The sequence below is a fragment of the Netta rufina genome (genome assembly GCF_964035555.1).
Source record: "Netta rufina genome assembly, chromosome: 1".
In the NCBI taxonomy this organism is placed as follows: Eukaryota; Metazoa; Chordata; class Aves; order Anseriformes; family Anatidae; genus Netta; species Netta rufina.
In genome coordinates, this window is record NC_140123.1 from 126,395,691 (window position 1) to 126,451,598 (window position 55,908).

Genomic DNA, 55,908 nt, shown 5'->3' on the forward strand with positions numbered 1-55,908 from the left:
AAGGGCAACGAAGCTGGTGAGGGGTCTGGAGAACAAGTCCTACGAGGAGTGGCTAATGTAAACTAGGGTTATTTAGCCTAGAGAAAAGAAGGCTCTGGGGAGAGACTTTATTGCTCACATCTACCTTAAAGGAAGTTGTACTGAGGTGAGGGTCAGTCTCTTCTTATAAGCAACAGAAATAGCCTCAAGTTGTGCAGGGGAGGTTTAGGTTGGTTACTAGGGAAAAAAAAAAAAAAAAAAAAGTCTTCACTGAAAGGATTGTGAAGCATTGGAACAGGCCATCCAGGGAAGTACTTGAGTCACCACCCCTGGAGGTATTTAAAAGATGTATAGTGGTGTTTAGTGACATAGTTTAGGGGAAGACTTGGCAGTGGTAGGCTAATGGCTGGACTTGATCTTTAGAGATCTTTTCCAACCCAAATGATTCTGATTCTATTCTACAGACTCTATGACAACCAAGAGATTTAGAGGTGTTAATACCAGAAAGTAGACTGTGACACTATACTAAGTACAGTGTAATGCATTATTATGCTGACACTAACAAAACACAAAACAAAGATCCTCTGCATCTGCTGCTACCAAATTCAGCAGCAAAGCTTCAGTGAAAGTAGGACTGAGCCACAAGAGGGCAAGACATTATTCACTCTTTAATGTCTGTGAGCCAAGGAGCTGTTAGTCTACCAGGCCTGCCTTTAGGATTCATATTTAACAATATAACATGCTTCCATCCTTGTTTAAGATATTGGGATTTCATGAACATTATATTTACATGCAAAGGTAAGTGAGCAACAACTAATTGTGTACAAGAGCAACTGCTTAGTAGAACTTCTTGCTCAGTTTTATCTCTCAACTAGATCTAATTTCACTCAGAAGGAAATAGTAGAAAAAAAAAAAAAAAAGTGGTATGCAGCCAGCATGAAGAACACGCCCCACACGTTGAGAGCTGTGTCAGCTTTTTGATTACCAGATCCATTGTATCTCCCTTTACTGAGGTTCATACATCTGCCAGTGGAAATAAAAATAACCACTTCAACTTGATTTTCCCTTGAGCCCTGTATTATTTCAGCTGTCGATTCAGAAGTACACTATATTGTTCTTCAACAGTAGAAAAGGTTCCTATGGAAGGTAGGAAAATGCCTAAGGAACCATCTCAAAAGCCGTAACTTGAGGCTGGGATAATGATTATAAACATGGGGCAGAGAAGTGCAAGCAGCTTGAAAAGAGAACCAAACAGGAACCATGAACTGTAACGGAAGTCTTACTGGAAGTTTCTGATGGAAAAAAAAGGCATTAGAGAGACTAAGCTTACATTCATTCCCAGCCTTCTTAGTGTGTAAGGAAAACAACAGAAAGGAATAGAACTGAGAATTACAAAGGAAAAGAGGACAGGGAGAGGAGGGATGAGATATGAAAAGACAGGAAGAAATTGAGGTAGCATCTAGTACAGGAGGAACAAAGAACACCCGTAAATGACAATAAAATCCTAGAAAAAAAAAGTTTAGAATTAAGGAGTTTTTCAATATATAAATTAGTTTATTTTCATTTAGATATAAAAGTTATAAATACAATTAATGTAAAACAGTATTTGATAAAAGAGCTCTGAAGCGGTTCATATATCTACATAAATGTGACCAAGACACGGAGGCTCTGACCCAGTGAAGATGATTTGTCATCAACAGATAGCTTGAAGAGCCACTGCTGTCCAGCTTAGCTGAAACGGTGAGTAAAGCAATGCTACTGTGGCCTTCTGAGAACAGAGAAAAATCAACTTAAATTGGAAATTATCATCGTAGCTTCAGGACACCCCAAGTTAACATAGTTTCTTTACACAGTCCTAGACAGAAAAATAATAATAATCAGATTATGAACTAACTTTTTTTTTTTTTAGTATTTCTGGATGGGTGGAGGGAATGCAGAGCCTTCAGCCAAGAACTCAGTGGAGAACAACTGGAAAACTCTGTCTTAACTCCAGCATAATGAGCAGGAAGTACATGAAGGCACAAAATAGATCCATGATTCAAGTTCTCTTCACTGACTGCTGTGCTGATGAGATCACTCTCAAGACAATGGCTCTCAAGCTAATACAGAATGGGCATCTGGGACTTGGCTTCCAGCATTTTCTAGAGCTGGTGCCCTCAGCAACAGTTCAAAATTTACAATTAAAAACAAAGTTTACACATGATTACCATCATTTTTTTTCCTGGCCATGAAACTCTGTGAAGATATTTTCTGATATTATTTTGAAAAAGCAAGTGATATTTACCACTGCAAAGACTCTGGAGAACAAAAGCAGTAAGTCTGTTTTTCAGGAACATGAAACAGAACTTGTCTGCTGACAGTATGCAAAACTGCTAAACGCTGATTCTTGTCTTATTGGAAGGATACAGTTTTCCAGTTTCATCATGGATATGCACAATGGCCGTGAAACTGGCAAGATAATAGCTGTTCTCTACTTCAGCACACACCAGATGTGTGCACTATGAGGCTTACGTGTCAGTGTGCAGCAATTGACTCTGATGAATCAAGGCCATATGAATCAAGAAGTGTCCCATGCTGTGACCTACTGTCTCCATACTGTAGAACCCAGCATTGAAAATTAGAATAATGAAAAGGAGCTGGACTATCCGACTTAGCAGAGAATCATTCCACAGAGAAGGAGGTGTTTTTACTACAGACAATGTCTCATTCCAGCTTGTACTTGTTGAACACTATCTACAGTTGCACAGAGGCTTAACCTCAACCCTTCTCTCTTTCAGTGTTTTTACAGACAGCAAAATGCTACACAGGGCAAGGAGAGAACACCTACTATAACCACCCTTCTATTTTTTTTTTCTGAATTAATCTGATCAGGAACTCAAATGAATATCGGTAGCATCATCTTCAGGGGCACTGCTTAAGATCCAAGGTATATGGACACTAAACTATTATTTTTCTAGTCCAAGCTGCAATGTGTTTCAATTAGTGGGTTAACTTCCTTAGCCTGTTTAGGCAGCAGCATGTGTTACAAGGATTCTGAAAGCAGAATCAATTCTGACAATAAAAACCATCACCAATATTCCTTGTTCTTCCACAATGAGTACAGAGACTGCTCAGTCTTGGGACAGTCTCCTAAGAAGATCTACTGTAAACCACCATAATGCTCTCCGGCCTGCTATTCGCTTTCAAATAAGCCTGCAGAAGTTTGTCCTCCAGTTCCTTTCCATCCCTGATGTGCTTTTCATTGCTCCACCTAAACTCTTGTAACAAGATGCAGGGATGGGAGTCAGTTCCACGTCTCAAGTCTGTAGTCTCTCATTCACAGGCCAATTTGCTATCAAAGCTGGAGAGTCCAATAGCAAAGGCCTGAAGAGCACAGAGAGGATAATTATAGTCCAGAGTGAACACATCTTCTGCTACACGACCGAACTGCATCACAATGTAGTCAGCTGGGGAGGAAAAAAAAGATTCAGAGACCAGCAATTTCACAAGGAAGCAAAGAAAACAAACAAATGAACAAAAGTTCAGAAGTATCTGGCAGTCCCAAATATAAGTGGTCACCGTATCCATCCTTTGTCACCAAATTGGACTTAAAATCTTTTCTCTGGGGTGACTGTGGTATTCCAGAGATTACCAAGAACCAAGGCCCACACCACTCTTTTGCTGGGTTGAAGGTGTCACATTAACTTTTCTTCCCCTGCAGGAGGCTTGCATTTGTTCCCTCTTTTGCTGGACAACAGCCTCTGCACCCATCCCAGAAAAAGTTAGGTCTTTTATAATTTTCTTGACAGCTGAGACGTCCTCAGTCATCTTGAGCTGTCTTCTTTCATCCAGTCTCCCTTCTCCAGGAAGAGTGTCCTACTCCTCCAAAACCTCTTGAAATATATTGTGCTTTCCCTGTTTGAATGACACCCCACCCCCAATTCTCCACCAGACTCTTACGGTCATTGTCATGGACAATCTGGAAGTTCTTCACTGAAGCCTGAGTGACCCTTCCATGGAAGTTCAAAACGTAGGACTGAGTATCATCATTCCAGACTGGAGCCTTGTTGTGCAACTCAATGAGGTTCTCTAAATTTTTGTTTTGCCATTTTGACAGAAGACTCTCATTTTCCTGTTTAGAATAAAAAAATATATTTATCAGATTCAGAATGGCTCTGTTTTTGAGTACTGCCTCTCTCCCATGTGCACACTGTGATTCAGTGTCATTCCCCGTTAAATAACACACAATGACAGCATTTAAACTCAGTCCTACTGAAAATATCCTGCAGGTACCAGGAAAATACTTTAATGGTTTCCTAATCCAACCATTCCTTTCCACTCAAGAAGCTATTGCCATATCTCCACCCAAACACGAAAAAAAAGAGTGAGAGAAAAAGTGTGTGCATGCACAGAAAATACAGCAATTTACAGATGACTATCAAAGTGCTGTTAGAAATCTCCTTTGTGAGACTTACAAGCTTTCTCTGATCCTGTTGGATCCAACTTCCATTTCCAAAATTCTGAACTTTGAAATGAACAAAAAACATCTACAATTAACTACATAGTGTAAACTGCATATGCCCTGGGGTATTTCAGTATAAAGTCAAAAGGCTGCAGCAGGTGGCAAGTATGCCATAAGTAGATTAAATGTCATCCTAACGGATCAAATAAGAGGTGCACAATATGACAAATACACAGACAAATAAAAGAAATATACAAAAAGGAGAAGCAAAACAGCACATTAAATTTGAGAAAGAATTAATTACAAGGAACTGGAAATAGTGCGTGGAACACATGGCATACAATTTAATTTTAAAAGTTATGTGATAAATAAAACCCCAAATTACATAATATAAGCTAAAGCTTACAAGAAAGAGAGTCCCATATTTAATGGGAGTTCAGTTAGAATGGAAGCAAACAGAAAACCACTTTTTGTGGAGGTTTGGCTAATACGACTAAGTATTTTAGTATTGTATATGGATAGAAAAATAGGTTATTCTCAAAAATTCTCTGTTTTCCTTACACTAAAATTTGTTGTTTGGTTTAAGTTGTATCTTGACTTGTACCTTTATAAAAGTAAATAAAGATAAAAATAAACTTTAAAAAATGGCACTAACAAGCTGCATTTTGATGCAATTTTTGTTCCTGTAAAGTGGGGGCAGTATTGCTTAATCAGAGGCATCACACTACAGAGAGGAAGATAAAAACAGAGTCAATAGCCCGAGGGATTTGACAACTTTTTTTGAATTGCTTTGTCTTTCAGACTTGGCTGTCATTATGCTTGCCTGCTAGCAAAGGGGTATGGAAAATGTTAGAAAAATGCAAGAAGAACCATTAAACAGTTACTGAAGAATATGGGAACACTGAAACATGAAGAATCAATGACCACCTCCAGATATAATTTTCCTGCCCGCATAATTAAATGTTTTTCAGGTTCTCATGAGTCTAAATTTCCACTCTTGAAGGTCACTCTTCTCTGTCATCAAAAATATTCTCTTGTTCTACTTATATCCACACACAACATAGCTGCAGATGCCATTTTCTAGCTTATAACACTGATTGGGTGAATTAGTTGGCATCTGTCCTTTCTGCCACTGGTTTCCTATCACACCAAGCATAACACCCACATTTAGGGATGCCAGAAGGCATCTTCATCATACTCCTCACTATATCTTCATATACACATCTGCAAGTTGCTTGCCAGGAACAAATGCATCTGAGAAATCCTCATATGAGAAATCCTCATTAAATACTCACAACTACATCCTTCTCATCCCACTTTCTCCCTAAAGAATCCTCACTTTCCTGGGATTCCTATAAAGATGCTGTCACCATTCTGATAAAAATGTGCTTTCTCTCTTGCTACTACACCAAAACACTGCCTTATCCATTTATTATCCATCTGTTGTAATTCCCCTACTCACTTAAAATGATGGCTTATGGGAGAGGAGAGTTTGTTCTGTGTTCATGTAACTCTCAGTGTAACAGAGTCCCATCAATGAGGAGTTATAGGTGTAACAAGATACAGTAGTCACTGCAACAGTAAATAGCATTTAGGCTAACTACAAGACAAGTAAGAATACAAACAGTATTCAAAAGGCTACAAATGAGGTGAAAGTCAAGAATAAATTAATTAACACCATTAGACTACACTGTTACTATCTAAGAGACTCATTAACAGCCATGGACAACCCTGCTCTAATGACCACTACTGTCACCAACATCCACACCTCTAAGAGAAAGTTTTAACCTCTTCCTCCAATCTGAACCATGACCCTACTTCGTAACTCACATTTTGTGGCTGGATTGGAATTCGCTTATGATTCATGTTCATTCCTGGAATGATCACAGACATTTTTCTGGGACCCTTGAATCCTAATACATTGGTTTCCTGAAATACAAGTAAAAGACATTATTTTCAGGAATGGATATACTCTGTCTCACAGAAAGACAGACAGAAAAGCTGAACTTGAATCCACATTTGTGTTGGTTTTTGGAGATTTGCTAGCTGTAACTGTGCTAGCAGTCATCTAACTCCAAATGTGTTTAATCACTGAAATAGCTCTCTTCTTCCATTTAGAGAACTGTCTCAAGACATACAGAGCACTACCTAATTTGTAGTATATCTGCATTGTCTTAATGAAACATCAACATTGAAATTAGACAAGTGCAATTTCCAGGCATAAATTTCTACATCCAAGCCAAAAGCACACTAAAATCTTGCTAGTGAGCAAGAGTTAAATATAATAAAGTATACAGATCTTTGATCTGAGACAATGATATATAGATATCACCATTTAGGCTAGATTGTTCCTAAAGAATGAATGGCATTTTTCTTGTGTTTAAGAGCATACCTACTATTTGCTGTCAAATTGTACTCTTTTATAAATGATTAAGAACAGACCCAGAAGGCAAAGTAGTCAGCATCACAGAATATTAAGGAATGGAAGGGACCTTGAAAGGTCATCTAGTCCAATCCCCCTGCCAGAGCAGGAACACCTAAATCACATCACACAGGAATGCATCCTGGCGGGTTTTGAAAGTCTCCAGAGAAGGAGACTCCACAACTTCCCTGGTCAGCCTGTTTCAGTGTTCTGTCACTCTCACCATAAAAAAGTTTTGTCTCATATTTAAGCAGAACCTCCAATGTTCCAGCTTGCACCCATTGCCCCTTGTCCTAAAGGGGCAGTTCATCCAAGCTTCAGTCTTTAGACAAGCAGACTTTTCCAGAGTACTGCAAGAGACTGCTCCAAGTAGATTGAGTATAAAAAGCAAAGGAAAAAGGTCTTTCCTGGTATTCTCAAACCATTCATTTAGTAGTGTCAACCAAAATCCAATGCTCAATTTAAAGTGTTTTATTTAAAGTGTTTTGTAACAATGTCAATGATACCTTTAAAGCTTCCAAATGCCAATTAAAAAGCCAGAATCTTTTAGAATCACTGAGCTAACAGAAGTGATACAACTTCTAATGTGCTAGAGCATTTTCACAGACACAGAATGAAGGTCTTCAGAGCTGCAATCTCTATTATTTCATTTCAGAAAACCTGTGAGCACATATGAGAACAACAGTACTGATTTTATTCATGTATAAATCTCACTAATTTCACCTATATGAAACAGTACAAAATCTGAGAAATTGACTTTATATCTTCTGCTGTACTCATTTCAACACCCTGCTCTGTTGAGTTAAATAGGGTAACAGTTTGGAGAGAAACTTTTTACAAGGGCAAGTGACAATGACAAGGGGGAACAGTTTTAAACTAAAAGAGGAGAGATTTAGGTTAGATGTTAGAAGAGAATTCTTTACTCAGAAGCTGGTAAGGCACTGGAACATGTTGTCCAGAGAAGGTGTTTGCCCCATCTCTGGAGGTGTTCAAGGTCAGGTTGGATGGGCAATCTGATCTAGTGGGTGGCATCCCTGCCTATGGTCCCTTTAAGGTCCAGCCCAACCCAAGATGTTCTATGAAATGAATAATACTGTATACAAAGATCCACTGATGATTCTGTAAGCAGGCTAGTACTGGAATTATCAAGTCATTTTTTTTCCCCTATGTGGCATTAAGATTAACAGGGAGAAGAAAATCAAGTTCCAGTAGGCTTATGCACTGTTAAATTTCTACTACTCTACCTGTGATAAAAGAAGAATTTCTCCACTTGACTGGCTTTTATTTTGTAAAGTATCTTCAATTTTCCTCAAACCTCAAGACTGGAATATGAAACAACGTGTTTTGAAAAATTTCACAGAATTCTACAGTGATGTAGCTACAAGTACATTGTTTCTATGCCTTAGACTGAGATGACCCACAAGACCAAGATCCTCTGTCTCTAGGAGGAGAGACAGTGACAGTGAATAGCTTCCCCTGGAAATGTGCCCTTACTAACAACATGCTACTACTGAAATAATACCAGCTCACTTCTATTTACCAAAATGCTTTTAGTTCTGCTAAAAATAGCTCTACTTCACGAGACATTTCCAGTTCCTTTGTAGTGTCTACTGGCTGGGCAGTTCATAATATGGCTGGCTCTGAATCAAGGATATGCTGACTGGGAACATGCCTAATGTTGGGTCAGGTGACAAGTTCATCAGAACATTAGCTTGGATCTCTCTCCTCTGACTTCTTTCCCATTAAACTTGTAAAAACCTATATTTGAGGCCCCTACCCTTTATCATATCTGGCTGAAATTGGTTAGTTAGTTCAAAAGTTAAATGAGGGAAGATGTAGGCAGCATGATTTTGTGAGTCCCATTTCCTTAGTAATCAAGCTACAAAAAAGAAGAAGGGCATAAAAGGGAAGAGGCACTACTTACATAATAGATAGCTGCAAGCTCCTGTCGAGTACGGGCCTTTTCCAATACGCCTTGTGCCTTGATGGGGCTAATTCCATGGTCATAGACCGTAAATTTAGTTCCCATGAGGTTTGACCTAATATTAGGTTATGGACAGACAGAAAAAGAAAGAGGCATCAGTGGATTATTTTTTTTTTAATCATCTGAACGCATGTGTGCAGCACAGAGAAAATACATGCCTCTGGTCATCGGCTTTGTCCACAGTCAACTCAGTAAGGAATTTCAGTTCCATTGTAAACCAAGCATGTAACCTGTACTGGAAAAGCCCTGAGCCAGAATTTCTCCAAATTCTAAATTATCATTGTGAATGGTAACTCTAAAGGAGCCTTGCCAACCCAGGTGGGTACACATCACATTAAGCAGGAACAGGTGAATACATTCTCTGAATTGATATCAAATTGATGTTTTTAACTCCAAATAAACATGTAAATTCTACCTCTCCTATTGCAGAAGATGTACATTTGTCCATAGTTTTTTCTGTGGTTCTCACCTGAGTTTTCCAATGAAACTTTCCCCTTCCCGGGATAAATCAGTTGGGTCAACTGATATGAGGTAATTGGACGTTTTGCTCTTTTTTCGTTTTCTCCCTGCAAGAAGGAATGTCTAGAAATACAAAATTTTGATCAAGACTGGTGTTTTGAAAGAATGCAGAAGCACTGCTATCCAAACTGTTACGCCTCTGTTTTTTGTTCTATACTGTTATTACTGTCTCCATAATTACCTGTTTCACAAGTACACAGCCTGAAATCCTGTTCTTCCAATCATCTCACTCAACAGTCTGGATATAATGCAACTGCCTTTTCTAGTTTTTCCTCTGTTTCTTCTCAACAGCCCAATCTCTTTGCTTTTCTTTATCCCTGACATTTTTATACTTTATTTCATCTTTCATTGTATTATGGCTTCTAAACTTGCCAACATCCTCCTTAGTGTCTTGGCCAAATATAAACTGTCCTCATCTACATGCTGTCTCTCCTTGGTTTCTGGTGTCTTACTGATTTATGCACTGCTCTCTGTTACACCAAAAATATTATGTGGTAGGAGTACAATAGCCAAGCCAAGATACTGTGTGCTGCTTCCAATACCTTTCTGTTGTCATCCCTTTCCAGATGCATGTAATAAGTAGGGAAGAGGCCTCGGTCCATTCCCTTCTTATCTCTAGTGATTCGACATTTGATTGTAATACCACGGGGTGCAGGGCGTAATGCAAAATCCTCCAAGTTCTCTACTTCTCCCAGATGTGCAACTGCCTGAGGGGATGGACTACAGGAAGCACCTGTTTCCTGTGGAAAGAACCATCATATTAGCAAACCAGTATCAGATCAGAGGCTCTGGTATTCCCCAGGAAAAGAAAGGCCTGTTGAAACAGAAGATCTCATGCCTCTAGAATATATTTGGGAAAGGAAAGCTGAATGAAAAAACACTTGTGTTTCTCTGAAGAAAGTGACTAAAGACTATTTACGCTGAGTAGTCTAACCCTCCAAGGGGAGGAGAGAAAAAGTAGTCATGAACTAGAGAAAAAGTGAATTACTAGGAATAGGGAAATAGGTTGATATACCATAAACATTCTAATCAAACAGCCTCTCTGCTTTTAGACCTTCAAACACTCTGTGGGAAATAAAGCAGCATGATGAACTGGACTGATGGATGCTGCAATAAGACAAAGTACTTTCTGCAACTGAATTGAGCACTAAGCTTATGTTGGTTTGGAAAACCAGCAAAAACAGAGCAAGATGACAGTGGAACCTTCCCAACTAAATGCTGGAGGAGCCTTGGAGCAATGCATATAGTCAGGATACAAGCTATGGTCACCAAAGGAACCAGAATTCTAGTGGAAATCTGGTATGACTTATTAAAGTCATTTTTCTTAGAGGTAGCTGAATCCTGTAGCTTATAGAACCCAGGGCATTCTTTGTCTGACTGGGCCTAGGAGATGAGGTTGATGGTTTACTCCTTTCACCAGGTCCAGACAGCAGAAAGTCTGTGTGAGTACACACATACAGGCACACACGTGAAATTCGCTAGTGGTTCTCACCCACCCCTTGTGGCACCCCCACAAGTCATCTCCAGCAATTGGCACCCATACCCCAGTCACTCAAGTTACCAGAAACCAGACCTCTTGTATTACTCACTGGCAGTGCAGCACATTATACACCCAGTCACCTCACAAGCATACTCACGTTGGTCTCTTGAGTAGTAGCGCAGACTTAAGTACAGACCTGTGCGGTGCCAGGAGTTGGACTTGATGATCCTTATGGGTCCCTTCCAACTCAGGATATTCTATGATTCTATGACTCTACATCCAGGATTGCTGCAGACTTTTATCCCCTCCCTTTACTTCCTGTTTTCCCATGCATGTTGCTCCTTGATCCACCTTGCTCCCCCCCCCCTTGTGTCCCTTCCTCTAATCACCCTATAAATTTTGTATAATCCCAGAATTTTTTGTGTTCCATCGCAAAATTCTATTCACCGTTGCATCCCACATTAAAATTTATAATCCTTCAAGCAGACTAGTGGATTTTGAGCTGGAGACAATCTTTCTCCTTTGAGCATCATAGGGGTAGCTGATTCAGTGTGTTCTGTTCTTTACTGATTAGGTTACTTGGGTTGGGTTCCTCCGCCCATCATTGTTCCTTTGATCATTACTAGGTCTTTGTGTTTAACTCAGGGAGCCTTCTGTTAGATAATCTGATAATCTTGTCCTTCCCCTGACTTCAGGGATTAATGACAGCTCCAAATACTGTATTTTCACCCAGTACTAAAATGGTTAGTAAGTCAAAATCAAGCACGTACCCAGCCCTTATCAGAAACTGATTTCAAAACACCTACTGCAAAGGATTTCTCACTGGTTGCAGAACTAGGCCTCTCAGATTCAGGATGTGGTGAATGAGATGCTGGTCTCTTACTAGCTTCTTCCTCTTCTTCCGTGTCCTCCTCATCAAAATTCAAACTGCCTGAAATTCCTGTCAGAACATAGGATCAAGCAAGTAACCTTTGAAAGAAGGTGTCATAAGATCAGGATATCACTAATTCACATAAGACCCTTACATAACTATCCTGTTCTGTCTCTTCAATTAATTTCTGTTTTTCCAATGCTGATTTTCTTCATGCTATAATGTTTCCTGAGCTTTGAAATTCAAACCAGTGGTGACATTTTACAGCTGACAGTGCGCAGCTGATTAAGCTTTTATTAATGCATATTTTACATGATATAGCACGTTTAGCATATGCTACCATTGAATTAAATTTTGCCTATTTTTATGCAGAAAAGCTCTCCGTGCTTTAAGAACAAAAAAGACAATCCAGCTCAATAGGGTGAAACCTACCCTGCAGCTTGGACTCTACAGAGTTTACATCCTTTACTATTTCCCCTTAGTATTACAGACACTGAAATGGAGTATGGTACTTCTTCAACTAGATGCTTTCCTGTTCTTACATCAGTAGCAGAAACTCAGGTTTGTTAAATACTACTAATGGTTTGATTTTCAGAATGGAAATAGAATTGTCCCAGTATTTATTTATTTAATCTTAAACCAAGCACAGTTATGTAGGGATGACTGGGTATATAACAAAAGTAACTCTGAATAAAGACTACATCAGAACACATCGCTATTTGGTGTTTCCTTTTACTTGGTGTTATATCATTGTTATATATCATTGTTAGTCTCCTCAACAGTTAAATTACAACATTACTGTTTTTAGAAGGTTCTGCTGTTGTAAAAATACTCAAGCACTTTGTATATCGTATCCAGATATATCTGGACTAAAAACACCCCGAACTTTAGCAAGATGTGAAGTATAATGTTTTGTCACCAAAAGAAATCTTAGATTTTTTTTTTAGAAAGGCCAGAAAATTATAAAGCATATTGTCATATTCAAATTAACAACAGAAAAAGAAACTGCAGATCTGCATTTCTACATGCTGTAGAATCTACTAGCTCTGCTTGTAAGAGGAAGATCCTACAGACATTTGTTTAATGATTTCTTAAATGCTACTGAAAAAAAAATTACAAGTAGAAGAGTCCTGAAAAAGACCTCTGCCCATTATCAACTCTTACCTCGTTTCTCTAAGATTTCTTGCAGATCTGGCTTGACGGATGTTTCTGTTAGAGACTGTCCATCCTTTTCCTCATCTGCATTGTCTTCTGTTATGGAAGATCCAACAGAGAGAGTTTGGAGCTTGGTTCCTACATCTTGCACTTCTGATTTCAGGAAAGCAGCTGGTCCATCAATGCCTTCAGGCCAAAATGAAAGAGAATGCAAAAGCCTCATTTTTACAGGTAAATACATTTCCCAGGATGGTTGGTTTCTCTTTCACCTTCCCTAGTTCAAGCATCCCTTTAAAGTACTGAAGTATTCTTATTTACTTCAACTTTTGTCAGACCTGGGAGGAGCCAGGCCTGACTGTGGTACAGATCCCCTGTCACTTTAAACATGTCAGGCATGAGTTTCTCCATTTGTAAGTCATTGCATATACTTTTTTTCAAGGACTCAAGCAATTAAGATGAGCAGTATTTGTCATGCACATTGGTACCTTTCAATTTATTTATGGATAACTACTCTTTCCAACTCCTTGTTTGTAAGAAGGTGTATTGAGTGAGTGCTCTACAGTGAGCATCACAGATCAATCTGATAAAAAGCATCCACAGCTACAAGCTTAACAAACTGAGCTTCCTCTTCTCCAGACTAAATAACACCAGTTACCTTGGCCATTCCTCATAGAACTTGTGTTCCAGGCCCTTCACCAGCTTCATAGCCCTTCTCTGGACACGCTCCAGGGCCTCGATGTCCTTCTTGTAGTGAGGAGCCCAAAACTGAACAAAGTACTTCAGGTGTGACCTCACCAGAGCAGAGTACAGGGGGACGATCACCTCCCTGCTCCTGCTGGCTGCACTATTCTGATGCAAGTCAGGATGCCGTTGGACTTCTTGGCCACCTGGGCACACTGCTGGCTCATGTTTAGCTGAGCATCAACCAGCACCCCCAGGTCCTTTTCCTCTGCACAGCTTTCCAGCCACTCTGCCCCAACCCTGTAGCATTGCATAGAGTTGTTGTGACCGAAGTTCAGGACCTGGCACTTAGCCATGCTGAACTTCATCCTGTTAGCCTATGGCCATCTATCCAACCTGTCCAGGTCCCTCTGCAGGGCTTTCCTATCCTCTGGCAGATCGACACTTCCCCCAGCTTGGTGTCATCTGCAAACTCACTGAGGGTGCACTCAATTCTCTCATCCAAATCATCAATGAAGATATTAAAGAGAATGGACCCCAACAATGACCCCTGGAGAACACCACTGGTGACCGGTCGCCATCTGGATTTCACCCCATTCACCACCACTCTCTTGGCCCGGCCATCCAGCCAGTTTTTAACCCAGTGAAGAGTGTACCTGTCCAAGACCCCAATTTAATATCCACATTAGCAAGTCTCCAGTGATCAGGGACCTCTCTGCTGATAGGCTATTGATAGATGATGGAAAGCAGCTTGGCCATCACATCTGCCAGCTCCCTCAGCACCCTCAGGTGGAACCCATCTGGCCCCATGGACTTGTGACAGTCCAGGCGGAGCAGCAGGTCTCTAACTGCTGCTCTAAACCCCCCCTCTAACTGAGGGGGTTTATTCTGCTTCCTGTCCCAGACTTCCAGGTTGGGAGGCTGAGGAACCCAAGGATAACTGGTCTGACTATTAATAAACAGATGTAAAGAAGGCACTGAGAATCTTTGTGCTTTCCTTATCCTCAGTAGTCCTGTTCCCCACCGTGCCCAGTAAAAGATGGAGATTCTCCTTGGTCCTCCTCTTATTGTTAATATATTTGTAAGAACATTTTTTGTTATCTTACCATAGTGGTCAGGTTGAGCTCATGTTGGGCTTTAGCCTTTCTGATTTTTTCCCCTGCATGTGCTGACAACCTCCTTGTACTCTCCCTGAGTTGCCTGTTCCTTCTTCCACTGGACATAAACTCTCTTTTTCTCCTGGATGTTCAACAGAAGTTCCCTTTTCAGCCACACCATTCTTCTTCCCCACTGGCTCATCTTATGGCACACAGGGACAGCCTGTCTCCTGTGCCTTTAAGACTTCCTTTTTGAGGAGTATCCAGCCTTCCTGGACCCCTCTCCCCATTGGGTCTGACTCCCAAGAGTCATTTGTTTGCGCTGAAGAAACTTCAGAACTAGGTACGCTAGTGAGGGAGTAGTAAATTTCATTTTGTCTTGTAGTTTCAGTACTACTGAAGTTTCCTAACTTTGAATGTTTATCAGTCTTTCACTTCCTCTCTTCCTCTCTCCCCATTTAAAGCTGTCCTTCTTCAGATTTCCCCAACCTGATTTTAAACATGTAAATGCTACATCACCACTCTCCTCCTCATCCCATGATTGTGAAAGATCTTAAAACCAAGGAAAACATTTAAAAGACAGGATCTCACAGGATATCATATGTGATCTTCAAATTAGGTAACATTGGTTTAAATTCTACTCTGCAAATTAATACCCTATTAATCTAACAGTGGTATTATAACATCCTGCATTAGTATGCATCTCAAAACCTATTTGCTGTTACTTTCTTGATAGCCTGACAGGATCCTGGCTCTCATAAACTACTTCCTGACATTTCTACTGCAATGTAGGGCTTCCACATCCAGTCATATCCAATCTTGAGATGGAGCATACATTGATTCTATGAAAGACAGTAAAGGCAGCCACCACTGGACTATTCTCTTTTCTTTATCCTACTGCTTCAGAAAACTCTCTTACTCTGTATTTGTAGCTCCCTGCCAATATAGAAGTTCCTAGCCCATTTCTACACTTCTTTTTAGCTAAACACAAGTGAGAGCGTACTGAAAGGCAGCTGTCACAAAATTCAAGGTAAGTTTTTTACTTGTTTATACAGTTCAATATTTCTCTACTATATTAATAATACAGTTGTACTTGTGTACATAAAAAAGGTGTGACCAATCTTATTTATTGCTTGACCACTGTCACACCAAAGTAGGTCGCCACATGTGACATAAAATGTATGTGCTGGCATTTTGAGGAACATCATTGCAATTTGGTTGATTACTTACCATGTAACATAACATCACTGTGGAACGGGGTAGGAGTTTCTACTAAAGGAGTCTGCTCCTCGCATCCTTTGGGCTTTGGCCTGCGCGGCTTTGCCTCAGGATTTGGCTGTACCATCAAGGGATCAAGACGTTTCTTCCTCTGCTTCTTCTCTAGAAGAGCTCTCTGAAATAAAGAAAAACATGAAATAGGAATGAGTAACCACATCCAGAGAGGAAGTGCCTCAGCCACTGGTAATGACATGCTAGTGGATCTACAATCAACCTAAAATGCACTTGCAAACTTTTACAAAAATCCTAGATAAACGCACCACAGTGTCTTGGAGCGAGATACTCCAAAGCCTTTGGTTCTCCATCAGTGACTGATGGGTGATGAGGACACCTGCTTATTTTCTATCCTGAGACCATCAATACATAATTATAATTCCTTTTCACAGATAATTTTAACTCCATTAATTCCATTCCTCCTAACTCCTGCAGTAAAAACTGCATCAACCCTTTAAATCAGACAAATGCAGTAGTCACTTAGACACTTCATATAGTAATGTTGCAACATACAGCATATTCTGTCAATTTTATTACTCCATGCTTAAGCTAACAGAACAGACCAAACAGCACACAAGGACTCTCCATTTGCTGCACTATAGTTACAATTGGACTAGATGTTCTGTCTTTTAGGACAACTTCCCTCGTATACAGGAAATATATAGTTTATCCTCACTGGTTTGTACAATTAAACTAACATTGACAACCAAGATTATCAGCAAGATTAACACCAAGATTATCAGAGTAAAAATAAGAGCCCATGACCTATTAATTATATGGTAATTAAGCCTTCCATTATATTAGCATACAATTTCTAAACATCCTTAACAAGGGCTTATTCTGCCACTGCAGTTATAAATGCTGTCACAATGCAGTAAAAGCAGGTCAGTACTTGCAAAGGAAATGGCTTTTGTGAAAAGGCTATCATCTAACAGGGAGAACTCAGACAGCTCCCAGAAACAGATGTTTCGAGATAAAACAGAGGAGGAAATAAACAAACAAACAAAAAACCACCCAGTCATTAAAATAAGACTGATTTAGTAATAGGAAAAGATCTACCTTGTAAAATATTTCTGTGTAATTCAGGATTGAAAGGAAATAACTTTATATCCATAAGTGGATGTTAAAAATAAAGCTTTTTTCTAAAAATAATTTCTTCACCAAGTGCTTCTCAGTTAAGGATCCAAGTATCCAACAGATAAATAGTAACAACAACTCAACTCACTTGAGACTAATGTTTTTGGAATCCTTTCCTGCTACACTTTTTCTCTCTCTTGTTGGAACTTTTCTCTCCTGTTAGGCTTTTTATCTCAAGTGAGGACAGTTTCTGAGGCAACCTCTCCCTGAAAGGTTCCAACACAACTTGGTCCTTTATTCTTTCTTTCTGCTTTTCAAGTTATTTTCTCCAAAATATGTACTTTTTTAAATTCGTGATTTCACTTTGAAGACTAGATAGTAATACAGGTATCACTCATTACTGCAAAAGTATTTGCACAGATTGTCCTGCACAGCAAAAAATACATAGAATTACAAAGAGATTATCAGACTGGTCTAGAGAAAAGGAAGAAAAACAAGCAGCAAAGTAGAATTCTTAGAAAATGCTCAGTCATCACAGGTCAGAATATTTTCTCTACAAGCATAGTCAAATTGTCCAGAAGAATTCAAATATTTTTTAAATTATTATTTTAAATTAATGCTAAGTGAAAATTAAAAATACATCTGTAATATTTTCTAAATCTGTAATAGTTGACATAAAAGGAGTCGGGAAAAACTGGAATAAAAAAAATAAAATAAAAATTTGAAAAAACTGTTGCCGAGGCTTTTCTACATGGCAAATACACAATTAGAAAAAACAAACAAACAAACAAAAAAAAACACATTCTAAAGGCAGTAAGAAAGTACATAGCTTGAAACTATTATTGGGATCAGTATGGGATGTAATAATTTTTAGAGTTACTAAACTGATTATTTTATTAGATCATTTAAAAAATAATAATAATTTATAATAATAATTTACTACTTACCTGTCTATACATTTATTTTCTTATTATAGTAAATTCTGCTTCATTAATGACTTTGTGGGGACTCACCAATCTAACAGGGTAATAGGGTCCTACTGAAATATATACTTAATTGCTGGTATATGTGACCAACCTTCTTTTCACAAGAACTTCAAGATAACCAAAGTGATGAAACTTGATAGTAATTTCGTTTGTTTTTAAAAGGTTTCTTTCTACTGCTTTGCTTATTGAGATGAAAATCTACAAGCTCATTGAAGGGATGGTTAGTAACAGTTCCTTCTCCATGCACAAGGTGGCAAAGCAGCATTACCTTCAGCACTGTGTGCTCTTAGACTTGTTCCACTAAGATGAAATCTAAAAAAACAAGCTGTATTTTGTTTCCTTTTGTCTACTAAGTGGCCTTTTCCTCCAGCTCTGAGTTTGGTACTCTTCCTACCAGTGCGATGAACAGAAAGATTGTACGCAAGAAGGCTTCAACCACTTCACTCTTGAAGATGCAATATCATACTATTTATTATTTGGCATGGTCCCACCTTAGCAGGCCACATGGGATGGATCCCAGCACTGCGGCATCCTCTCCTCTCTTCCAGCTCCTCCTCAGTTCATACTGAGACACCACGGACAATGCTAGTGATGATGGCATTAATGAAAAACTTGGTATCAATAATACCAAACTAAGCACATTCAGAAATATGCCTTCAGCTTCCCCCTATGCATCCACGGAGAGGTGGCAGCACCACGGTTTTGAGCTTCAGGTGCCTGAAAAGAAACATGTTCTACTGCTGGGGAAGTAAACGCTGTCTGAGAAGTCACCCACTCTCTCCTCATGGAAAAGGCAGTAGTCTAGACAAAAGCATCCTGTTAGACAGACCTGGCCCACAGATGGATCTTGATGTCAAGCATTGTTATAAATAACACTTCATTGCAATTACAGGGTTTCCAAATCCCTCTTAAAGATGGATGAGAAACACAAATCTTTGCTGTGACAAATGCTTATTCCAGATTCTTTGTGTGGTCAAAGGTGATAAACATGATTCTACTGTATTTTGCAAAAACATCCTGTAATTTTTATCTCAGTTCCAACAAACATTTGAAATTGATCAAGTGTGCTATCAGCTACAACCAGCAATGACCATCGTCTCTGATACTGATTTGCCACTGACCTCTATTTCTTCAGAAAGCATGGTACTTACTACTCATGTAAAAGATAGAAGTAGACTTTCAAAGTTAACATTGAAACCTAAAAATACAATCCTAAATGAGAGACTGTTAGCATTTCTCAGCAAATCTCAATTGCAAGCTGCAGTGGAGCTCGGGTGTTAAAATACATTTTACTAAAACTTTCTAGCTATCATTTTTTGAAGATTGCAATCAATAAAACCAAAAAAGCCTGAAATAAAATTGCTGAAGTGTATGAATTCTATAAAATCACTTCTTCATTGTTTAACTGACAGCTGCTCCAAGGAAATCCCGCCCATCCCAGCAGCTTTGTTTTGGTGGAACAGTGCTGTATCTCCATGGCAATGTCTGAAACTGGCATACATTGACCACAGTATTGAACACGAAGAGCCAGTAGCCACTGCCAGCTCATGACCCAAGACAACAATTCTGAAATGGACATCAAGGTTCATCACCAAGCAGTAAGACCATCTTTAGTCTGGGAACTTCTTACTGAATGGCACTGGGCATTATGTGTTTTTTTTTTTGTTTTGTTTTGTTTTTTTTCTCCCAGTAAGTATTACTGAAAAGCTTACAGGTAAAAGGGTCACTGTAGCTTCTACAGTTACGACCAAAGATCATTTTTACTCCCTAATCTGTGGTGTTTTAGGTAACAGCCTACATATGTACTGAGATAAAGTTGGTAATAAATCTAACGTCTGAATTCAAAGCTAAATAGATTAGAAATAACAAACAAGTTTTGGTAAAGTGGGCTACTAATCAATACATCAGTTCCCCAAAGAGTGTTATGTCTGGATTTAAAGATCCTCAGCTAAGAGACAGCATTTCTAAAAAACATACTTTAAAGTTCTACCTAGATTAATTTAATGTAATATGGTGATTTCTGTTTCATGTGGAATAGGCAGCTAGATGAGTATAATAATTTCAAAACTTCTAACCTATAGAGAAGCATTTGAAATTTCAGAGGATGCACACTTTATTGCTTTCATGAGTAGCTAATCAAGGCATCCAGCAAATAACACTCACATGCTTTAAAAATTAAGACATAAATCCTAATATCTGATAAATGCTTGGCTGCATTTGATTTTATTTAGTTACTTATTTTTAGGAAATGAAAAAAGAAATAGAGATATGCTGGAAATCTCTTTCAACAACAGTATTAAGCAGATCTTTCTACAGCTTAGGGAACACTTCTCTTTCACTTTGAGGTCATTCCCTACAGTCTTCCAACCTTTTTATTCATTCCTCCCTTTTGGTGACTCAATTCCAATGAAATGAGAAGGACATGTGGAAAAGTAAATGTATCAAAGAAATCAAACCTACAAGCCATAGCAATGTTGACTAACAAAAACCAGGCAAATCTTTAAAGAAAAATGTTAGAAATCAGATCTGTTTATATTCTTCAGACTAAATATTTTTAATCACTTCACTCCCAGTTCTCAAGTCTCTGTGACACTGTGAATTCACATAAAACCTTGCATATTGCAACTCAAGTTAAAGAACATGGACAGGATTCACTGTTGCTGTACACCTTACGTAGTTCTGAGCAAAAAATTACACAGTAAATGACAACAGGCTGGGAAATTAAGAGGAAAAATGAGGGAGAGGAAGGAAGAGAAAAAGGAAACAAGCACTTTAACCTCCTCCCTTCCTACAACGAGATAGCTAATGTTTGTTTTCCTGTACTTATTTTTGCCAGCTTGTGCACAATCATTTACCTGATTCTCTAGTTTCAGTTGTCGTAGTTTCATGCCTTCATCCTCAAAAATGCTGTGAAAGTGAAAGAAATAAACAATTATTACTAGAAAATAGTTTGCATTATAAGAACACAACATTCATAGACCGCAACATAACTGTTGAGATTTTTTTTTTAAAAAAAGCATAATTTCTATCCCACAGAAAAGCCAAGCCACCAGGCATTATACAAGAAACATACTTCATGTTCTGTCACAAACAAGACCAGCCTGTGATTTAGTCACGTTAGTAAACTGTTCTGAAAACATTTTGTAAGCCAAAAGAAACTTCATTACTCATAGACAGATAACGAGCCACTGCTGAGGTGGGCTTTGAGACAAGACAATTCAGTATAGTCCTTTATCCTTCATAAAATACCCAATTCCAAACTAAATCAAAAAGTTGAGGCTTTGTCTTGGGTCAATCTGTATTATTTACGTCTCCTACCAGACTTCCTAGAACTACTGTTAACACCTGTAAATGTATGCAACACCTGAAATTAATTCCCACAGACAAAAGAAAAAGTAATTTCCCTACTTATTTTATAACCAATTTTCATAAGAACTTTGGGTTTTGTTTCTAAGTTGTGTTTCATATAGAATCTTTTCCTTTTGTAGGATAATGAATTATTACATAAACTGCAATTTAGAGCAGTTAACCCTACAAAGAAAAAAAGTTAATTGACAAGCACATATTCTGCCTACCACAGTTGTGTGCTTTCCTCCTACACAGCTTTGACGAAGACGTCTCCTGAAGTGAGACAACTTTAATACTGCAGTAAAAAGTCACTTACTACAAGAAACAGATAGGCGTTATGTATTTTTTATGGTATGCAGAAAAGCAGGACTAGCCAACATTGAAATTTAAACAGGAAATTTTGTCTGGTCTAGGTACACAGAAATGACCAGTGATGTGAAGCCACAAGCTGGAAGACAGTGCTGAATGTAACTTCAAAAAAGGAAAAATCAGAGAAAGAAATGGCATGTGTGTGTTTGCAAAAGTATGCAAAAAATGCATGTGTGTTTGTAAAAGTATGCAAAAAAAAAAAGTATGCAAACATGAAGTATGGATGTACATAGTGCAAACAAGTAGAAAAGCCTCAGTCTGCTTAACCCATAGAGAATCCACACTTGACTCAACTTCCAGGCAAGCAAGGAAGTTAAGTCAAATGAGGCTGAAGTCCTTACAGACAGATTACCCTGTCCAACATTGGTCCTGTTCTGGAAGGCAGAAACATGCAGAGAAAGAAGTTTTGTATGAGCACACCATAAACAACAGCTTATATACCCTAAAGCTGATGCTTACTGCTCAACTAAAGGTATTTTAGAAGAAGTTACCAATCCCATTGTTTTTTACTTTGCAGTTTTGCTGATTTCTAGATTTTTTTTTCCTTGATGTATTTTACATACCATCACATAATGGCTCTAGGACCCTGGAAACACCTTGATTATATAAACTGACCTTACTCCTCATTCAAGCCAGTAATAGCTAGCACCTTGGATTCAAAGGCAATGTGGAGGGGCTGGAAAAATTGATGTCTTTCTTGAAGAGTGATGGAGAGCTACTGAGTGTCCCCACGGCAACATTTACAGTAATACACTCGTCTCCATCTCAAAACATCCACAATTTGAAAAGAAACAGAGACATATCTATTGAATGCAGAGAGATATATTAGTTGCCACACGAAACTACAACAAAAAATATGAAATGTTTTTTATTTAAAGCATAGGTGATGGAAAAGGCCACTTTTGGCATAACCAGAAAAGGTACTTGAAGGAAAAAAAAAAAAAAAAAAAAACAAGAAAAAGAAAAAGCAGTGAAAATTAAAAATCTTTCTTTTTATATGCCAAATGTCTTAAAATATGGATGACATCAGTTAAATTCTGTAAAGAGTTTGTCATAAAGCAATCAATATAGCTCTCATCAATTTTTACTAATATGTGGACATATTCTTATATAAAATTAGAAACAAATACGAAGTTGTACTGCGTTGATACAAATGACTGTCTGTATTTTTATTGCTTTTCCTAACAGAAAATAAGCCCATAGCAATTTGAATCTCTTCTTCAGAAAAACAAGCAGCAGTACTTATAAAAACAAGGTTCTAAGTTTTCATTTTTACCTGTATGACAATAAAACACTGGAATACTAGGTCATGCACATGAGACTTGTGGATATCCTCAATTAATATTATTTACTTTGTATTTTTAATTTATTTTCTACCCACATTGGAATAAAGTTATGTAACTTCAAAGACAGGTCTGAAGACTATTGGAAGAGGAAGGACCATGATGCAGACTATGTAACCCCTCACCTTTGGCCACTTAGTTGAGACTTTAAAGGGGTTTAAATACATAAAGGTTTTAACAGGTCACAAAACTTTAGAAAACAAAAGACAAGAGAGTGTTCTTTTTTACTATTTACTGTTAAACACAGACTTAAATCACCTTATAGCAGGCAACAAAATGAGCAGCCTTCAATCTTCTCCATTAAAAAATGTAAGGATTTACATAAGGATCAAAATAAAATAAAATAAAATAATAAAAACAAAACAAAACAAAAACAAGAGCACTGGGATACTATAAATAGTAGCTAAAAACGTTACACAATTCTTATTTACTCCTGCAACATTCCCTCCAGCACTTAGTCATCAGAAAAGTATAACACAGTAACCACTCAAAAGAACTTTCTTTCCCCACCTCCATTCCAACTTTTTTTTCTAACCACCACAGTGAAATTGGTGTTGTTACAAACCTTGCCAGAAAAGGCTGTGCAAGAGTTCACTCCACAGCTCATCACTAAGGAATGCAAGCAGTGTGCTAACACAGCTGCAGGCTTCAAACAGGAAGCCTTCCGATGGACATGCCCACACAAAACCACTGTGCTTTTCGCTACGCTCTGTTCTGTTTGATGGATTTACGTGCAGTGAGTGGAATTCAATATCCAGTAGGAAAAGGAAAAATAACCAGCATTTCCATAGCTGCAACAACATAGTTCAAAATAAATAAATAAATAAATAAATAAATAACCCATTTACCTTTGATAAATAAGAACTGAAAATATTGAAGTAGCCTGTCATAATCCTCCTCTTTCCAACTATTGGGGTAGAGTAGATTGTACAACACCCTGCCCACTGATCCCTTTGCTAAATTCTGGGCTCCTCACAACATCCCCAAAAAGGATATTGAGTTGCTTGAGTACGTGCAGAGAAGAGCAACAAAGCTGGTGAAGGAACTAGAAAACAAGAGTTATGAGGAGCTGATGAAGGAACTGGAGTTGGTTAGCCTGAAGAAGAGGAGGCTGAGGGGAGAGGTCACTGCTCTCTGCAAATACCTGAAAGGAGGCTGCAGCAGGGAGGATGTTGGTCTGTTTTTTTCAGGTGACAGTGGTTTCAGTGGTAGGACACGAAGAAGCAGTCTCAAGCTGTGCCAGGGGAAGTTTAGACTGGATATCAGGAGAATTTCTTCATGGAGAGGGTGGTCAAGCATTGGCACAGGCTGCCTAAGGAAGTGGTGGAATCCCCGTCCTTGGAGGTATGGAGATGTGTGGGTGCATCACTGAGACGCGCGGTTTAGTGATGGGACTTGGAAGGTCAAGTTGATGGTTGGACTTGATAATCTTGAAGGCCTTTTCCAACTTAAATGATTCTACGGTTTGAATTTAGCAGAATCCTCTACCTCTCCTACTAAAGCCTCATGATGGATAATCCTGTAAGTGCAACACTAAAGCTAAACAAATTCAGGCTCCAAATGAAACATATTTAACATTGTGACTAATTCACCATTGTCCTCATAGAGGCATGGATTTCAGGAGAAACAGCAGCCTTTAATCAAGCCTGAATATTATTATGTTAAAACCTGTTCTCATGAAGTAAGGGTACAGTCTACCTCAGATTTCAAGCGTGGCTATCCCAGATGGGAGACCTACGCCTTCTTCGTTCAAGTTATAGCAATGGATCAATTAAGATTCCTTTATGTAATAACTGTTGAAGCGTTAAGAGGCAAATGAAAGGTTGTCTTTATTATGGACTGGTTTTCAAGGAACTGGCTTGTTGCACCTGTAAGCAAGAGGCAGCAAGCAGGGGAAGTGAGAAGACCTATAGCAAATACAGACTGTAGAAAGAATTCTCTACGTGATACAGAATTCACAGGAAAGACATGTTTGAAATACATCAGGCAAAGGAAAAGTCTCAAGATAGTTTTTCCTATACGCAAAAAAGTAGGGTCATTCCTCATGTCAGAAGTCCACTGAACAAATACCCTACACAGCTTCTTCTCCTAAATAAGCAACATCGTAAGGTCTGAGAAGTTTTCCAGACAGATCAGCCCATCCTGTAATTCAAGTACTTACAGGTTTGATAAATAATTAAAAGAGGAGGGTTCTCTAACCTCTTTAAACACGTCAGACTAGCTGACAGAAACAGACCCCACCAAAGCCTTAAAAGAAACTCTGACATGAGAGAAAGATAGATGGTTTGCTGTGCTTTTGGACTGTTTCCAATGCTTTATCTCATTTACAGGAACTCCAAGGCATAATAAAATTGCACCATTTTCCTCCACAAAGCTCCCAAACATAACAATATTTTACGTTCCATTTCTCACTCTAGAGAGCTCCTTATATCAGGGCTCTAACAAGGCTAACATAACTCCTTTTTTCTTTGCAGGACAGTTTATTAATGTGGTAGCAGGGATCACATCTCTGAACAATAGTCCTAGAATTAAGAATTGGAGAATGTGTACAATATGGCTTGTGGCTCATATCTTCGTCTGCTGTATTTTATCTTTAGCTGTAGAAATGCAAGTAAAATGAAATTTAGTTAAGAAATATGGAGTCTGCTGGTATGAAAGGGTTTTCATGCTTTAACTCTCCAAAGAGCTTTCTTAAGTATTGTTCTCATGTTCCCCTCACTACAGCTATAAAGAAAAACAAATGGTGCAGAAAATAACAAATTTGAAGCAGGATTCTAATACTTAAAAAAAAAAAAAAAAGTTCCATATAGAAGTTTCAGTGCTGTCTCTGGAAAGTGGCTGAGGAACAGAATTAATCTGTAATGCAGCTTCCAATCCACAAAAGTGAGGAATCCAATTTGCTTTCCTTGCAACTGACACAATTTTATATTGTTCACCTCTGGGAAAATGTGTAACAGCACCCACTGGAGTGAGGACTATCAAGCTGTTCTGCCTTCCCGAAGGTAGAGGAGTTTTCTTTGGTAGACACAGGATATTCTTTGCTTCATAATTAAGTGAACTACCAGAGAGACTCCTGAGGCAAAACAGGATCTGCTGTGAATCAGCCATGAAATACCACTCCCATTTCTAAATGGCAGAGATCACATTACATCAACACCTCAATTATACGTTATTTTCAAGCAGTTGGTATTTCAATAAAAGGGAAAGTTTTACCTTCTGTTTTTGTGTTGGTTTTAAAATAAGAATCCTTTCTTCAGGAAAACAGTTTTATCTGTGATTCTTCCCCAAAGAAACAAGCATAGATTTTGAATGCCAGTAGCATGCTGTTTAAAGAAACATTTCACAAAATTTGTTTGGATAGTTTTTCACCTACTGAACTATACATGGGAAGAATGCTACGGGACCAGTTAGCCCATAATTTTGGAAGCAATCCTGAATGAATGGATATATTACAGTGAATAAGGATTCTCTTAGAAAAGCACTAGCAGTAAGTATCTTAACTTAAAACTACTGAAGAACATCCTAAAGAAACTCTATGGCAAATTATTCCTTTACAACTTCTACTCTACCTACATCTGAGTTAAAAAATGGAACTACAGTGTGGAATTATTAGGTGCTTTGAAGTGACATGTACCAGGAATGTACCAAAACAACACAACCAACAACACAAATCACTAAGGCTGGCACTCTGAAAAAAAAAAAAAAAATATATATATATATATATATATATATGTTCTTTATACACACACAGACGTTTTGCTATTACTGTGGCAAAACAGATGCCCCAACAACTCGGTGCAATAGAAATACCAAGCTGAAGAAAAGAATTACAGAAAAAATAATCCAAGATACATGTGCTACAGAAAAAAACCTTTTGTTACAAAACATGAACAGATTAACTTCTGTTGTCAAAAGCCAAGAGAACATTCAATTTGATACAAACCTATTCTTGCAACACCATGTTCTTCATACTTAAATAATACAGGCAATGATACCATTAAATACAAAATGACTTAATAAGTGAAGTGTAGCTGAAAGTAAGAGGCTGTTAAGGTTAAAACAGCTGAAAAGGAATACATTAGACTTGTCCTAAAGGAGTTCCTTTGGAAATTCATCCGTTTTGATATGACTGCTGACATGCCAGATGTAACTGCTGCAGTCTACTACTGACTGACTGCAGCTAGTTAATGCAAAAAAAAAAAAAAAAAAAAAAAAAAAAAGTATTTATCAGTATAGTGGAGACAAAGTTCTGTTTCTTAATTAAATCATAGAACGACTTGGGTGGGAAGAGACCTTAAAGATCATCTAAATCCACCACCCCCATAGGCAGGGATGCTGCCCACTAGATCAGATTGGCCAAGGCCCCATCAAGCCTTGCCTTGAACACCTCCAGGGATGAGGCATCTACAGCTTCTCTGGACAACCTGTTCCAGTGCCTCACCACGCTCTGAGCGAAGAATTTCCTCCTAACTTCTAATCTAAATCTCCCCTCTTTTAGTTTAAGACCATTCGCCCTTGTTCTATCATTATCTGCCTGTGCAAAGAGTACTTCTCTATCTTTTTTGTAAGACCCCTTTAAATACTGAAAAGCTGCAATGAGGTCACCCCAGAGCCTTCTCTTTTCCAGGCTGAACAGCCCCAGCTCTCTCAGCCTTTCTTCACAGGAGAGGTGCTCCAGCCCTCTGACCAACTACGTGGCTTTCCTCTTGACCTGCTCTAACAGGTCCACATCCTTCTTGTGCTGGGGGCCCCACACCTGGTACTCCAGGGAGGGCCTCACAAAGGCAGAGCAGAGGGGGACAATCACCTCCCTCGACCTGCTGGTCACACCTCTGTTGATGCAGCCCAGGATGCAGTTGGCCTGCTAGGCTGCAAGCACACACTGCTGGCTCATGTTGAGCTTTCCATCCACCAGAACCACTAAGACCTTCTCTGCAGGGCTGCTCTCAATGAGTTCTCCCAGTCTGTCCTCGTGTCTGGGATTGCCCTGACCCAGGTGCAGCACCTTGCACTTGGACTTGTTGAACCTCATTAGGTTCACATGAGCCCACTTCTCAAGCTTGTCCAGGTAGTAGAACACATTCCAGCGATTTTATAAGGTAAAATGAAATGACATAGGCAAGGTGAAATAGCCATTCAGAAGCATCACCCCTACCTTCAGTCTCAAAAGGGTATCTGTGGAAGCACAAAGCTCGAGAATAAAATTATGATCTTATAAATGCCACAGAATATTCTCTGCACTATTTCATACCCACACAAACACATCTTGTAATATGAAAAACTAATGTGGCAGGAGATGGTAGTATGAACTAAACAGGAATGTGATAATAAAGCAACATCAAAAAATGAGGGGTCTGTAGGAGAAAAACAGAATTATGGTGAAACAAAGAATAAAGCATGTTATCTCATCCCTTTATCAGAAATAGCTGATACTGTCTTGCTTGGTACCAAGTTGACCATGAGCCAGCAATGCAATGTACCCTCACCACTAAAGTGGCTAACAGTACTGAGGGCTGCATTTGCAGCTAGCAGCAAGTTGGGCAGGAGCGTTAATCGGCTTGAGGGCAGGAAGGCTCCGAAGAGAGATCTGAATAGGCTACATCAATGTGCTTCATCCAGTTGTATGGGCACTCAACAAGGCTAAATGCTGGGAGCTGCACTTGGGTCCACAACGTGAGAATTAAAGCTGTGTTTCTGCAGTAGAAAATTCCACTAATCTTGCATATTCAGAAGTAATTGCACAGGCACAACAGTGTGTGGGGGTACGTTAAGCAGATAAGGGAGAAACAAGCATCAGGCAGTAGGGGATATAAGGCCATTATACACTTTTGTTGTGTGCTCCTGCTTGCAGGATGTCCACCACTGCAATCATGAATAAACATGTTACTTCTCTGAGATCCTCGCCTGAGCCTGTGTTATTGGCTGCAGATTGCTTCTCACAATGACAATCGTATGCTGCAGTATATGCTTGGGGAAGAGTGGCTGGAAATCCGCCCAGCAAAAAGGACCTGGGGGTGTTTGTCGACTGCTGGCTGAACATGAGCCAGCAGTGTGCTCAGGTGGCCAAGAAGCCCAATTTCTGATAGACTGGCCTCTATCAGAAATAGTGTGGCCAGCAGAGCTAGGGAATGGATTGTCCCTCTGTACATGGCACTGGTGAGAGCACATGTTGAGTATTGTGTTCATTTTTGGGCCCCTCACTACAAGATAGATATTGACTGGCTGGAACACATTCAAAGAGCAATGAAGCTGGTGAAAGGACTGGAAGACATATGAGAAGCGACGGAGGGAATCGGGTTTGTTTAGTCTGGAGAAAAGGAGGCTGAGGGGAGACCTCATGGCTCTCTACAACTATCTGAAAGGAGGATGCAGCGAGGTGGGCGTCAGTTGCTCTTCTCACATGGCAAGTGATAAGATGTAAGGCAATGGCCTCAAGTTGTACCAGGGGAGGTTGAGGTTGGTTATCAGGAAGAATTTATTCATGGAAAAGGTGGTTAGGCATTGTAACAGGCTGCCCATTGAGGCAGTGGAGCTGCCATCCCTGGAGGTATGTAAGAGAGATGTGGACGTGGTGCTTAGGGACATGGTTTATTGGTGGACTTGTAGCACCTGGTGGATGGTTGGACTTGATGATCTCATGAGTTTTTTCCAACCTAAATAATTCAATGATTAGGAAGAGCACTGCCAGCATGTCAAGGGAGGTGGCCCTTCCTCTCTGCTCTGTACTGGTAAAGCCATAATATTAAGCACTATGTACAGTTCTGGGCTCCCTGGGAAAAGAAAGACATGGACACGCTGGAGCAAGTCCAACAAAGGGCCACCAAGGTTATTAAAGGGCCAGAACATCTCTCATATGAGGTGAGTCTGAGAGAGCCAGGACGGTTCAGCGAGGACCTTCTCAAGGTATGTAAATACTTGATGGGAGGGCATAAAGGAGATGGAGCAAGTAGTGCCTACTGATAGGACAGGAGGCAACAGTCAGGATTTAAAACACATGAAATTCCATCTGAACACAAAACATTTCTTTTTACTGTGAGGCTAGTCAAACACTGGAAGAGGTTGCTCAGCAAAGTTGTGGAGTTTCCTTCTGTGGAGATACTCAAAACCTGACTTGACACCATCCCGTGCAACCTGTTCTAGTTCACCGTATTTGAGCAGTGGGGTTGGTTGAGATGATCTCCTGAGGCTCCTTCTAACTTCCATGATTCCCTGATTCTGTCTGTTTGGATTCTGGAGATCACAAGATACACGGAAATCGTTTAGAGTCTAGGTCTTAGAGAATGAGTTAGGTGGCAATAAATAATTCAGGCTGTTACAGGAAAATGCAAGAGAAACACTAGCACCACAAAATGGTTAAACTATGAGCTTAGAACTATTTTGACTAACGTACTGTTTTGTATTTCATACGTCATTCAAAATTGGCTCATCAGGTACCAAGGATTAGCTCCTGCTACTTGGAACAAGGGGAATGGAACAAAGAAAAAGCAGCACTCTCTGAACAGATGCTAGAAAGTCTTCTAACTGGGTTAAAAAGAAGAGTGCAAACAAAAGCCAGTGTTGTTCTCTGTTAGACTATGGTGGGAAAACAGAAGATGGATTCATGTTTCCTTAGCAAGTCTTACATAACTGATTATAGCATACCTGAATTGAAATCATACCTATCCTTTTTCTGGAAGGAAGACCAAGAGAAGATGGAAATCCACATAGGCCACTATTGCAACCATTGGGGATGCTGGGAGGGAGGTACAGAGGAAGACAACAATAAGAATGTGCACATTCACTTATGTTCAGGTGCGTAGCCAAATGGGGTTTAAAACAGGGCTTTTATTAAAATATTTGTAAGAGGAGGGGGACAATGAACCTCCAGCCAGGCATATTCCTTCAAGAGTTCATAGCTGGTGACTCACAGGGATCCTGGCATTGACTTGGAAGATACAAATTTGTAACGTGAGTAAGGACCTTTCAGCTCTTAACCACTGATTCAATTGCAGAATGCTATACTTCCAAAAATCATGTGTATTCTGGTTAATTTAATGAAACTGAACTTTCTTCTATGAAGCAGAAACTGCCATAAGCAGAACACCAGCTTGTATTTAATGTACTTTCAACTACATACTCCAAATCCCCAGGGATATTTCACGTATACACATTGGCAAGATCCACAGTGCCTTAGATTCCTATAGTCTTCAATTTGTGAATTATTAAACCTTGCCTGTCACTTCTGTTGGCATTGTACTCCATTACAACACAAACCCATTTACATGCAAAGCAATTGCTACTCTCCCCTAGCAACAAAGTCTGCAGTTAAACAGCACACAGGGTGCATAACCCAGACTAGAGAGCAAAACACAAAGTTCCCTGAAAATAAATTTACTGCATGTCATGCCAAAAAATGTTTTATTGTCTGACAAACCAAAAAATAAGGGGAAAAAAATAAATTTTCTAAATTAATAGTACAGAATGGTATGTGGAGTTTTAGTTCCAGTCCAGTTCTTTTAAGTTTTAATGAGGAAGCTATTAAGAAGATTGAAACAGTAAAATTTAATTTCCATCCCAAACTAGATGACTCAGCAATATACTACATTTAGATTCTTGGGTTTTGTGTGTTTGTTTTTTGTTTGTTTTGGTTGGTTGGTTGGTTTGGCCTGTAATTTCACATAAGAATTTTAGATTGGAAAGGAGTGCAGAAGTAATCACAGACTTCTCTAACATCAAGAGGCTGTTAGAGTTTTACTATCACACAGGAGATGTTTTAAATAACACTAGGACTAAGGGTAAACGTTCTTGTACTAGTCTAAAACACTAGCTTTAGGCCTATCAGCAAATTCACTTACAAGAGCAGTCATTCCATAACCCAATTATAATACATTTAACAGCTTTATTGTGGAGATTACCCAGCTGTATCCCACTGATAAAACAAGACTGAAACTATCCTAGTGCAAGGCAATTTGCAGAAACAGTTTTCACACAACATGAAGGCACAATTATCTTGAAATCTGGGCACTTCCCCCTCCTACAAATGCCATATTGACAGTGGTTAAAAAAAATAAATAAATAAATAAAAAAGGCAGGAGAAAATAAAAATAACCTTTGCCTCTATAAAAATGGGCCATCAGTAACCTAAAGCATAAGGAATGGGAGAAGAACTTAGCTGAAGAGACAATTCAAATAAACAGCATCTTTAAGATTTTTATTGTTCTAACAACTGCAGTTACCAAGTGCGAACATTTCAAGTTGTGTCTGGAAATTTTAGTGACGAGAACAGTTTTGCTACTTTTTCTCTCTTGCCACTGCTGCCTGCATCACAGGAAGTGAACTGATTCCCTCTTTATTCACATTGACAAGAGCCGCAACAACCTGTAGCCACAAAGGTATTCTCTTCTTTCTAAAATGCGTTCCTAGGAGTACATCTCAACTGCATTTAAAAAATATTTATGAATTTATACCATTTTAGACAGATTTCTTGGTAATGCTCCACATTTAAAGGGATTGGGCAAGCAAGATATTAAGCCAATTTTCTTTTATCTAAGGATAAGATTTGTGAAATTGTAATCCCTGGGATTTACAAAACAGTTCTTGTTAATTCCAAGGAGGTCACCAGCACCCAAATAAAAATACCCAAGGGCTAACAGAGATGTTAATAGGATTTTAAAAGGAAACCTGGACTTTTCTGTCCTGTCTGGATTACAGGTATAGCTAAAATCATTCGCAAGTAACTTTGATCTTTTTTTCTCCCCAAACTTACAATTCAGGGGCATCTATGCAAAATAATCAAGCCCAGCAGTCTTCCAAGACTCCCAACAACCTTAACTATGCTACAGTCTTTCAAATATGGAAAGGCCTTTTGGCCGGAAATCACTTCTGAATATTTTTCAGTCCACGGGATCATAATCTTTGGAAATTTAGCTTATTGACAATAGGCCCTTTTTCTTCATTAACTTTTGAAGACACTCTGGAGTAACCTGGGATTCCAAAACTGAAAGCCACTAACTCATGTGTGTCTAGTCACCAGGAAAGCATCCAAAGTATGGGAGGTGGTGTGGTTTTACCCGGCTGGACAGCTGATTTCCACCATAACCATTCTCACTTCCCCTCCTCAGAAGAAGAGGGGGAGTGGGAGGAAGAAGAGAGAAGAAGATGGAGAAAGGATGAAAAAAATACAACTCAAGGGGTCAAAGGTTGAAATAAGGACAGGGAGATCACTCAACAATTGTTGTCATGGGGAAAAAAAAAAAAAACTGGCATAGGGAGATTAATATAATCTATTACCTATTACCAACAGGATAGAGCAATGAGAAACTAAAAGCAAACTAAAAACACCTTTCCCCCATCCACTCTCTTCTATGTCCCCCTCTCCTCCCCCAAGTGGCACAGGGGAATGGGACAATGGGGGCTGCAGTCAGTCCCTAACACTTTGCCTCTGCCACTCCTTCTCAGTCACTCTCCATCCCTGCTCCCCGTGGGGTCCCTCCCACAGGATGCCATCCTTCCTGAACTGAGCCTGTGGGGGCTGCCCACAGGCAGCAGCTCTTCAAGCACTGCTCCCACATGGCTCCGTACCACGGGGTCCATCCCCAGGAGCAAACTGCTCCAGCACGGGTCCCCCACGGCTGGGCGGCAGCTCCCACCCGACCCCCTGCTCCTGCGTGGGCTCCTCTCCACGGGCTGCAGCTCCGGCCCGGGGCCTGCTTCTGCGGGGGCTCTCCATGGGCCGCAGCCTCCTCCAGGCCACATCCCCCTGCTCCACCGGGGGCTCCTCCACCCATGGTGGGGGCTGCAGCGTGGAGATCTGCTCCATGTGGGACCCATGGGCTGCAGGGGGACAGCCTGCTCCACCAGGGGCCTCTCCACAGGCTGCAGGGGAACTGCTGCTGCCTGCCTGGAGCACCTCCTGCCCTCCTGCACTGGCTTTGGGGTCTGCAGGGCTGCTTCTCACTCCTCTCTCCCAGCTGCTGTTGTATAGCAGTTTTTTTTCCCTTCCTTAAATTTGGCCTCACAGAGGTGCAACCAGTGTGTTCCTTTGGCTCGCTCTGGCCAGCAGCAGGTCCCTTTGGAGCCAGCTGAAACCAGCATTTACACGGACCAACTTCTGGACTTTTCCACAGAAAGTCCGCCTGCAGCCCCTCACTACCAAAACCTTACCACGTAAACCCAATACAGGAGGGACCATTGTAGTTGACACCCATTTTTGTAATCTCTGAAAAGTCAGTCAAGATTTCAATGTCCTGAAAACAATGTTCTTCATGTGTGACATCTCCAAGTCAGAAGCTGAATCCCATTTGGAAGGAAGCGTGTGGGAAGCTTAAAACATTGCTGTTTACTATATAATTATTGTGTGAAATGGTAAAGTTCATTAGTCTCCGAGACTGTCAAGCACATACTACCAAAACACTCAAATTGCCTTCTCAATATTTTAAACGCAGTGATTTTAGTTAATTTATCTGAACATGTTAACCTTACCCAGCATTTTTAATTTCAGACTTTCCCAAATGAAAAGGAATGTTGTAGCACTAATCAAAACAATGAAATAGCTCCATCAATATTATCATATTATAAAGCATTAAGATTGACTTTCAGCTAGGCATGACAAAGCTAAGGTTAAATTGTTGGTTATTAGCAATAATGTACCACATTCATTTTTCTTTACAAAAAGACTGGACAAGTAACAAATTCATCAAATCATAGAATATCTTGAGTTGGAAGGGACCCACAAGGATCACAGAGTCCCAATCCTGGTTCCACACAGGACCACCCTAAAATGAAACCATGTCTGAATGTGTTGTCCAAACACTTCTTGAACTCCATCAGGCTTGGTGCCATGACCACTTCCCTGGGAAGCCTGTTCCAGTGCCCGACAACCAGTTGGTGAAGAACCTTCTCCCAGTAACCACCCTGAACCTCATCTGTGACAGGTTCATGCCATTTGCTTGGTCCCAGAATGGAGCCCTGTGGAACCCCGCTAGTGAGTGGCCACCAGCCTGATGTAACCCCATTTACTCTAACTCTTTGAGACCAACCCATCAACCAGTTGTTCACCACTCGTATTATGTATTTACCTAGCTGTAAGATAGACATTTTGCCCAGAAGGATACTGGGGGAAACTTTACTGAAATCCAAAAACATAAACTGGCTTCTGTTGGTCAACTAGGTGGGTGACCTTGTCATAAAAGGAAATTAAGTTCATTAAGCAGAACCTTCCCCTCATGAACCCATGTTGGCTGTGACCAATGACTGTATTGTCTTTCAGGTGTTTTTCAGTAACTCTCAGAAAAATCTTCACTATAATTTTATGAGGGACTGAGATGAGATTGACAGATCTGTAGTTACCAGGGTCTTCTTTCTGTTCCAGTTTTCAAAAAGGGCAAATGTTTGTTAGCTTCCAGTCACGTGGGACCTCTCCAGTTTGCTTTGCCAAACAAGAGCTGTAATTACTAAATTAGTCATTTACAGATACCTTTACCATTTTCTTCTTAGGAAAAGACCCTTCCTAAGAATACAGTTGTGGGGGTTTTGTTTGTTTGTCTTCCTGCAATTTATTATAGTGTTCCTGAACATTCCAAGTCAAAACCCTAAAAATAATAAGCCTTAAATATCTATTTAAAGACTACATACGTTTATTTAGGTTCATGTATTCTAGTATTCTTACCTTAATTAATGGAGACCGATAAAGAAAATAGATTATTTCTTTAATAAACTGGGGCTGAGAGGGATGAACTTGCACTAATGTAAGGCTGCTTCTGTGAGGCACCCCTATAGGCATGCAAAATAAGTTTCTTAGTAGAAAGAAGTTGTGCTACTGCAACTTATCAAAAGAGCAGTGTTGTTCTCTGTGGCTTCAATTCTGTAAAAATTTAAAAGTCTAATATCTATGCAAGAAAATTTATTGGTATAAAATTAAAAGAATTAAAAGAAAAAAAAGTTCTAGAATCGGTATACAAACCTCAATCTTAGAAGATTTCTTCCTTCTGCTGACTTTAATGTTTCACAGCACATTTGGTGGACCCACGAGATTAGCAGACCCCTTCTCGCTCTGTTGCCTCATTCCACCCTCCTCAACTAAAAATGACAACGCTTACCCCAAATAAACACCTCCTCTCTCCTTCATCAGCTGCCCGTATCCCCACGTTCAACCTCAAGTGGTTTTTTTTTTTGCCATTCAGACGCCACAGGCGTAATCCCCATGCAAAGCCCCATCCCCGAGCCCCTTCCAGCCGCCCCTCGCCCTGGCACGGGCACAGCCACGGCCCCGCAGCGCCCGGCCGGGCCACAGCAGGGAGGCGGCGGCGCAGGGCAGGGCTGCTGCTGCCGCCCGCGCCCCGTCCCCTGGGGCTCGTCGCCCCGCCGTCCCGCTCCCTCCCTCCCTCCCTCACTCACCCCGCGCCGGCCGTGCCGCGGCCCCCGGCGCTCTCCATGCCCGGCCCCGCCGTTGCCATGGCCCCGCCTCGGGGCGCAGCGTGGCGGCGGAACCCGCTGCCGCCACCCCGCCCCGCTCGGAGCGATGGAGCCGCACATGCGCGACACCGGGGCCGCCTGAGGGCGGAGCGCGGCCCCTCGGGTCCCTCCTCCTCCTCCTCCTCCTCCTCGGGAGGAAGGCTGGCTGCGGCCGAGCTACCGCGCCTGTCCCCAGCAGAGCCCCGGGTCCCTCCGCACCATGATGTCGGCGCTGCTCAGCCTGCCCCGCTGCCGCAGGTACTGCAGGACGCGAGGCCGCTGCCGCCAGGTGACGCGGACCCCGTACTGCTCCTGCGGAGTGTCCGCCACCAGCACCGCCGCCGCCTCCCCGGGCCCGCAGAGCTCAGCGCCGGGTGCTGACAGGGCGCTGCTGCACCTCCCGCCCCGCACAGGAGGCTCTGGAGTGCCGATGTCCGGTGGGCTGAAGGCTGCTGGCTCCACAGGCTGGGGAGCGGGCACTGGTGGTGTTTCCTCACCGCTCTGGGAGCTGTCCACCCAAGCGCTGTTGTTTGGGACCCTGCTGTTCTCGCACCGGCCCTGAGGGTGCTGTGCCTTCCGCCCTGCGAGATTCAGCGCGTCTGGGGAGCAGGCTGCACGTCCTTCCGAACTCTCAAAAGTTAAAGGAGGGAATTTGCAGGCTGCAGGTCTTTGACAAGCTCCCCTCGCGCAAGGCAGCCCGTGGTTGGCATCCTGCTTCTGCGCTTTGCAAGCACCACGATGCTTCTTCTGAAATGCTTTCAAGACCAACGACTTGGTTGTCTCAAATTGTGCACACACCTGAAGGTCAAGACATAAGAAAATAAAAAGAGTTTTCTCCAAAGGAACAACCACCTCATTCTACTTCCCCACCCATCCCATCTGTCTTCAGTACGTTGATTAAATGCATAGGATGGTCTGCAGCAAAGCAAAACAGTCTTTAACCTTGCTGGTAAGCACGAGACACCTCTGAACTTCAAAGTTATGTTCTGACACTTCCCTCTCTAAAGAAAGTGGGTAGCAAGTGAGCTTACTCTGGTAACTTACAAAAGAACACAAGAGTTCCGATTTAAAGAAAAATCTAAATCACCTAACTGGCATCTATCTACACCTTTAACACCTGCAGATTTAAAATAGTTCAGGCCTGGATCCTGTGTCCTTCTGTGTCATAAATTCAATGAACCACATCCTCAGTGTTCCTGAACAGGCAGAGGTTCGATACAAAGTGATTTAAACAATACCCACTTTATTTCATCAGCTTAGATTACACTAATTAAGCCTTCACAGTATTTCCCCAAAACACCTTTGCCCCAAACACATAGTTAACCTCTATATTCTAGAAGATCAGATCACTGCAACTGCCAATTCTAAAATCAGCTGTCCATAGAAGATGGTCAAAGTTAACAATCTGTATTTCCTTGAAAGACTCGGGACTCTTACGCAAGACCTGAAAATCCTTCTGTTACAGTAGACTTTATCTTCCTGGGTCTCAAAAAAAGTCAGGTTCAGTTTCTCACAATTTATTTTTCCTTAGAGCATGCCAAACTGGCTTCTAGATGTGACAACCACAGACCCCTTTTAGCACTCTCACGTTACTACATAGTCCCTCAAAAACTAAGTTCAAGTTAACTACAGGTAGTGATTGTCTGCTGTACATCTGAACTGCTGGAATGCAAAGCCACTGTGCAGGAAAACACAGTAATGATTCCCTAATAACTGCATCCCAGCACACACTTAAAAGAATGAACCACGCTGACTTTGAGGGTATGACTTCCTTGCTTCAGAAAACACGTCAGGTAGACTTTACCTGGTATTAAAGACTTAACACCAAGATGAGCAGAAACTCAGCTGCCACTGAAACAACTGACATCCATCTGCAGAAGAATCTGCAGGAAGTAACAAACGTACCAGGATTTTTGAAATGGACTACTGTTTAGAAACAAAGAATAACGTGGACATTTTCATCTCTTCCAAACAGAAAACATAGTTCTTCACAGTAGTTATTGTGCACAGCATTGCAGAAGCCATAGAGCTAACACACCGATATAAAAAGTAAAAAAATTGAACAAGTTCTATTTCAAGGCTAAAGCATAACAAAAATAACTCTGTGTCTCCAGGGCTAAAGGAATGTTTCTTGTACAGTTGAAACAACACTTTTTGAGCCTGCTTTGTAAAGAATGCAGAATATCCTGAGTTGGAAGGGACCCACAAGGATCATCAAGTCCAACTCCTGGGTCCCCAAAGGATCACCCAAAAAAATCAGGCTGTATGTCTGACAGCGCTACCTAAATGCTTCTTGAACTCCATCAGACTTGGTGCCATGACCATTTCCCTGGGGAGCCTATTCCAGTGCCTGATGACCCTCTTTGTGAAGAACCTTTTGCTGATAGGCAGCCTGAACTGCCTCATCACAGCTTTATGCCATTTCCTTGGGTCCTATTGCTGGTCACCAGAGAGAAGAGATCAGTGCCTGCCCTCTGCTCCCCCTTGTGAGGAAGCTGTAGACCATAATGAGGTCTCCCCTCAATCTTCTCTTCTCCAGACTGAAGAAACCAAGTGACTTTAGCTGCTCCATATACATCTTGTCCTCTAGACCCTTCACCATCTTTGTAGCTCTCAAAGCACAGAGACTCAAGCAGAAATAACACTTAAACAAAGCTCCCCTAGGAGATAACTATTGTTGGAACAGTGTGTGTATAGAGACACATATACCTAGGAACACACATATATAGGAACAGCCTGTCTTTGCAGCAGCCATTTACTTTAAAAAAAAAAAATAATAAATCTTTGCATTACATAATATACGGACTATCTCAGGACACTGCAACAGTCCCTGGAATATTCTTTCAGACTAGAAAGAAGCCCATCAGAAGAACAATACGGAGAGAAACTATTCAAAACACACAGAATGGAAAATAAGGCAGGTTAAAACAAGTTATTTTGAAGCGAAGACCTCTGGTCCCTAAAATGAGTAGTGTCAGATTTAAACAAGACACCTAGTATTTTAACATGTAACATTTAGATTTCAGCAATTTCAAGCAGAAAGGCAATAAATAAAAATCCCCCAAAGAATATTTCTTATGTATAGGGTTTTCAGTTGCCATAGAAAGCATTTTCCTCATGAGAAATAGTTTTTCAGAAGACAAACAGGAATAGTAATCAGTATACACTGCGCCATGTTATGCCTTCAAATACCCAAAATCTTGTAGTTTGTTTGTAATTAGAATGTGAAGCAACTCACGTGCTTATTTAGGCTTAAGGCATTTATAATCAATTCAGGTCCATGCTACTAATTTTGCATATCCAGGACAGACAGCTTTTTTTTCCTGAGTCGTGTGACTTGTGGGAGAAACTCTAAGACTGTTGCTGTGGGACACAGGGGAAAGGATAACTTATACCAACCCAGGCAGCAGAGGTATTCTTGTCTATAGGTTTTGTAGGAACATGTCTTGGATTCTCAGCCAAAGGTTGTGGAGTTTCACAGCAATGGATGGGTCCCTCCCATGGTTCCTCAAGGAATACCAGTTCTGTTTTCCTGGCATTGCGGGTATGCTTCTTCTTCGGAGGCATCAAAAGATATGGTAAAGCCACTTAGAAACCTCATGACGCTTGCTAGAACCAACTGGAGAAAGACAAAAGCACTCTGAGAAGATGCTAAAGCGCTCTCAAATCTGTAGAAGACAAATAAACGCATTTGAAGACAAGCTTGTTTGGAAACCTCAGATATAAGTTTTAAGAGAAATAAAACGCACGACAGTATTGTGTATGCATCACCAATAGCTTTTAAGCTTTCTGCCAAATTCCAGGCAAATTTAGCAAGTGCACCGCAGAACAGATAATTAAAATGTTCCGAAGCTTCACAAAAGCAGATAGCCAAATAGGTTGGGGCAGACAGTCAGACAAACAAAACAAAAACGTTGTTAACTGCAGAAAGAGTTCTGAAGCAGCACTTTGAGCAAGACGTGACGTTATAGGAGAGACCAGTTTCTTGCAAAAACACGTATTTTAAATACGCAAACCAGACAAACTTGCATAGGCACGCTCATAGAGGTATTTTAGAAGCAATCTGAAAGGCACCCACACGCGGCAAGACCTGACTGAAATACTGAAATAGGGAACCCCCTAGGTTCAGAAGCGGCTTGGTCACTGACAATTTCCAGTTTCTGGCCGCCCATCAGCGCCCTCCCGCCACACGGCGCTGCCGTTGCCCAACGGTCCCCGTGCGCCCCGGCCGCCCCCCCGGCCCCGGCGCCGCTCCCCTGAGGCGAGCGAACGGCGCCGGCCGCGGCCGCGCTCCGGATCCGGATCCCAGCCGGGCCCCGCCTCCCGCCGCCAGCCCGGGCGCGGCCCCTCATTGGCCCGGGCGGGCACGTGACGGCCGCGAGCCGCCGGGCGCCAAATTCAAACGGGGGACCCGGAGCTGAGCCGAGCCGAGCCGAGCCGAGCGGTGCCGCGGGGCCGGCAGCGCCGCCGGGGCTCCCTCCGCCACTCCGGCCCTGCCCCGCGGTGAGTGCTGCCCGCCCGGCCACGGGGGAGAGGGGGGTGCCCGGGGAGGGGGTGAGGCCTCCCCGGGAGGAGCGGGGCCCTGGGTGCCGCAGCTCGGCCGCCGGGCAGCCCCGGCGCCCCGCCACGCCGGGCGCCGCCTCGGCTTTTTGTCCCCGGGGCTCTATTTTATTTATTTATTATTTATTTTTAACTCACGCAGGTGGCTTACTGGCAGTTTCCTTGCTTACTGGCAGGCCCTGTCAAATCCACCGATGCCAAATATCTTCGTTAAGAATTCTTATCTAAAATCTTACCTAAATCGTTTCTTATCTCAAGGTTTTGGGATTTGAGTCGTACGCTGCCCTGTGACAAGTTTGCCCGATGCTACAGAATTCTACAGCAGGAATAGCTGGAGCGTTTACTCCACACTTATTTCAAAGCATCTAGCCTCTGCTGCTTTTATTATGTGCTTTTATGGTGTCCAGGGCAATCTGCTGCCCAAATCTTACACCATCTGCTAAATCCCCTTTTCTCTCGTCTTGCGTGATCTGCTCACAGCAATAAGATGTAAGGATCAGGGCTGCTATTTCTGTGTTACAGCTTCTCATCCCTCCAGCTTGCTGGCTGATGCTGATCAAACCACTTTACAGCTAAGTCTTAGCATCCCTTTCTGCAAAGCAGATACACGTACTTTCCTTCCCTGTTAGGTACTCTATGACTCTGAACTTCTGATATAAATTATCTGCTTTGCAAATATCTCTCCTGTCCTGCTTACACAAGATGTGAATAAGAGAATTACGAGAATTACAGTACTATTTTCCCATAGCTTGGTCAATCTTGTTAAAAGTTTTCAATTCCTTTTTTTTTTTTTTTTTTTTTCCTAGCAGTGTAATTACTGGTGATTACACATGCGCTGTGGAAGGCCTGTGGCAATTTGCTGCATCTTTCTTTTCTATTCCTGCCATCTTCACTCTTACGTTATATCTTTTGTTTTGCAGGACTTATTCTTCCCGTTTTCAATGGAGAGTGACTGTACGGATCAATAATGAGGACCAGCCCTCGCAGGCCCTTAATTCTCAAAAGACGGAAGCTGGCCCTTCCACAGAAGGATGCACCCAGTACTTCAGCAAGAGATGAGCAGGATGGTCAGGGACAAAAGACATCTAAGCAGGAGCACAGCCAAGAGGACCAACATGACAGCCAAGGCAGAGACAAAATGGACTCTGGCCTGCAGAAATTCCCAGCAGGAATAAAAATAATCAACCATCCTACCATGCCCAACACACAAGTAGTGGCCATCCCTGCAAATGCTGATATTCAGAGCATCATAGAAGCCCTTACAGCAAAAGGAAAAGAATGTGGAAATAATGGGCCCAACAAGTTCATTCTCATTAGCAGTGGGGGCACCTCTTGTTCATCAGGTTCAGGACTGTCGCAGCATCTCCCCTCAGAGAAACCTGGTGCAGCGATCAAGGCTGCTGATGGTCAAGTAAGAGAGAAGAATGTCATGCAGACACCTGGGCTTGCAGGAGGGACAACGACCTGGCACTCAGGAGTTGATTCTGTGGTTGCACAGGAACAGGAGAGCACCAGTATGTAACTCTTACCCTTTCCTTCATCATGATAGATGGGCAAAGTTGTGCAAAGTGGGACAATGAGTGGGACAATGGATCTCAGTATGCAGTAAATTGTTAAATTATTTACAAAATAGCTGTATATATGTAGCGAAATCTGAAGGGTCCCTGTGGATATGTTTTTGGTGGAAGAGACAGGTCTGGCATATGAAGGTGTGTACCAAGGCAAAATTTTAGTGCTAAGGGAAAAAGAAGTGGGGTTGGTTTAAGGGAATCTAGTCTATTAGAACAAAATACTAAGCAAAGAAGTGATGGATGGAATCAAGACAAGCATGAAGTACTCTAGTCAGTGACAAAACATAGGAGCCTGGAGCTCTGAAAGAGAAATGTTTCCCATCCTTTCATAACTAAGTGGCAAGTCCATTTTTTCTTGACTGTCACATGAAGTTGATGGGCAAACGTTAGAAGTAGGATAGTTTTTACTTTGACTCACTGCTCAAATCGTATTTGTAACTTAAAATAGCTATGTAGCTTTTGTCTGTGGCAAATTTTATCCTGCCGCCTGACAGGAACCCATATACTGTTCTAGTTAGTAGATATATTGTTACAAACAACCTCACTAGAAACAATAAAACTGCAGTAGTTTTCCCTTGTTGTTATTGAAAAACCCTGAAAACATGGAGCTTCTGACTTGGGTCTTGTGCTTAGTCTTTCTTTCTTTCTATGGTGGCATAAAGTGGTTTATGCCACCACTTTCCTTGGCCTTTGCTTACTGGGTTCATCTTTTAGCTGAAAATGCTTGAATTCTTGAAGTACTGGAGTTAACACTGTCCTGTTTTGATTGAGAGCAATAGTCTGGTTTGATTGTTTTTGTTTTGTGTCTTTTTTTTTTTTTTTTTTTTTTAAGGCTTCAGCTTTTTTCAGGAATTGGGCAGATTCTCATGCAATCAGGAATTTAAGGTATATGCACAAGAAGCTTTAGCTTTGCAGTATCATCTTGTCCTTATCGTGACACAGGGATACCTTTTTGAGCAGTGTGATTAGCGCCTTCCATTTGGCATTAAGGTGAAGGAAGAGGATTACTTGTGAGTAAGCAGAGTTATGGGCTTGTTATCCCGACAGGCAGTGGCGAGACAATGAGCTCTGTGCTGGATAATAGTCTCACTAACATCCAGTGGCTGGGGAAGATGAGAACTGATGGACTAAGTCCCTGTTCTGTGAAGCAAGATATGGAGAAAGAGAACCAGATACCTCTGCAGGAAAAAATCAAGGTAAGCAGGCAAAGGCAACATAGTGTGCACTGAAACTCTTGATAGGGATGCAATTCATGTGGATTAGAAGACTTGCAAGAACTAGATGTGACCAACTCTAAGTAACCTGATATTGCCTCTTACTGATTTTGAATAGCAGGACAGAGTATCCAGCTCTTTTTGTCAGCTCTTTGAGCACTCATGTATTGTTTTTTCTGTCTCAGACTGAAGAAGATTCTGCTGCTGTTGCCATTCCTACCTCCTCTTCTTCCTCCTCCTCCTCATGGCAGGATTCGATATCAGAACGACCTCCTTACTCATACATGGCCATGATCCAGTTTGCCATCAATAGCACTGAGAGGAAGCGTATGACTCTAAAGGACATCTATACCTGGATTGAGGATCATTTCCCATATTTTAAACACGTGGCTAAGCCAGGTTGGAAGGTAACAAGTAGGCCCTCAAGTTGCTGTGGGCCTCAGGGTGGTACAGTCATAAACTTTCTGGGTGAAAATGAAAAGTTGTTCCCCAGCCTGCAGAGCAAGAAGGAAAGTAATTTAAACATCCCACCCCAAATACTCTCTCATTCCAGGTGTTCCCCCTTCAACTTCTTGTATCCTTTTTCTTGTGCTACATAGGCAGGATGGTGGGATGTTTGATCGTTGCAGTAAGAATAGGGCTCTCGAGTAAAGAGAGTAAGAGACTTATGGTAAGGTTGGATGGGTATGCAGTGAATATGAAGGTCCACATTGTCTGGACTTTGAAATGGAGTCTCCTCTGCCAGAGCAGTCACGTCTGAAGTAAGCCCTACAGTGCTGATAACAAAACTTCTGCTATTCAATTTCCCTCCCTTGTTCCTTTTTCTTCAGAACTCCATACGGCACAACCTGTCCCTTCATGATATGTTTGTCCGTGAGACATCTGCTAATGGTAAAATCTCATTTTGGACTATTCACCCTGATGCCAACCGTTGCCTAACGTTGGACCAAGTGTTTAAGGTGAGTGCCTCATGCAGAGAAAATGGAGCAGCCTATCCAGTCCATACTAGACAGGCACCTTAATTTAAAAGGAATTTTAAGCTACTTTGACATCAGCTTCTCTGTAAAAGCTGGACTCAGTCCTGACAAACAGATGAACACTGTATTTGAAAGAAAAAGTGCTGTGGCTTTTGCTGCTGGAGCTTTTCTGGGATGCATTTAATTCTTCGGGTGGTGTACCAAAAGTAAAAGTGAGTTAGTTCAACCTGTTTCCATGGGCCTGCAACAAACTTCTAGTGAGAAGCTTTCCACTGAAGTGGGCTAGCAGTTCTTGTGTTGACAGACAGCCACAGGATGGAATTGTACTGTCCACTGTCCCAGCCAGGTATTCTAGGAAGTACCATTTCTATAGAAGAAACAACTTGCAGGTCTGGTACAGGTGTGTTTAGTCTTTTGTGTTTTCTGCAGTGGGTGGGCAGATTTACTCTGGTTTGCTTGAATTATACGAAGATTAAACTGTCCCATTTTTCCTCCCCCCCTCTCGTTGATAATTTCCTCTTATTTTCTTATTTTTTTCTCCCTCTCAATGCCTTGTTGCTACCAGCCGCTGGACTTGGGGTCACCAACATCGCCTGAGCACTCTGAATCAGTAAGACTTTCCCCCTGGCTCGGGGCTTGGGCTTCCATTCTCCTCTTGCCCGTCATTGAAGGAAAAGACAAGAGATCTGGGGAGGGGGGACTGGGTCACTGCTGCACCTGGTCATACACTCTGTGCATGCCCTTTCTGGGGAAAGGTGTTGAACCAAAGGTTGATTGCCTTCAGGTGATATGGTCTCTATACAGCTTGGCTAGAGCTGTATAACTTTGAGCAACTAAAAATCTACTGCTGAAATAGGATGCAGTGGGCACCAGCAGGCTTCAGAGAAAGCTAAGACAGGGTTTGGGTACAATCCTAATCTGTGGCAGCAGTCCCACTCTGTTCTGGGTCTCACAACCAGAGAGAATGGGATCCCTCTGTGCTCCTTGTTTCATTTGGAACCCAGCTGCACTGTGACTCTTAGAAGGATAAACCCATTTACTGTCCATGCATTCAGCAATTTTAACAATGATGGATTTACAATGAGCCAGTAAGACACTTTTCTGTTACCACTACAGTCCTGGCCCTCATTCCGTCTGCTTTGACCTCTGATTCCTGTGTTGCCTCTGATATTCCACTTGAACTTCAGGTCTACGGTTTGTATGGAAATCAAATACACAATAAATGTATGCTGTTCAACTTTCCTCAGGCACTGAGGGCACTGGAACAAGGTCAGTTCTACAGCACAGTACACAGCTGGATCAGCTATTTCGTGCCATTTCCTTCTTTTTTGACTGGTAGCTAGCTTTGAGATGGCATGACCACAGAACAGCAAGTGTTGCAGAGAGAGAGACAGCGTGATTGCTGGGTGCTAACAGCTGCTTTTCCTGTAATTAGCTCAGCACAGGCTTCTGGACTTGCAGTTCCGAATGAGACAACGGAATAAATATGAATTCTTCTCTTTAAATCTTTTCCTCCTTCCTCTCATCTTCCTTATTTTACAATGTCTACAGCAGCAAAAGCGACATGTTCCAGATCTTCAGAAGAACGTGGGAAGCAGCAGCAGCAAAACTGAACCCCAGAATGCACGTAAGTGTCTACATCAGCTGAGGCCAAAGAGAACCATTCTCATAAATCTTAGGCACTCTCCCAGGTTCTCGTAGGAATAAAGTAGAGATTGTTATCCAGCTTTGCCTGCTTACAGACTTCCTACAGCTGCTCCCATCTGTCAGGTTTAGAGCTGAAGGTAGAGCTACAGTCTCTAAGAGGATGGGAGGGAACCGGGTGTTCAAACTGAGTGAGAGTAGAATTTCCCCAACTTGAGGACTAGGATCTGTATGAGAGGCTGTATTTTCCTCTTCATCAGGCCTTCTGGCTTGGGATTTGTATCCTCAAAACTAACAGAAAAGGCAGGTGAACCTGTCTCTGATAAAATGGTTATTTGGGGGTATTTAGAAGTACTTTCTGTTAGGTATCTGATTTTTCCAGAGGTGGTAGAAGAAGGGCAGGAGGCTAACAAATCCATTCTTTTCCCTTTCAGGCCGAAAGATGAAGCCTTTGCTTCCTCGCATCAACTCCTACCTGGTTCCAATCCAGTTTCCTGTGAGTCAGCCTCTTGTGCTGCAGCCTTCTATGAAGGTTCCTCTATCCATGGCACAGGGAGCATCCCTCAACAGCTCAGAGACCTTCCAGTGCAATAAACGCGTGCGCATTGCACCAAAGGTTGTTTTTAATTCTTGTTTTTGGGGGGCTGGGATGGAATGGGGTGTGTTGTATTTTGTTTTCTCCATAGCTGCTGTTTTCCACGGACTGTGTTCTTTACATGGTTCCTTTGTGTATCTTTACTGGGTCCTCCAAGCCTGTAAGTTTATGGCTAGGAACCAACCAGTGGTGATCCTTGCTGTCCTTTTCTGTCTGTAGGGTTAGCGTTAACTGCTAGTTGACTTGCTGTTAAGGACGTTACTTTAATTCAGTGGAGGAGTGGGCACTCTGGACTGCGTGGTCCAGACTGTCTTTTTCCTACTGTTCAGATGTGAGTAAGTAGGAATGGGAAAAATAGCTTTTGTTCTGCCCCTAAAGCACTCCGAATTTCATAGCTCTGAAGAGTCAGCCTAAATATAGGGCACTGCTTTTGAAAGAGCATTTACTTGCACGTAGACTCTTCCCAGAGATTTTCAGTATCTGCTATTTGCCAATTGTGGAGTTCTCAGTTATTCTGGGCTGAAGAAAAAACAACTATTAAACAGGGCTTACTCTTCACATCTTACTGACTCACTGTCTTGGATGCTTAGGCATTGTCAAGCTTTTCCATCCTTTCTAACCTTAATCTTGTTTTCCTTCTTGTTCCTGTTGCTTTATATTCTCTCCTGCTGTGATTTGTCTCTTCCTTGTGTTTTTTTCTTCTAATAACCTCAAAATTTCTTTCTTTTTTCCTTGGTTTCTGGGAAAACTGTCCCCATTCATTTTGTCATTGCATATGCACGTAATGTAAGGAGGAATCAAAACCATAAATATGTGGCACTTCTCCTGCCTGTCCTTCTAGAAATTGCTCATTGCAGAAGTACTCTGAAGGGCATGACTTCCAGTCACTTAGCTAAAACCCTTCCCATTGTGATCTGTAGGCTCCTCTGTATCAATTTCACAGGAAGATCAATGTTTATCCATTGTTATTGCTATTTCTTTCTCCTTTTACCTGTTCTGCTGTCCTTTACTACTAGTCTTTCTTTTTTTTTTCTTCCACTGCCACTTGTATTTTAAATGGGTTAGATTCTTGCTAACTGACTGCATATCACTTTTGTCTCTTTGTAGATGTCACTCTCTATGGATGAGTCATCCTCTTTGCCTGTGGCTATTGTCAAGGAAGAGAGTCAATGTGATGAAGGCCTATTTTCTCAAACCCACTCTCTAAAGGAGAGCAGCTCCCAACCCGGTGAGGAATTGGCTTCTTTCCCTGAGACTCGCTGTATAAAAGAAGAGGAGGTCTCACAGCTGGATGAATGGTTGTCCCCCTTTGCCTCAACCCTAACTGTAAAGGAAGAGCCAGCCTTGTTCCTCCCAGTCTCAGCTGCAACTGAGAAGAAACATTTCACTGCACTGAAGTCACCATCTAAGAGTTTTTCTGACACGTTAGTTATAAAGAGACGTGAGAGGCGGGAAATGAGCAGATCCAGAAGGAAACAGCAGCTAGCACTGCCTTGCTCTGAAGAGCCTGTCCTCATTTTGCCAGAGAGCAATGACTTTGACCCTTTCCGGTTAGGGGCAGACTTACCCTTCCTGCAGGAAAGCCAGGCTCCAGAGAATGTATCGCAGCTCAGCTGCCTGCAGGGGGAAGAGGGGCCTTTCAAAACACCAGTCAAAGAGATGTTCAACAAATTGCCAGTTTCTTCCACTCCCAGCAAAGTCCCAGAAAATGCTACTCCCCCACTAGGAGGCCTTGATCCCTGGAAGTCTGCATCGTTGGCCAAGGAAAGTAATGAGCTGGATTTCAGTCCAGTGAGAACCCTTCAGTTGCCATTTGCGCCCCTCCAGGAGAACCAGGACTTGCTGGGTTTTAACAGCACACCCCTTAAAAATCCTCTCTTTGAGTCCCCTCGGGAACTGCTCAATGCAGACTCAAGTGACATGGTGCATGGCCCCCTCACAAGCTCTCCAGCTTTTACTAATGAATCTACCAAGCAGTTGTCTGTTGAACTGCCAGCTTCTGGCTTTACTGAAAACCGGTCACTCATGGAGGGCCTGATCTTGGACACTATGAATGACAGTTTGAGCAAAATCCTTCTAGATATCAGCTTTCCTGGTCTTGAGGATGAAAATCTAGGAACGGACATTAGTTGGTCTCAGCTCATACCTGAACTGAAGTAAACTGGCCAGAAGGCTGAATTTGGCTTATTTTGATATTATAGAAAGCACTCTCCTCTTCTGAGATCTATTCACATAGTCTAAAAAGACTGTCTGCTTTTGACTAATTCCCTTGTTTATGGGAATAGTGGGCACTATTGACTCCTGCTAAGCTGGGAGACAGGCCCATTGGCTGCTATGAATTCCCTTTTTGAGATGCAATAGACTATTTATGTGGGATAAGATAGCCTCTCTCCAAGGACTCTCATCTTTAGTACCAGGTTAGAGAGGTTCTTTCGGGAAAACATCTAGATAGACCCTGAATGGAATTGGCTACTCAAGGGATCAGAGAGAGATACCCCTCAGTTATGTCCGATAGAAAAGGCCCTGAGAACTTTCTCTTAGCTCTGTCCTTATTTCCCTTTGCTTTGTTCTCCTCTTATTTAGCATCTTTTGTGTAGTTCTAATGGCTGTAAATATTGTACATTCCTTACACTAGCTCTTAATTATAATAGTAATTTTATTCTTGTAGGATTATCATGGGAATATTTGGGCTGGTAAAGGGTTTGACTTAGTCTTGTCCATGTGTCCCACTTGTCCTGTACTCTTCTACTCTAGATGAGAGCCCAAAATACTATTTTCTTCTTTGACCTAAGAAACCCATTGGCCTAGGCTGTTTTGAATGTTGCTGGCGCACAGATCTGAAAAATCATCTACACGTGACTGAGTGACTACCCAAGTTAAACAGAACCTAGGGGACTAGGTAGAGTCACTGTTGCAGTAAGATGGGCTTTTATTGAATGGTTAAACCAGTCCTCATTATATCATCAATTGAAAAATGTTTTTAAAAAATAATAAAATACCAATATTGGCAAGTGAATGCCAACATTTTCACTGAAAAGTGATCTCTGGAAGCACAAGGTATGTTTCTAAGTGCAATAGGGTGACTCATCCCAGTTCTCTAGAACTCGTTTCAAAAGAGGAAATTGGTATGGAAAAGACCTAATCCTTCTGCTTACAGTCAAATAATGGCTCACGCATCTACATATGCAATAAAGTTTCTCTGGGAGCACAGTTGAGTGTTGTCTTTACTGCTGCCACTTTTAGTAGCATGTTTAGGCTGGATGATGGTATGAACAGTTAATTTTATTTATTTATTTATTTTATTTATTTATTTTGCTTGCCTGACATATGCCCTGGATCTTAGTTCTGGAAATAAGGCTAGATTGCTATGGGAGAGGAGAGGATCAATGAGAAGAGGATGTGTTTAGTATTGCTTTGTATTTAAAAGAAACTTTTCATGTACAGGTGATGCTTTGATAGCAAGGGTTGTTTATAAAATAGTTTCAGTAGCAGGCAAGGCAACCACAGCCATCACCTGGGCAAACTGTTCAATTTATGTATTGGTCTATGTTTACAAGAGGTTAGGAGCACATTGCCTCAAATGATTCCACAAAATTAAGTGAGCTTCCTTGGTACTGTGCCAATGATAGTCCATGGAAATATCTCACTGCCTAACATCAGGAAGTTATGAAATTTTCTTTCACCCCTAGGCAACGTGGTTTCTTGAAATCTTTGTTCTATCTGAAGCACTGAGGGTGGGGGCAGAAATATTTTGAGTAGTCATAGAGCACAAAAAGGTGGAAAAAGAAAAAGGAAGAGAGAGAGGCCAAGCACGTACTAAATGCATTTTACTCACTGCTGTATCACAAGAAAGCAGCTCCACTAGAGAAGCTGAGGGAAAGTGCACTATTTCATATCCCCTGTTTTGGAATGCTTAATATTTGTCTGATCTCTGGTCTGTCTTGTTCAATGATGTGGTACAAAATGTGTGTTTTTGTTTTTTGTTTAAAAAAAAAAAAAAAACATGCAGCAAATCTGTTTTTGGTGGGCTAGAGAACTAGATCTGTGGGGATCAGTGTGTTGAGGTTTTTTGTTTGGTTTTGATTTAATTTCTTCTGTTAGACAACAGTTAGCTTATGCCTGCAGTGCAGGATCTCATTTTTGTTTTCCCTCTTTGAAAGAGTTGTGTTTTTTTTTTTTTTTTTGTTGTTTGTTTTTTATCTAAATGTTATACAAATACAGCTAATCATTGTATGAATTCTTTTAAGCTTTTGTTTTCAACCACAGGCAACACAAGTGCTGTCTAGATTAGTGAGAATCTACTGGACAATTTTCTGTTGTCATTGTTTTCTGTTTGTCTTCAGTTCTTATAAATTTACATTTCTTAAGACTTTTAGCACATCCTTATTTCAAAAAACATAGCTATAGGTTTACAGTCCACCTCTGTTCTTTTCCTTGTATTTTCTTCAACATAGTTACTTTTTTCTATCATCTACGTGTTTAATAGGCAGACTTGTAGTAGTAAACAGCTGCTGCTGTCACTGCCTACATCCTCAAAAGACTTAAGAACTGAGTATAATCCTATGCTATTACTACTCTTAATTCCTACAGCAATGATTGAAATATATTTTTTTCTAAATGGGTAAATCATGGGAAGGAAATTAGAAAAAGGGCCAAATATTCCTATTGCCCATAGTCTCAGCTGTTCTATCCTGTTCCTAGCAGCGCTATGTTTTTTCTGTCCTAATTGGGTAAGTAATCAGGATGTTTCCAGTATTACTCAGGACATCTTGACATTACCAAATCACAGTTGGTTACTTGACTCCTCCTTTATATCATATACTTTTTACTGGTGTGGATGGGTAAATCCCTATGCTGTGGGTCAGAAATACAGAAACTTAATCTGAAACATCAGAACAGCACCAGCAGACTAGTTTCTGTATTTTCTAAATGCAGAACAATTTCCACTCGCATTTCTGTTTCTTCTGTCATTCGTAAACATAAGAGCAGAAACTTAGACGTGCATGTTTTTGAAAATTGCAGGTCTCTCACATGCATTTGTTACAGATTATTTGCTCTCAGCAGATATTTCCAGCACTTACTGGTTATTATTTCAGCTTCTCTTGAGAGGAATATTGTATTTCCTGATTTACATTTCTGTCCACTTAGCACAAGCGATTGCTCATTTTGAGGCCAACAGTAAAAATATTTTACTAGCCTGCCACGTAGATCTCAGACCAGAAACATTTTGTCATTGATTCAGATATTGAAGCTGTATCACTTCTGATTGAATCTCAGATGTTTGCTCACCTCTGGGTAGGAAATAAGAAACAAAGCTGAAGGCTATGATTGTTGGCTGTCAGAGGCCTATGTGTATTTTGTTTATGATTGATTTGCTGACACTGCCTGTGAGGGCAGGTCTTAATTCCTTCTTACCTATAAATTTCCTCTAGTGAGGAGCTCGTGTCCTCCAGCCCTGACTGAAATCATTCTCCTCTGAGAAGGAAATTGTAACAGACTGCTGTGAAAACTCATCAAAGCCACACAACACATCTGTCTTCAGGGAGGGGAGCCCAATCTGAGGAGAAAGCCATAAATCTATATCTAGACCTGGTGAGAAGGAGAGATGCAGATGGAAGAAGGCAAGATCGTAGTCATGAGACTGCAGGAGAGGCACACTTTGTGGCATGCTTTCTGCCAGTGCACATTACACAGCTGTCAAGGCTTAAAGCTTGTCAAGCCATCCTGTTTGACTTTTACCTCATTTCTTGCTACTGAGAGGATGCACATGTGTAACTAATATCAGAGCCACCTAAAAAATTGCATTTCTAGCTGATTATTAAATGCTCTTGTCCTTGAGATAGCATCAGTTCCAGGTGGGTGATCCTTTGCTCTCCTGGTCAGCAGAGGTTCCCTGAAGGCCACTTGACATGGCTGAGCAAATGGGAAGAAATGACCTTTTTGCCCTGGCACTCTTTGAACTGGTAGGGGACGTCAGCATTGCAACCAGTTCTCTTTTCCACTGACATGGTGCCACCTTTCTCCAGGTGACTATGGGACAGGGAAACTGCTTTGTTGCTGGGGTGCAACTTGGAAGCCTCCCTGTACAAGCATTGTGAGCTTGTACAGCCTCCACATTCATCCTTTTGTGTTCTGTGGCCAAAGAAAGGGGAGAAAGATTTGCAACAGGGTTTTTAGCTGAAATCTAGTGCTCATGCTGTGTATGTGACTACCTGCAAAGGCAAATAGAAGTGTAATGTATGTAGTTAGTGAAATATCTATTGGCTGACTTTTATGACATTCAGATTTCCACAAAGGGAACTGCAGGTCTACTGCTAAATATCATGTCAGTCAGACAATGGAGATAAAGGTAAAAAAGGGAGAAATAAAGATAGAGTCAGTGACAGTTCAGTGCAGTACTAAGGTACGCCTGCCATGAAGGATGCATTCCAGTATCCTCAGTGCTTAGAAAACAGATGGAAGACTGTCCTGTAGAAGAGATGTTTCCAACCCCAGGAGACTGTTGACTACTTGTGTTGAGTTACTGCTTTCCTGAGGAGATTCTGAGCTGTTAATAAGCAGGCTGAGATGCTGGTGTTGTGTGTCAACTCTGGAGAATCACCTATTACACTCACAGGTAAAGTGAAACCAAACTACCATGATAATGGAATTATCTCTGAGAAAGTGGGAAGAAAATGTCTGATCATAACCAACAACAACAAAAAAATAGCTCTGTTAAAGTTAATATTTTGAATATAAAGTTACTCCAAAATCAGTACATCCTTATGGGTGAGAAGTCAAGCAAAGTGGGAAGAGGTCTACATGGGCAAATGAGCAGACTGTGGTAAAACTCAGAAGAAGGAATAGTGCAGAAGGTGGAAAAAGGGACAGGCCACATGGGAGGAATATAGGAACACAAGCATGCAGGGATACAACAAGGAAGGCTGTTGCCCAAATGGAATTAAATCTAGGAAGGGATATCAAGGACAACATGAAGGGCTTCTTCAAACTCATCATTAGCAAAAGGAAGACTAGGAAAAATGTGTGTCCACTGCTGAATGGGGTAGGTGCCCTTGTGACAAAGGGCTGCAAAGACCAGCCCTCAGGAATCCCAGATCCTAGAGAAAAGAGAGAAAACCTGGAGAACGGAAGACTTTCCCTTGGTCAAGGAGGATCAGGTTAGAGATCATTTAGGCAAATCTGAAACCCACAAATCCATGCGTCCAGATGGGATGCACCATGAGTGCTAAGAGAGCTGGAGATTGTTATTACTAGGCCACTCTTCATAATCTTTGAAAGGTCATGGAGATCAGGAGGAAGGGGCCTGAGGACTGGAAGAAAGACATTGTCATTCCAGTCTTCAAAAAGCTAAAGAAGGAGGACCCAGGAAACTGCAGGCCAGTCAACATTACCTCCATCCCTGGAAAGGCAATGGAACAACTCATCCTGAAGTCATCTATAAGCATGTGTCTAAGGAGACTGTACCACATCGGACAAACAAATGTGAACTGGTAACAACAGATGTGAAGAAGGCAGAGGTACTTAAAAACTTCTTTGCCTCAGTCTTCAGTGGTGGTGGTCAAATTTCCCACATCTCTTGAGTCTCTGAACCTTTAGGTGGGGTCTGGGAGAGTGGAGTCCCTTCCAACTGTAAGTAAAGAGCAAGTTTGGGACCTCCTGACGCAACTTAATAACTGCAAAGCTATGGGGCCTGATGACAGGCATCCCAGGGTCCTGAAGGAATTGGCTGATGTAGTCACCAAGTCACTCTCCATCGTATTTGAAAAATCGTGGCAGTCACGTGAAGTCCCCAGTGACTGGAAAAAGGGAAACATCGCTCCCATTTTTAAAAAGGGTAGAGAGGAGGATGTGGGGAACTACAGAGCAGTGAGCCTCAACTCTGTGCCTGGCAAGATCGTGGAACGAATCCTCCTGGAGGCAATGTTAAGGCACGTGCCTTAGCAGGGTGTGATCCAGGACAGCCAGCATGGCTTCACCAAAGGCAAATCACGCCTGACCAATCCGGTGGCCTTCTATGATGGGGTGATTGCATCAGTCAACAAGGGAAGACCAACTGATGTCATCTATGTGGACTTCTGTAAGGCTTTTGGCGTGGTCCCACATGACATCCTAATCTCTAAATTGAAAAGGTATGGATTTAAATAGTGGACCATCCGGTGGATAAGGAATTAGCTTGATGGCCACACAGAGAGAATAGTGGTCAATGGTTCTATGTCCAGGTGGAGATCAATGATGAGTGGTGTCTCTCAGGAGTCTGTCTTGGGACTGGTGCTTTTCAGTGTCTTGATCAATGACATAGACAATGGGACAATGACATAGACAGCGGTCTGCCTCCTAGCTCCACACAGAACTATCTAAGTTGTGGTTTAATGTGACAGGCAGCTAAGCACCACACAACCAAAAAAAAAAAAAAAAAAAAAAAAAAAAAAAAGAAAACTCATTGGTTGAGATAAAGACAGTTTAATAGGACAGGAAAGGAAGGGATAATAATAATAATCATCATCATCGAATATACAAAACAAGTGTATTCTGACTGATGCGCAGACAGTCCCTGAGCAATGGCAGCTCCCCTGGCCAAATACCACAAGTTTACTTGTTCAGCATGACCTTATATGTTATGGAATTGGACAGTTTGGGACAACTGTCTAGGTTGTTTCCCTTCACATTTTCTTGTGCACCCCCACCCTCCATTGCTGATAGGGTAGTAAACTGAAAAGTCCTTGTTTTAATGTAAATACTGCTCAACAAATAAAACATCATACTGTTATCAGTATTATTTTTCTCCTAAATCCAAAACATGGCACCATACCAGCCACTGTGATAATTGCTGCAGTTCAGATGACACATTGGTTCTTGATTTTCAATTACAACTTTTATTGGAAAAATGCATAT

The 55,908-nt window shown here is 41.4% G+C and overlaps 3 protein-coding genes across 5 annotated transcripts; 1 reads left to right on the forward strand and 2 right to left on the reverse strand.

Moving 5' to 3' along the window:
- Positions 1–1,604: 1,604 nt before the first annotated feature.
- TULP3 (TUB like protein 3) lies at positions 1,605–36,512 on the reverse strand. Its single transcript, XM_084285102.1, has 11 exons — positions 36,399–36,512; positions 20,820–20,871; positions 15,860–16,022; positions 12,861–13,037; positions 11,632–11,765; positions 9,888–10,085; positions 9,296–9,408; positions 8,767–8,881; positions 6,251–6,349; positions 3,919–4,090; positions 1,605–3,425 (listed from the first exon to the last, which is right to left on the reverse strand). The coding sequence occupies exons 1-11, from the start codon at positions 36,455–36,457 to the stop codon at positions 3,292–3,294; spliced, it is 1,416 nt and encodes a 471-aa protein (XP_084141228.1). The 5' UTR covers positions 36,458–36,512; the 3' UTR covers positions 1,605–3,291.
- RHNO1 (RAD9-HUS1-RAD1 interacting nuclear orphan 1) lies at positions 36,482–40,691 on the reverse strand. 3 transcript variants are annotated; one of them, XM_084285114.1, is made up of 3 exons: positions 40,604–40,691; positions 39,855–40,074; positions 36,482–37,253 (listed from the first exon to the last, which is right to left on the reverse strand). In XM_084285114.1, the coding sequence occupies exons 2-3, from the start codon at positions 40,020–40,022 to the stop codon at positions 36,633–36,635; spliced, it is 789 nt and encodes a 262-aa protein (XP_084141240.1). In that variant the 5' UTR covers positions 40,023–40,074; positions 40,604–40,691; the 3' UTR covers positions 36,482–36,632. The 3 variants fall into 3 exon arrangements, with proteins under 3 accessions (XP_084141240.1, XP_084141242.1, XP_084141241.1); XM_084285116.1 differs by having other exon boundaries at positions 39,855–40,123; positions 40,604–40,663; XM_084285115.1 differs by having other exon boundaries at positions 40,534–40,659.
- Positions 40,692–41,982: 1,291 nt separating this feature from the next.
- FOXM1 (forkhead box M1) lies at positions 41,983–49,176 on the forward strand (the record flags this gene model as incomplete). Its single annotated transcript, XM_084287613.1, has 8 exons — positions 41,983–42,529; positions 43,634–43,782; positions 43,986–44,207; positions 44,631–44,759; positions 45,343–45,387; positions 46,329–46,404; positions 46,856–47,037; positions 48,124–49,176. 8 exons carry the CDS (start codon positions 41,983–41,985, stop codon positions 49,174–49,176), a joined length of 2,403 nt encoding a protein of 800 aa, XP_084143739.1.
- Positions 49,177–55,908: the final 6,732 nt, after the last annotated feature.

Excerpts from the sequence above, each read along its gene's own strand:
- TULP3 (XM_084285102.1), bottom strand. The coding sequence starts at position 36,457 with ATGGCAACGGCGGGGCCGGGCATGGAGAGCGCCGGGGGCCGCGGCACG. Across the intron at positions 16,023-20,819 it reads AACTGAAACTAGAGAATCAG|AGAGCTCTTCTAGAGAAGAA; the intron begins GTAAATGATTGT and ends TCTTTATTTCAG. Across the intron at positions 6,350-8,766 it reads AGCTTGCAGCTATCTATTAT|GAAACCAATGTATTAGGATT; the intron begins GTAAGTAGTGCC and ends CTTGTATTTCAG.
- RHNO1 (XM_084285114.1), bottom strand. The coding sequence starts at position 40,022 with ATGCCTCCGAAGAAGAAGCATACCCGCAATGCCAGGAAAACAGAACTG. Across the intron at positions 37,254-39,854 it reads AGAATACCTCTGCTGCCTGG|GTGTGTGCACAATTTGAGAC; the intron begins GTTGGTATAAGT and ends CTTGACCTTCAG.